At 34.0% G+C, this 55,011-nt stretch overlaps 2 protein-coding genes across 3 annotated transcripts in view; both read left to right on the top strand.

The window, feature by feature from the left end:
- LOC148274772 (transmembrane channel-like protein 7) overlaps positions 1 to 1,329 on the top strand; it is a 15,913-nt gene extending 14,584 nt beyond the window's left edge. For both annotated transcript variants that reach the window (XM_088236626.1, XM_088236627.1), the window contains exon 5: positions 1 to 1,329. This exon is cut by the window's left edge and continues 2,529 nt beyond it. The gene's annotated coding sequence lies outside the window, so the exon portion shown is untranslated.
- Positions 1,330 to 10,908: 9,579 nt separating this feature from the next.
- Positions 10,909 to 50,581, top strand: fray (oxidative stress responsive kinase frayed). Its single transcript, XM_088236611.1, has 11 exons — positions 10,909 to 11,122; positions 26,990 to 27,114; positions 28,758 to 28,851; positions 35,167 to 35,311; positions 38,308 to 38,473; positions 39,666 to 39,813; positions 41,247 to 41,449; positions 42,776 to 42,958; positions 44,666 to 44,742; positions 45,553 to 45,745; positions 50,223 to 50,581. The coding sequence occupies exons 1-11, from the start codon at positions 11,047 to 11,049 to the stop codon at positions 50,298 to 50,300; spliced, it is 1,488 nt and encodes a 495-aa protein (XP_088092737.1). The 5' UTR covers positions 10,909 to 11,046; the 3' UTR covers positions 50,301 to 50,581.
- The last annotated feature ends 4,430 nt before the right edge of the window (positions 50,582 to 55,011 follow it).

Below are 55,011 nucleotides of genomic sequence, written 5' to 3'. Positions count from 1 at the left end.
ACCGTATACTGACTATCTTTTAACCACAACAGTATTGTAATTTAAACCAAAATAACTCTTTTTGAGTTAATTCTGTTCGCATTTAAATATAAGAATAATAGTTCCCTCTTTTCACATCTTATTTAATCTTAATACGACTTATTAAAATTATTTTTTATGTAAGGTTTGTTAGAAACATACTCAGCTAGGATGATAAATGGCGTCAATGTGATATGACGCCAACGGCGGTGGCAGCTATTTTTTAAGTGCTCTCAGTCGGCTCCCAATTCAGGTTTGCGCCGCGTAGTTCTGACGTGAACTGCTGACAAAAAGTCGGCAATATTCAGGACATCGAAAACCCTAATGCCTGTGAAAAAATGTGTGTGTTCGCTTGAGAGCAGTCGTTCCTGCGTCCATTCTCTCATTTCATCATTCCTCATAAAATTAAACCACCGTACACCCAAGATTCTTAGACATCTATTTTTGAAACACGGTATTTTACTGTTTTGGCCTAAGGAAATTAGGTGTTATATTTATTTATTTATTCATATTTTTTCCATTATAAACTATGATTAATAATAAAAATAATGCGACCTCACTGGGGTTACCCATGCCGAGGACACTTAACAATATACTTCTTTTTTAAAAAAATATTTTTACATTTAAGAATAAACGAAGAAGACTTAATAAACAGAAATAAATAACAAAATATTTAGACAGTTTTAAACTCTACGTATTTATAAAGGCGGTTTTGATTTTCACCGAGTAAAGAGTAGTGGTCAGCGCGTTTGCCTACCATGCAAAGGGTCTCGGGTTCGATTCCCAACATGGTTGACATGAAAAATTTATTTAAAAGGGTGTTTTTACACTAGAATATTTCAGTCCCTCGACTGGTACCTGAAGCGTAAGACTGATCATCTTGCCTTCGTGTAACAAAAATTATCAAGATACACCGCGATTGGTGTACCAATGCAGTGCCCTATGCACCATTAGATGCGGAAAGGGAATGATGATGATGAAATGTCCAATCTCCAGACAGGCTTCATATTTTTTGGTGATGCCGTGTGCGTTGGATTTGTTGAACTGAGTGTTTTGTAGAAAAAAGCATGTTTATCCTGAAGATGGCTCCTGCAATGGTAGCCGAAACGTCGGAACAAATCGAAGACGCACGGTATCACCCAAAACAGAAACATATTAATAACGGTGACCGTGAAAACCTTTGCACCTATTTAGCCGTCACATTGTTAAATGCGGCGCCTGTTATTCCTCGCCGCATACCTGCTCGTTTTGAAAGCTGCCGTTTTTCGTCTTAAGTAAAATGTTGCCAATTACAAAAATTTTCGCTCAAAATGAGTTGTGTATTTTTTTTTGTAAATAAATATATTTCTTTTAGAGAATTTGCATCTAGTCTGTAATATTAAATATCTAAGTCTATTAAATATACAGCGTTTTAAGGGGTTCTCTGGTTTGGTGGGTTCAAAAAATCGTATTTTTTTGTTGCATAAATTGTTTCCTTAATAAGTCTAAAATATGTTGGTAAAGTGAATTTTTAAAATTCGAATCCATTATAAAGATACACCTGTTAGAAGAGGCAGGTATTCGGAGCGCTGGTATAAGTTGTAACTGTACTTGAAACATTAAACGTGGTTTTCTCAATACTATGTTTTTCAAATCCTCCTCCTTCATATCTTGAGAACAGCTTGGCCGATTCACTTCAAATTCATAGGGTCAAATCAACATATATAGACGCACAGAATGATCTATTATCACACCAAAATTTAAAATATTCCTATTTTTATTTGAAGAAAAAGTTGACAAAAAATACATGAAATTCTATTTTTTTTTCCGAAGTCTGACAAAAATCCAGTTTTCAAATTTTTCTTTTCATAATAGTCCATTCCGTGGATATAAGCTTACGGATTAAAACACTGCCATTTTTTTTAGTTTCAAATAAGCCAATCAGCTGGTTTTGTGGAGGGAGTGAGCGTCCATTTTTTCGACGGAGGTGTCTTCAGAGCGCTATAACTTGAGTTTTAATAAATATTTTTAGCTAAAAATTTGTGTATACTCTTGAAACACTTATAGATACATGATAAAAACTCCAAAGTTCTGTCTCTTCATTGGTTCTCACAAAAAATGCTTAAAAATCCGACCGTCAAACCAGAGAACCCCCTTAATTCTCTTAATTTAAGAGTGTTAAGTGAATTTACATTTCTTTGATGGGGGCACAAAAGAGTATAACTGCAAAAGTGTAACTTTTAAGCAAAAGTGACGACATAGCTTTGTAGTATCGTCTAGGAGTGATTTATATTGACACACACGAACAATCTTTTGTATCTGGTATGTTAATTAAGTTTTTTAATACAATGCTTGACATATAAATCAACATAAATATATAAAATCAGCTTTAAAACTAAAATAAACCTAATTATTAACGACATTCGTACAAGGTTACATAATTTAGCAAAAAGGTTACAGATGGACAATTGATCAACGTAAATTGATCGAATAAAAAAATAATTCATTTGATAATGTTCATGAAAAAGGTATAAATGTCTTATTTTTTGGTGAAAAATTGTCTTAAACACATTATAATGGTCTTGTTTTTGCATTTTTATATCAATTTGCTCAATCGCACAAGGAACATTGTCCCATATAAATCTAAAAACGAACAAAAATGTCATTATACTCTTATGTCCGCCTTGAAAAGATATACGTAAGAAACGAACATAAAAAAATAAAATATACAATATGTAGAAACTGCCATTTTGTATTAGTTATATATGTAAATATTATGTTAATGTTTTGAAAGAAAACATATTTTATAATGATAATTCATGTTTTAATTAAATCTGAATTCAAAATATACCCACTGTCAATTGCTGTAAGTTTATTATGCACAACTTGTATGAAACGCGTGTTTAAAGCCCATCGTTTTATTTATTTATTTATTATCGGACTAAGTCCATTCAAAAAATGGCAAACACATATCCTTATAATACATACAGGCACAATTGAAATAAAATTCAAAAGCTATAGTCCTTAAAATATAGCTTGATTAGAATGACAGTTGTCAGCAAAAATGACGACATAACTTTGTAGTAACGTTTAGGAGTGATTTATATTGACACACGAACAATCTTTCGTATCTGTTATGTTAATTAATTTTTTTAATGTTTGACATATAAATCAACATAAATAAAGCAATTTTGTTTTTAATCACTAATTTTTTATTATTTTTTTAAGACGTGTAAGGAAAAAATGACTCGATTTATTGGGTCCACGCGTAGTATTTAGTGAACATGATAAAAACAAAATAGGAATCAATTTATTAGTTACGTAAACCTTGACGAAGAAGCTTGTTTGCTTTGAAACCGGTCGGTAGAAAAAAAATAATAATAAAAAATTTGTGGTAAAAAACAAAGTTGTTTTATTTATTTTATTATAATGAATAACCACAAAGTTAGTGCTTCAAATATAAACTTTATAAAATAAACCTAATTTTTAATGACGTTCTTACAAGGTTACATCATTTTGCAAAAACGTAAGAGATGGACAAATTGTTCGAATAAAAAAATTATTCATTTGATGTTGTTCATGAAAAAAGTATAAATGTCTTATTTTTTGGTGAAAAATTGTTTTAAACACACTATAATAGGCTTGTTTTTGCATTTTTATATCAATTTTCGGAAACAGAGTTTCATGTTTGCGTGAAAAAACTGATAAAATCGATTTGATCGGTACATGATCAGTGATCAGTAATTTCCCATCACTATTGACATTGGTTTGGCAGCTGTCATTTTAATCAAGCTATATTTTAAGGACTAGGACAACAATAATTGCTCCCTCAAGACAAGATCTGGTCTGTCTTAGTGATTGTTTGAATCTAGAAAGACTTGCACCAAAAAAGTCCAGATCTTGTCTCGAGTTTACAATGCGACACGATCGGGACATTGGTGCATGTGAGCCATAGTTTGCGCTGTGCTGATCGAGGAACAGCACATTATTATTTCGCAACCGGCTGATCGGAGCATTGAATGCCAATTGTTCCAGTAATGGTGGTACATCAATTAAGCCAATTAAATTTATTGCAACAGAGAGGGAAAACATTATTGAGATGGGACTATGGAAGTCTAGGCATTTACAGGGCTTATGACCTGTCATTGGTTGGTATGAATAACTCCCTAGGAAGGAAATCCAGCCAGTCTGCAAGCATTTGTACATAATCAAAAAAGAAGAATTATAAAAATTGATTTGGTTCAGCCGGATGAATCTCACTCGCATGATAAAGGTTTCATCTCCTTTACTTCACAAAAGTCAACAGATGGAAAAGTTGAGGAAATGTGCATGTTTAAACATGAGCAGAATGGTAAATGTTACACAGTGTGTAAAGTGGCCACTTAAACCAGCTAATGACAGGTCATAAGCCCTGTAAATGCCTAGACTTCCATATTCCCTTCTCAATAATGTTTTCCCTCTCTGTTGCAATGAATTTAAATATGAATGACTCCCCAGGGAAAAAATCCAGCCAGTCTGCAAGCATTTGAACATGACTCAAACATTGTTGAAGCCAATTAAGTTTTAATTTTGTTTACCAACTAATAAATCATAAAATTTGCGTAAAAACCTGTTATTTTAAATTTGTATGTCACCGAATGAATAAAATAGGTTTCTTGAAACATGTAATCACCATTATGTAATCAATTTGATTATTTTATGTAATAAATTATATCAAAATACCATGAAAATATTTCAAAACAAAATCCATAAATTTGTAAATAGAAGTAATGTAATTGTATCAAAAATATATTGTACATATAATTATCTGTTCTGCCAAATATTTAGCATAAAATTGTAATGTATCGTAATTATAAAAAATGAATGCATTTATAAATATAATATATACAATCTGAACATCATTTATTTATTATTAACATTAGTTTTAATTTTGTTGCAACAGACAGCCTACCATGCAAGAGGTCTGGGGTTCGATTCCCGACATGGTTGACATGAAACACTTATTCAAAAAGGTGTTTTTACACTAGGATATTTCAAAGTCCCTGGACTGGTACCCGAAGCGTAAGACTGATCATCTTACCTTCATGTATAAAACATTATGAATATACGCAGCGATTGGTGTACCAATGCAGTGCCCTATGCGCTATTAGGTGCGGAAAGGAAATGATGAAGTTGCAACAGAGAAAACATTTTTTAGAAGGGAATATTGAAGTCTAGGAATTTACAGGGCTTATGACCTGTCATTAGCTGGTTTAAGTAGCCACTATATACACTGTGTAACATTGACCATTCTGCCTATGTTAAAACATCCCTATTTTCTCAACTTTCCATCTGTTTTGAAATTTTTTCTCTGTTGCAACAAATTTAGATCTGAATAACGCCCTAGGGAGAAAATCCAGCCTGTCTACAAACATTTGGACATGAGGTTATATTATATATGGTAAAAATAGTTGAGGCAATTGTAAAAAAAAAATATTGTTAGGTCCAAAGGGGCGATATTTTAAGGTGCCTGAGATCCTATGGAAGGATGCTGTTTTTTTGTGTTTAGAAAACGTTTGTTTTTTAATGTTCACAAACAGCATTCGATTTTATGGATCCCAATCAGATTCTTTCCTTATAATTTCTTTCCATTTAATTATTTTTACTGGATTTTTGGTATTACTAAAATAATATTCACTGACATTTAATACATTTTGAAAATCGCATTCATGAATAAAGTGCGCCCCTGTTGGTGAGCAGAGAACTAGTAATAGTTCTACATTGTCTCTGAGCTGAGTTTGACATTTGCAAAAAGAATTCGGTATTTGAAAATTAATTATTTTATACTTTGGAATTCAACCATAAACAAGTACCTAGGTACCTACTTAAATCCAATATTTGAATGTTAATAATTTTTAGTTTTGGAATTCAATCATTAACAAGTACCTACTTATCAATGAAAAGTCTTATTCCAAGGTATAGCAACTAGTAATAGTTCTACATTATCTCTGGGTATAGCAGGCAGAGATAATGTAGAGCTATTGATAGCAGGCATACCAATGTTCGGACAGGACGTCTGTCGGGTCCGCTAGTTTAAAATAGAATATGAATTTAAAAAAGAAAAAAATATTTGTTAAATTAATGTAATCCGTAAATAAAAATAAAACAAAAAACCTAGTGATGGGATTCAAAACTTTCAAGAACCGGTTCGCCCTCTCCTACCCCTTCCCAAAAAAAAAAGTTTTTTTTTACATATGTGTTTATTATTATGCACATAAACAGATTTAAAAGCTAATTAACAATAATGTTACAAAGTTGTACAGAGCAATTGTGTTTCTTAACCACTGTGAGCTATGAGAAAGGCGCTAGATTTTCTATCGCAGTTTTTTATGTACAGGTAAAAGCTGTTTTGCGCCGGTTCGATTTACGCCGATTGGTGCTGGCGTGAGATTCCCCGGTTCGGCCGACACCAGACGACAGTAGGCACCGTGATTTTTATAGCAAACACACTTTTACACGTTGTTTTATTCTATTGCCGTGCACGCGAGCAGTCTATTGTGTGTGTGAAATTGTTTCCGAGTAAGTTTTTGTTTTGTTTTTAAGAAAAATAAAAAGGTATGATGATATTTTTTATTTTACTACTATTAAAATTAAAAGAATATGAAAATATTTGCTGTTTATGCTATAATTCCGCAAAAAGGAAGCAACGATCAAGGCAAATGAAATTAGATGCTTTTTTAAAAAAAGTGTGAGAATTTAATTTAGTACCGATGAATTGGTGAGTTAGTATTTATTATAAAAAAAAATCATTATTTACATTAAGAGATTATTATTTATTTTGTAAACGAATCTAAACTGAATTTATAAAATACATTTATAATTTATTTTTAATATATATAGGATATGCATAGAATTAAGAATAGTCCAGAAGGAGCGTAGAATCATATTTGAATACATATAAATGTGTCTAAAAATCCCCCTAATTTCACCGCGCGCATTCGTGAAGTCACCGCGCAATGTTGCCAGATGGGTAAAAATATAATCATAACACAAATGTAAGGTAAAAAAAGCAATTTGTTAATTTCTCTTAAATTTTATTGTGAACGCGGAAACATTGATTGACACAACAGAGTAGATAAGTAAAGGGTCATTCAATAAGAGTAATTGAATGAATGAACTTTGAACTAAAAATATCAAACAAATTTTATTTTACATAAAATTCATATCTTTATACCATATTGAATAATATTTGTTGCTTTAAAGATAATGTCGGTCAAATGTCCACCACGGCGTTGTTTAATCCGATATCCAATTTTCATTTGTTCTCTCATTATATGAGCAAAGTAGGGTAAAAAAATGTACTACCTTGGCAACACTAACGAAATGTCAATTTTGTTTTCTTTGACAATCTGAAAGATGGAAAAATAATTCAATTTTTAAGTAATGCATGTGCTACTTACACATGCATTTGCTAATTACAGATGAAATGTAATCTCATCCTGTTTTTTAAAGATCCCAGCAGTATTTCTACACTTTAAAACGACACAACACGGCATAGTTGAATTAAAATCGGGAGCTGCGTAATGAGCGACGTCTACAAAGAAACTATATAATGGGTCAAAACGTAAAACTACTCATTAAAGAGTAGTTTAGTCGCCTTCTGTTTGATGCGCGTATGCGGTTTCCAGAATATTCTTAATTCTATGAGGATTAAGTATTAAATAAACATGTTAGATTGTTCTTAGAATTTTGGCACGTAACCTAACCTTATATATTATATTTGTGTTCATTTTACGCTGGTGTCTCTCGAAACGGAACCCGGCATAAAACGACATTTACCTGTATTATTTTTTTTATCTCATTCTGGCAAGTTATGGCAAGGAAAACATTATTTACTTGTACATTTTTCGAAGCGTACATCTTTTGATGATCTAGAATACCCTCTGAGAAGGTCCTTCAAGCCTCCAGTCGCGCGTCTAATTTGTCAATAAATAGTTTATTACAGTGGAAGAATGTAGATAAATTAATCTTTTATGGGTTTGTTTGATGTGAATACTTAATTCTAAATGGATAATCGGTGCGCTTTTCATGTTTTGCCAATATCTAAATATACTAAGTAGAGTTTTTTACTTTACTTTCTAAACCACTGTCACAGTCAATCATTTTCAAATTGATTAATAATAGATCACTTCTCATAATATTGATTTGGATCGGAGCTCTGCGCGGGAACGTCCGTCTGGAAATGAATGCTCGTTCTTTTCGTTTTGCTAGTCTGCTAATAAAAATAAAATAGCGTGACACGTGAAACGCTAATTTCGGCAAGGTTTCCATGCATTTTTGTTTTTGGCCTTCCAGAATACTCACTTTTTTCCCTTACATTTTTTCCTGCTAAAATTTTTAACATTTTCTAGTTATTTATTTATTAAAAGTTTAGATGAGTCCTAAAAAGATGTCGCGAAAGCTATGGAACCGCGGTCACTGGTTATTCCAAATTCGTGGACTTAAGTATCACTCGTTTTTTTTTTTTTCCATTATAAACAAAGATTAAAATAAAAAAATGTGACCTCACTGGGGTTACCCGTGCCGAGGACATTTAACAATATACTTTTCTTAAATATTTTTACATGTGAGAATGAACAAAAAAGACTTAATATACAGACATAATATTATTAATTTACATGTGCATTACAGCACACCTGCTAATTATATTCAATGTACCCAAGAGTATAAAAAAGGCGATCTAACAAAATTCAGTTTTATTTGAGGCAATAAAAAATGGGAAAAAATATTTATAAAGAACTAAAAAACTAAATTCAAACTGAAGGCTGAGACATATTATGTTTTAAACTATTTGTAAATTTAATGTTTAACATGTTGGTCAGTTTTCAAACGTTTTTATTCTCGAAATATATTTTATACAGGGCTCAGTACAGAAAGATTAAATTCAAACAGTAAGGTAACGACTTTTAAACAATTTTATGTTCACAGTCGGTTACACAGGTGTACGATCTCTGAGTTTGCATTGAAAATCCATTGCTCGGCAATTTATCCTGGCGCGGCCGTTAGGGTCTGTACACGTGGCGTACACAACTTCACAGACTCAGAGTAGCGGTAGGTAATTTTGCACTTTTAATGTCAATAATTTTCCAACGGGCCAAATAAGGTCACGATTGTACCAATTACTACTCTAGTAGGTGCTCGGTAGCCTCTCTCTATTCTGAGTTAAAAGGGTTTCCCTGAGAGATCGAGTTAGTTCATAGGCTGATCCAGAATCCAGGCAAGAAAGTGGCCTAATAGCATAGACAAGACTCCAAGATATCCCCAGAGCTGAGAGCCAGTTACTTGTGACCAGAATTTTCTAAATACGAAAGCTGACAGATTGCCAAGTAAGATGAAACGAGTCAGTGCAAGGCCTTAGAGCAAGAGCGACGAATGTGGAGGGGATGACCATCTCCAGGGCCGTGCGGGGTGCGAGGTCCGCGTGGGTGCCGCATTAGCTGAGAGAGGCTATAGTAGTCGTACCATTGTGGGACTAGGATGCTGATAGGTATTGCAAAAATATGTAGGTAGAGCACATATAAGAATATATTTTTATGTGTGCTATACTTTAAGATTTGAAATGAAAAAAAACATTCTAAAATGTGCATGCGCAGAAGTGTTAACATGTCGTCCATAAAAAAAACAAACAAAACTAAATCACCATTACACATTACGAAACATAGAGATAAGAGTCTAAAACTGGTAATCCTAATATGGAAAAAAACCACCTCTTTTGGTAAGGTGTTCAATAGACATCAGTTTTTCCAAAATTCCACCTCCCAGAAAGATATTTTAGCTAACTTTATTATTCAAATACAGCTACTAAAATTTTTTTTTTTTCACCAATATTTTGAGTTTGTCCAAGAAAAGAACTGGATCAACCTCCATTGGAGTTATTACTATTAATATATTGCAACAAAGATGAAGAACATTTTAGTCTGAGAATTTATAAGGCTAATGACCTGTCATTTAAGTGGCTAATTTACACACTGTGCAACATTCACCATACTGCTTATGCTAAAAGACCCACATTTCCTTAACTCTTCCATCTGTTGCCTTTTTGTGAAGTAAAACAGATAAATCTTTTATTGATGTATGTGAGATTCATCTGGATGAATTATTTCACCTACTCGGCATCGGCTGGTTTAAGTGGCCACTTTTCACACTGTAACATTCTCCATTCAAAACTATTTTCCTCTGCGTTGCAATAAATTTCAATCTTAATGAACAGAGACTGTGTAACATTCACCATTTCGCCTATATTTGAACATCTACATTCCTTCGATTCTTCCATCTGTTGATCTTTGTGAAGTTAAAGAGCTGTTTTTCTACTTATTTGTCTTTAAATAAAATAAATCATATACGCTAACTACGAGATCCTCTTTGCGAAATTAACTAACTGCTGTTGTGAATGAATACTATTTTAGTCATAGATTTAAATTATTTATTTATTTATTCATATTTTTTTCATTATAAACTATGAAATAATAAAAATAATGTGATCTCACTGGGGTTTCCCGTGCCGAGGACACTTAACAATATACTTTTTTGGAATTACATTTGAGAATAAACAAAAAAGACAAACTTAAAAAACGAAGATAATTAACAAATATTCAAACAGTTTTAAAAACAAGGTATTTATGTACATCTATATTATTTATATTACAAAACACACAGTGAAAATAACAAAAACCCAACATAAGTTACACACTTGTGGAGTAGTTGATTCAATATTGGTTAGGGCGAATGAAACAATCCATTTGACTTCTACCAAGCTCCCCTGTCTATTTTTTCATAGCCTTTTTGAACATTTTCACATTTCTTTACGAAACATTATTTCAATCTAAATTACCACTTTTAAATGCTAATCATATTTCATTACGAACTCTGAATGCTAATGCTAATTTTCACTTGTCTGCAATGAGATAAAAATAAAACCGTCTCGCCATACTATTATTTTATTTTTAGTCTTGGCATCACTGAACGAAACGTCATTCAGTCGGCAATGCAGGCAGTTCACTTATCTGCGAAATGGCCGCCGGTCCTGTTCGAACTTCGGTCGTCTGGCCGAATGCTAAAGATGATTACGAATTGCGAGACGTTATCGGTGTGTATTACCCGCAAAATTAACCACCACCCTCCCCTTAGTTATTAACTCGGCATTTCGTTCCGCCGGGGTCGCCCGCCGCGACGGGAAATTAAAATACAATCGCGGGCCCCGGTTTATTTTCGCCCAGCGCGCAAGTATTCCGCCGTGTCAAATGTTTTTTTGCCTTTATTTTTGTTTGATTTCGCCTTCCGGACAGTTGTCCGGGCTTTTAAATAGATAAACTTTGCGGAGTGACGCGGAACGGCAGCCCGCGCTTCATATGACATAACTGTCCCGCCTGTCGTGTGACAATATTTGCCGGTGATAAAATAACTCGGTGTTGATAAATACGTGTGAATATTTATTCGGGCTCCGATGCGGGCTCCCGCAGGCGGGCACCGCGAGCAAATACAGCGCGTCGCTCCGATTAAGCAAACAGCCGATTTCTTGTGTACTTAGCCTTTCATTGCGCAACTTTCAGCGTAAAAACGTTCAAATAACGAAGTTTCACAACGGTCCCATGATCGCGCGGCCGTGACTAATGTGTATACAATTGTCGGGCAGAACTGGGCTCCGGCGATAATTAAAAACGCTTCGCCAATGTCGAATCTCCGCTGTCAATGCGATCGTTTATGTATGTCGAGCGTCGGAGATCGGAGCAGCTGGCTCGACGAGTGTGACGAAATCGAACGAGTTCGTTTAGCGTAAGTGCGCCCTATCCTCTAAAAATACGTCTTGATCGGGGACATTTTACAACTGAGCCATTCGGCTGAAGTGAACTAGCTGATATGTGAAGTCAACTACTGCCACCATCACGCCGTTTCCCCGTAGGGGTAGGCAGAGAGGATGGACCGCCACACGTCTATCCTGGGGTGCAATTATGAATCATCTCTATACCCTAGAGCGTGGTTTCCCAAACTATGGGTCGCGAGCGAATATTGAGTGGGCCCTCGCCACAGTATACATGAATTACAAAAAATAGGAAGTGATAAATTTGATATTTCGTACGGCTATTTTTAATTCCTAAAAATTTAAACAAACTTAAGTTACTGTAATTGGGCCTCCTGGCCTGTTGTGGTGCAAAAATAAATAAAGTTACGGAAACTATTGTGATAAAATAATAATAATTTGAATTGTCAATGCAGTGCACATGGCAGCACAGTCAAATAACCCATTTCAAGACGACTTACTTAGTGTGTCAACAAAAGCAAGTGAAGAACTCATTGATTTATCAGAAGATACGTCACTGAAAAATAGTTTCAATCGTAAACAGTTAGCGAAATTCTGGCTCTCAGTTGCCGATAATTATCCTCGCCCGTTCGATGAAGCTATGAAAGTTCTCCTACTCTTAACTACCTCATATCTATGCGAGGTCGGATTTTCGGCTATGGTTAACATTTTTTTATTTTAAAAGTTATTAATTAACCCTTACGGATTATTACAATCATTTTACAAAAAATATTTTTTACATCTTTTGAAAAGAGTCTTTTGTTTAGTTTTGTCCGGTAGTTTATTGTATAATTTAAGTCCCTGGTTTATTAGTCTCGACTGTCCTTGTCTTGTTTTAGAAAGTTGTAATATTTTTCTGATATTCTCGAATTATTTATTTAAAAAAAAAAAGAAATATTTGCGTTCTTATAATTTACCCAAATATTTAATTTTGAGGGCCATTTTCAACGAGTTGTAAATAACTCGCTATTAGAAAATGGGAATCGAGTCGGGGTAGAGTGGGATTCGAACCACAGACCTTTGGTCCGTGAGTCCGAGACACTAGCCACAGGACCTCAACCCGATCCAAATAATAATTATGTCCATGTTTACTACAATTTTGTACAAGTTTTAGTTCTTCGTCTACAATTAAATTAGTGGCTAATTTATGGATAAATTTTAAACTAAAATGAATTAAAACTAAATTCCGAAATAAATTGGATGTATCAAACTCGTTGCGATTAAAAGTAACTAAAGTTGAAGTTGATGCTAAAACTGTAATGAAAAATAAGAAACAAATACATCCTTCCCGTTGAAATAACTTTGTAAAAAAAACCTTGCTGGTGCAGGTATTTAAGTAATTTTTATTTAAGTTGTGTTTCTTATTTCAACAGTCATTCTTTCATATTGGAGGTACTTCATCAATTAGAACAAATAGGACAGCATCAAGTAGTTCTCGACTCGGCGATTCGCCACTAGGGAATCTGAGCATTACCGATTTATATGCCCTCTTTTCTCTAAGACATCTAAGAGGTGGGTTCCAAGATTAGAACCCACTTTTGAGTTCCCTGACATTTCATGATCAAATCGAAACAGTTTGTAGTAGTTCGTTGAAGATGTTAGGATACGTCTTGCATATTGTCGGTTTTTGGTAGCACACGAGTACTGAGAATTATTTATAACTCGTCGGTGCGAAGTAGACTCGAGAGTGGCTCGATGCTTCGGAGACTGTGTGAGTTGAAGTACTCACCCGCATAAATAAAGGTTTCAGCTCTTTAACTTCACAAACATCAACAGATGAAAGAATCAAAGGAATATAGATGTTTAAATATAGGCAGAATGGTGAATGTTACACAGTGTGTAAAGCGGCCACTTAAACCAGCCAATGACAGGTCATAAGCCCAGACTTCTATATTGCCTTCTTTGAAATGTTCTTCATCTCTGTTGTAATATGTTAATGTTATCAGCTCCCCAGGGAGTTGAATCCAGTCCTTGTCTACAAAAATTCGGACAAACTCAAAATATTGTTGAAAAATGAAAACAATATTAAGACACGAGTGACAATTAAAATTGAGTATAAACAGACACATATCTTGACGCCCAATTCATGATTAAATTCAGTTACGCTTGCTACATAGAAATTTGATGTCCGGATCTAACTTAGTTAATTTCAGTCTTAGGTCCCCTTTATGCCTCTATTAGTTATGTCCGATCGATTTCGTTTTTTAATGAGTTTATCGCTTATGGCGCTAAAACCACATTCCACCAAATAAGATGAGGGAAAGGGTAATAATAATTTCCTGGCATGCAAAGTAATATTAGGATATTTTTTTTATTTAAATCTTAAAGTAGGGCACACATATCATACATATTGTTATGTGTGTTCTAATAATAACATTGCAAATATATTTAATTTATAAATTGTTTATCACATATGTCTTGACCATTATTTTAAATTTTGATATGTTTTTTTCTTCATAAATATTTTTTTCCATTTCGTAATACTTTTTAATTGCTTTAAATAAAATTGAATTTTGTGACTTTGCCTCTTTCCTAAATGGAAGTCTAATTTTGTTCTTTCCTCTAGTATTGTGATCGTGTTCATGCTGGTTCCGATCAATTTTTTTCCAAAATTCTGTTTTTTTATTCGAGTTTATAATTTTATGAACAAATATCATTGTAATATTCTTTGTTTATATGTTAATAATTTCATTTCATTTACCATCGACTTTACCCTCGTGTATCTGTTTTTTTTCAAAATGATTCTAAAGGCTTTATTTTGTAATACAGTTAGTTTATCTATGTTTTCTTCGTTTGATAAAAATAAAATGCTACTACAGTAGTTAACGTGTGGTTCAATAATTGCTTTGTAAATAGTTTTGCAGGAGTCCTTATCAATAAATCTTCTGATCCTTCCCAAAATTGATATTTTTTTTGCAATCTTATTTATTACCATCTATGCGTTTTGTGTTAGTTTCTTCGCAAAGCCATGCCATTATTCCTACATCCTGCACAGTTTCTGTGTTTTCAGATAATTATTGAAATTGTAACGGGTTTCATTCTATTTCAAGTACAATTTGCCGTATATTTCAATTTTGTACATCTCGGGCATTTTTTCATATGATCGATGAGTATTCCCCTTTAAATGTGGAATGCCGACGTGTCCATCTCTGAAGCGTGGTGCCCCACTTCTGAGGCGTTATGCCTCACCGTGGGAAACACTGCCCTAGAGAGTGATTGATTAGAAGTCATGAAGAATGGCCACACTGATTACTAAACGTTAAATGGTGTATAAAACTGCTCCTAAAACGGAAAAAAACGAATGAGGTTTGGTCAATTCAACCTATTTAGGTGTTTTTGGGCAGTCAAATTTGTTGCAACAGAGAGGGAAAACATTTGTGAGAAGGGAATATGGAAGTCTAGGCATTTACAGGGCTTATGACCTGTCATTGGCTTGTTTAAATGGCCACTATACTCACTGTATTCATTCACCATTTAACATCAAACATTTGGGCATACTAAAAACATTTTTGAATTAACTACCGGTAAAAGAAGAATAAAAATTGGGTTGTCTAGTCGGTGAATTGGTTCAGCCGGATGAATCTCACCCGCATGATAAAGGTTTCGGCTCTTTTACTTCACAAAAGTCAACAGATGGAAGAGTTGAGGAAATGTGAATGTTACATTATGTAAAATGGCCACTTAAACCAGCCAATGACATGTCAAAAGCCCTGTAAAAGCCCAGACTTCCATATTCCCTTCTCAAAAAGGTTTTCCCTCTCCGTTGTGACAAATTTAGATCTAGAAAACTCCCTAGTGAGGAAATCCAGACAGTCTGCAAACATTTGGACATGCTCAAAACAATTTTGGATGAATTTTTTCAATTTAAAATATCTAATTTTTCAAATGTATAATGACTACATCATCATTCGCTTTCCACACTTAATGGTGCATAGGGCACTGCGTTGGTACACCAAGCGCGGTGTATCTTGATATTTTTTTGTTACATGAAGGTAAGATGATCAGTCTTACGCTTCAGGTACTAGTCCGGGGGCTATAAAATATTCTGGCTTAAAAACACCTTTTTAAATAAATATTTCATGTTAACCATGTTGGGAATCGAACCCGAGACCTCTTGCATGGTAGGGGAACGCGCTGACCACTGCACCACGCGGCCGACGTATAATGACTACACAGCACCGTAACGCGTCGATATTTTTGGCACAGTAAGGGAAGGGTTAATAATAATACCAACCAATCCTTGAAATAATTTTAAAATACATGCTTTTTGACAAAAAAAATAATTAGCCTTTAGTATGTTGCAGTGGCGAGTGGTGATCTTTTTATGGGTAATCTGCAAAAAAATGTTTTTTAATTTTTACCAACATATACATAGATATAAGTAATATATTTATTACTAAGAATTCTATCTAATGAACTCAAACAGCATTATTAGTAAGTTCGCAATATATGTACGTAGTTATATTCTACACTATTTTATTACAACATTTGTGCAAAACTTTATTAAAAAATACCTTAATGACATTCAGTAGGCGTCATTTTCATTATGATCGTAGCACCGCACCGAGTCTTACTTATGAATAATGCCAAAAACGGCTACGTCGAGCGCCACATGTTCTGTCATATGTAAACTTTATATTGAAGAAAAATAAGCTTTAAGAAATCTTGTTTGAATTGCTATTTTACAAATCGACAATCCTCAAATGATATATATGATCTATTACTGAAGCTTACTCACGAAGGAAAAACACCAAGTGAGTTTTAAGAATTTTAATACAGTATACATATTTGTCTGCAGAAATAAGCTGATGTCGATACTTTATTTTTGGAGGAATATATAAACGGTGGCGGTAATTTATAGTAAATAACATTTCGGGAAGCTGCGCGTAATTAGTTATACGGACGATTCGCCCCTGGGCCCCAATTTCAATGGGAAGTTAACAGAGTTATCTTCCACTGTCCATAAAGAAAAATCAATATTTGTGTACGAAAATTAGTATATTTGCATGAACATTTAAAGTATCTTCATCGGTAACCTATAACTGAACAAGTTTAACCTTTCCCTCACTGTCCTAAAAATTTCCGCGGGTTACGGTGCTGTGTAGTCACTACACATGCTAAAAATGACAGATTTTAAATCGTAAAAGTGTCGTAGTCATCGGCTATTGCTTCAATTATTTATAGTTGAAGTCAAAAGTGATGGTGTTTTTAATCTAGTTGCTAAAAATATGAAAAACAACATTAATTAATGCTCTCAGTGCGCGCAAGAGAACCACCGCCAACGAAAGCCGAGCCGCTTCTAACGCAGCTAACGGGCGTCAGGGAAAAGTACAAGAAACTTTGCTGTTCGCACGCGTGACGCATACAAATTTTCTCTCGCTCCCAAATATACTCGTGTTATCGAAAGTGAGACGTGAAGAGTGTGCGAGACAATTATATATTACGACTACTCTTTTACTATGAACGCAACATGTGACACATTGGTAAACTTTCTGTTGTATCGGTGATATCTCCGATTTTCGATAAAACGCTTTTATGTTCCCAATAAGAATTAATTATTTAATAAAAAAAACATTTTTACCAATACGCGAATGTATAACGAAGGAATGCCGAAAATCTCAACCCATCATTTATTATAATTATGGAGATATTAAAATTATTAGATGCAATGTGTACTGGCTACACATCACCGGGAAGGGAGTTAAAAGAAAAATATCATACCGAAAACTTAATTTTACTTTGTAGATAAAATGCAAGATAAATGTTAACTTCCTATTGTAAGTATGTTGTATACTACAGTTAAAGACATAGAAAATGACACCTCCAGCTATCTATCTCATTAGATAGTTCCTAAAGTAATTTTAAAAAAATGTTTGTGGTTTTTGGCAAATTTTATAACTTTATTTATTTAAATAATTTATATACATATACCGTTAACATACATATGCATAAGGGCGGGCATATTGCTTTCAGGCAATTTCTTCCTATCTACCCAAACCGTTCAATTTGAGAAAATCAGTGGTAAATGAACACATTTTTGGTTTATTACAATTACAAACATACCAGTCTCTAAATATCCTCTTGTCAATAGACATGTTTAAAATTTAAGGGTTAATTTTAATTACCCGCTCATAATGTTTATCATGCATTGACCATAGATCTAGGAGAATATTAAAAATCCCCTGGGAGACAGAGTCCGAAACGACGACGTTCCCTGACGGATGAAAAAAGATAAAGAGGTCCTGAAGGCCATAAAGAAAAGAAAACTCTAGTACTTTGGGCATGTGATGAGAGGCGAAAAATATAACATTTTGCAAGTCATTCTACAGGGAAGGATTGGAGGAAGATGCAGTGCAGGTAGAAGGCGCATCTCTCGGCTAAAGAACCTGCGCGACTGGTTCCATTGCAGCACTCGGTCCTTGTTCAGGGCAGCTGCCAACAAAGTGAGAATTGCTACGATGATACCCAACCTTCACCGGGGAGAGGATAGATAAGAAGAAGACCATAGATCATTGAAAAACCCCGAAACAACAGTGTCATTCATAAACTACAAAAGAAGTTGTAAATTATAATAATGCGGTGCCGAGCCGGTACTTCTGAGCAAAGCTTTAATTTTTTACATGCAATTTCAACCATATGTTTGATACTTTTTGAATGTTGTCTGCGAAAACACCAATCAAATAGTAGGACACTTACACCCAGCGGCATCGGTCCTAAGTTAGCCGACATTTGGATTTTGTTACTCTGGTTCTTATTTTGAAAATTAGGTTTTTAAATGATTGAAGAATTTTTGTGCGGTATATCTGAAAAGTAGCTCGTTGTAAAGGTAAATAAATGTATAGAAAAATACCGTAAACTGAAATGTCAACGAGTGCTTCGTGATTACATTCGAGATCTCGCTTTTTCCGTGATTGTTATAACCAAGTTTGACTAGCTACCACTGGCGGCTCCTGATTAAAAATATAGGCAGTGCATTTCTTTACATTTTGTAAACTTATATATTAAGTTCAATAATATTATAACAATATTCAATTCAATTAATTTATTTAAATATAACATATATATTACAAACACACATTTAATACGGACATATTATAAAAAAAGAAAAAATACATGAAAGAGATTCATGTCAAAGTAGTAGGAGAATCCTGCTCCGGAAAACCCCTTCGGATACATTGAACAGATCAATATCCAGAGCGATGTTGTTCAGCATAGCGGTAGTTCTTCCAACAGGCATAACATTCGGCAGGTTGGTCCTGTATATCGGAATATGAAACAATCTATGCTGACGCTGTCTTAGGTAATTATCAGGAACATACAAACCAATGCTCAATGCGAAATGTCAGGGTGCTCACAAATCTAACGCCCAGATCCTTAACATTTGACGTTCGTATCAGATTCTGGTCATTCATTTTGTAATATGACAAGTCTGACGTGATAAACGGGCAATAGTATGACAGATGACAACCCGCGCATCGGAACAAGGAACGCTAAATCCGCCTAACATTATACGCACGTTATAGGATACTAAATCAACTACATTCGTAATAATACCGTCATTACGCATGTTCAAAGTGACATTGCAAACGAACTTCAAACTTTAAATCTGCGCATGCGTTGGCAATGCCCGGAGTACGTATATGACCTTCTTCCCTAACGCACGATTCACCGGAATAAATTGTTGTCTATCTCGCTCAAATGACGATCTTAGGAGAAATTACATATTTCATTCAAATTCAGGGTAAAGAATTGTGCAAAACAGAACATGCACAGGGACGATTGCGCATGCGTAGACATGATGAGAAAATCGTGCGCTAGAATCGATCTCGCTAGATCTTTTGGTGCTAGTATTGAATATTATGATGTTTACGAGTATAATATTGCAACGAATCCCTGTTTCTTTGTACCTATAACATATTTTACTATCAATGAAATAACTAATTTATTTCCATATATTTTTACTTGGCAGTACACTGCACTTATGCACATACTAAGGAGCCGCCTCTGCTAGCTACATATTTATTTATTTATTTATTATATATACGGCCTAAGCCAATTACAACAGTTACATGAAGAAACATAAATGCAAGAAACTGAACAAAAAGAACATAAAACTATTTAGCAAAGACAAACAAAGGCAAAACAATAATAGTACACAATACTTATACTAAAAAAAATGAAAGACCAAAAACTTTGAGCTAAACCATGGCAATCCAACTTCATCCCACACTGTTTAGTCGCGAAGAGATCTACGAAAAGCCGGAAGATCTATCCCAAAAAATTCCAAGTCGTGCGATGAATTGACTAATCTACACATTCTGGACATTGGGGCATAAAAACCAAAGTTGCTCTTAGAAGATTTTATAAATAGCAGATTTTGACTTCTGGTGACACGGTTGGGAACATGAAAAGAAATTGATTGCAACAGAGATGGGACATCACTTTAAGCATTAAGTATTTTGAAAATGCATATAAGGTCCATCTCAGTTCTACGTCTCTCCAATGAAGACAGATTAAGAGATTGCTCTATTTCAAAATAAGAATAATAACCCCTTTGTAATCCGAGCAACCATGCCACTTTTCTTAAAAAACGGTGTTGGACAGACTCGATATGGTCAATATGAGTCCTGTAGAATGGAGACCAAATAGGAGAAGCGTATTCTAGATGGGGTGGAACTAGTGAGCAATAAAGAGTTTTGATGGTATTAATATTTTTGAAGTCCGCCGTCACTCTATTGATAAAACCGAGAAGTTTGAGAGATTGTATACAATATATTTAAAAAAACCAAAGACCAAAAACTTTGAGCTATATATCGTAAAGTTACTAATGAAGCTGATTGAGTTAATTAGATAGATTATTGGTAATACTTCTGTTGTCAAAAGCGGAAGCAGAGATATGATGTTCACAGAATCACAGAAAAATAGCCATTTTCGTATTACTTGTACGTAGGCACAAATTTGTATTTTTTATAATTTTTTATATTTCATTTATTCGCATAAAGATACGTATTTTACATGGTTTATCATATTCTTATTTTAACCAATTAAGACTCGCATTTACACAAATTTGAAAACTTAAAATTGAATCATTTATAGAATAAATAAAAAACATTAATTAATAGTAAAGATCGGGTCGACAAATTTGAGAATAGCGGAATATACGAACTAACATGTACTTGTCCTGGTTCATATATAGGACAAAGCGGGAGAGCTATTAAATATAGAGTGAAATAACATTTAGCTTCACATAGATTAAATAACGACTTATCAAACTATGCATCACATTTAAATGAATTTAAACATACTTTTGATAAAGAAAAAAACATAAAAATTTTACATTTAGGACATAAAGGTCAAAAGTTAGATAGATTAGAAATTTTAGAAATAAATAGGATAAAAAATAATAGCGATAGAATTTTAATAAATCAGCAGATGGAATTTAAAAACTCACCCTTATTAGCCCCCTTAGTTAGACCCTGTACATTGTAATAAAACAATAAATATATTTCATAACATAGAATATCCTCTAAAAGTACACCGCCAACACGTGTTTCGATCATTTGTCTCACTCTGTTCCATTGCAAAATTGCGTATTGTATTTTTTTCAACTTATTTTTAAATGTACCTACACTTAAGATAATATTTAGTTTTATATCAATTATCCATACACTATAATATTCACCAGTCTGAAGATGCCCGTTAGAGGGTGAAAGCGCTAATTGGTCAAAATAAATAAGTGGAAGTGTACCAAGTATTTTTTAAATTAATAACTTATATGTAAATATAAGTTATTACATCATTACAATGGAATTCCATCAAGAATTGTCTAGAATCTAATTTTATAGAATCACTTTTTAGAGCGCCCTTGAGATATTATATTGCAAAAATGACGCTATATAACTTATAATAATTTGCTTTTACTGTACATTCACGGAGACTGGAACGTTGTGCACGTGCAAACCACGAGCCCACTGCGTGATATCGCATGATTGGCCCATTTCACACCACGGCAAAAAACTACACGTCATGAAAAAATACAATACAGTGGATCGATATTGTTTCACAATTATTTACTTACTTAATGCCTGGCAAACGCAATAACCAGTACACCATGAGAGCGACTAATCTCCAGTCGATTTCCTTTTGCAGGATTTTTACCTGAGAGTACTCGCTAAATTTAAATAATGATTTTGATAAAATTATCATTAAAATCTCTGATTAAGTTTTACTATATTATTTTAATCGGGTTGTGGTCCCGTGGTTAAATTGCGGACTCACGGATCAGAGGTCCGAGGTTCGAACACCTCTATCCAAATTTGATTTCCATTTTCTAATAGTGAGTTATTTACAACTCGTTGAAAATGGTCACCAAAAATAAAATATTTCGGTAAATTATACGAAGGCAATATCTCTTTTTTAAATAAATAATATATTAATCGAGGCGTCCTTATTGATATTTTTATTAAAGTCATTATCTATGGAGTTTTATAAAAAAAAATATATATAAATATAAAATTTAAATAGGTACTAACGAATCTAATCTAATAAATGACAATCCGCTATAATTTTACTGTGCCGTTTAGATTAATAATAATAATAATATTCAAAGTTTATTAACAAAAATAACAATAACTATCTTCTACATAAAAACTTAGGTAATCGATTTCTCTAGATCATGTCTAGTCTGCCTAACTAGGTACAACCTGTTTTAAGGCAGACCTTTTATACAAAAATAAACAACAAAATTACTACGTACTTGTAAATATACTATACAGTTATACAAGAAATGAAATGGAAGAATGACTAGACAGGTGCCACCGTTTTGTAGCAGCAATTCACGGACAGTGTATACTTGTAATGCAGTATTAAATAGACTTCATGAACTCGGCAATAGTTATTCCCACGTATCTGATATATTTAGTGTAAGGTATTGTTCCTATAGAACAAACCTTTTGAACTTTTTCAAAGATGGTGAATGGTAATTATATTTATTTATTCATGCATTTCATAATATACACAGTTTTTTGTTCGCTTTGCCCAGCTGTGTGAAACAGTACTTATGATTTTCTTGTTGTTTTACTGTAGAATGTTTTATTATTTAAACTTTCTACTGAATATGCTGTATAATTTTTAGGTTATTTTTTAAATATAAATCTTGTATAATTTTTGATTTGATATTTTTTTTTTATAAATCTTGTTTTTAAAATTCATGTTTTTGAAAAAAAAGGAAAAAGATATTAAGCCAAATATGTTAATATTATAAATGTTTGTAAAAGGCAGATTGGCCGTTTATGTTAATAAAATAAAATAAATATTAATTTATTAGGAATTTATTTTTAGTAAATTTTCCGATTTTTCTCGACCTAAATCCAGTAACCAATTTTTTTACATATTTGTTAAATTGAATCCGGGTCATAATATGTGTGAAATAGGCTATTCTCCGTCGGGTAACAGACTTTAGCTGTTTAATTTCTTTTTTTATTATTATTTTTTTGTATAAAGATGCATTGAACATAAAAAATAATAATGTATCCCTAACTCTATAAGGCTAAGAGCCTTCTGTTGAGTTGGGACACAACCAAATAGAAAATGGAAGCATGCATATTATTTTAAAATACTACAAATAAAAATTATAACATAAAATTCTTTGATCTGCAGTCAGATCTCGGCCGTCTAGAGGATTACTGCAACTCCAACTGCTTGGACCTTAATCCTTCTAAGTGCTCAATTATTACATTCAGTCGCAAAGTAAAATTTTTACTTACCAACTATGTGCTTAAGCGTCAAAACCTCCAAAACCTCCAACGCTCATTATGTGTAAAGGATCTAGGTTAGGGTGGGCCGATAATTTTTTTTCCGAATTTAGAAATGAAAGGGGTCTAAAAAGATGCCTTTTGAATTACTCAGAATGCAAAAAATATTACAAAAAATATTTGATACTACTTTTGGCACTCAACCAGAGCTTGAAGTTTTCGAAAAAGTCGATTTTTTGCTCTAAGCCGGCTGTCATTTCGAATTTGAGTAAGTTAATCAGTCCAATTAAATTTTATAATGTGCATTAAAACTTATTAAATAAGCATCTAAGGGCGTGAGTTGCACTTTGTTTCGTAATAAATGAGTAGCATTGTTTTAATGGGCCATTGTTTTCGTCAATATTAGTCAGGCGCTCGACGGAATCGGTTCCGCGGAGTGTAAACTTTTTGCATTTCGGTAGTTTTAAAGCGTGTTCGAATTTGTAATGTAATTAAGTTGTTGATTTACTGACAAAAAATAATTTTATCAATATAGATAATTAACAAAATATTCAGACAGTGATAACCTTCAAACCTCTGTTGAGGGCCAAAAGTAGTATGGAATATTTTTTTAAATAATTTTTACGTTCAATGTGATTTAAAATGCAACTTTTTAGACCCCTTTCACTTTGATGTCTAAAAAAATAAAAAAACCTCATACGTCATCGGCCCACTCTAATCTAGGTGTCTTCCATGATAGTAAATTACTTTTCGTCGCCCATGTTGACAGCATCATAAAAAAGTCATCGCGTGCGCTCGGCTTTGTTATGCGTAGCTCTACGTCGTTCACCATGGCAAAGACACTTAAAATCCTTTTATTATTATTATTATGGATAACTTATATAGCGCCATTTTCGTAATAAAATACCTCAAGGGCGCTTTACATGGTGATTCTATTGTTAAGTTAATTTAATTGAAGCTTTTAAATTTGTAATTTAATTAAAATAATTTATTTTGTTGTCACGTGCTACGGATTTATTCAAATGATTTAGAGAACAAGTGGGTTTTAAGTTTTTTCCGAAACGTCACTTCACTTTCACAGCCTCGCACCTCTGCTGGGAGAGCATTCCATGCCATAGGGCCTGCGACCGCAAATGCGCGTTCACCAAATTTAGTGCGCTGTTTGCATAGAGGTATAATAACTTTTCCTTGACGTAGACGTAGCTGATCTAAGCGTGAGACGCCTGTCAGCTAGTTCATCTGGAATGCATAGTTCCCTTAGATATTCCGGAGCCGAGTTGTGCAGTGACTTATACATAAGCCAACAGAGTTTGTATTCGACCCTCTGTGGAAAACGTAGCCAGTGTAGTTGCCGAAGTAGTGGAGTGATATGACTGAACTTAGAGATCCGAAAATAAGTTTACTGTACATTAGTGCGAAGCAACTTAGAATATGCATCATAAATATGGAATCCTATGTACAATGTGCAGATATCACGCATTAAAAATATTTAAAAAAATATCTCTTTCCGGTTGAAACTTGAGTTTAAATCCGATCGATATATTTATATATGTAAAAAACATCTATTGCCTCTGCAAAAACGTCGTGAAATAGCGGATATAATTTATTTACTAAAAATTGCCTCTGGTTCAATCGACTGTCCTGAACTACTATGCAAACTTTCTATCAATGTTCCTTCCAAAGTTCTAAGAAATAACCCTCTTCTTCACATACCTCTTGTTTCATCTAATTTATTTATTTATTTATTCACACTCTTTATCAAAATACAATTCCATGTTCACTTTGCCCAGCTAACAAGGGTACATACCCCGTTCCAAGCTAGGCAATTACATTTTAACATATTATAATAGTTAACAAATTAATATAGAGCACAGACAAACAAAATACAAACTTATTCGGATACACATTTTGATTCATATACATACAGACATACACATATATACACACATATATATAAATATACACATATATACACATGTACATACACACACACGTACATACACCCATGCGCATACACATACATACATTCATAAAAACATAGATAATTTATTTATGCGAAACTTCATGGTTGTCATCTATAAATATATTTTTTTTTTAAATTATTCCATATTTTTTATATTTTATTTTTGACATCCAGTAAGGTTCTCCAATCCGTGGCATGCATCAACTTTTCTGACTCCCTACGACCAATGTCATGAAAGAGCGAGGTCAACACCTTCCGTAACTTGACAACACATAGGCAAATTTCATATTTATGGCGAACTTTTAATAATTTTAATGTAATAAATAAATCATTAAACATAGATTTATTTGCCAATAATCTTAATGGCGTACGGCGTTTGCTTTCGAAATAATTCGTAGTATTTTTTCTCTTCATTTGGATTTAATTTAAATTACTATTCATTTTATGTTCGAGAATCTTTTTTAACTTACTGTGATGCTACTTGTGAAAACCTGTAATTGGCTTATTTGTTATTTGTTTTGTTATGTATATATAAGATAATTATAGCTGTTGGTTATCCAAATAAATAAAATAAATCATAAATTTTAAGATTGTAGTAAATGGAGATAGTTTGAAACAGGTCGAAGAATTTGTAAATCTGGGTAGTATGTTTACTAGAGATGGAAATATGGACAAGGATATTGAAAGGAGGGTTAGTGCCGGTAACAGAGTTAATGGCGCCTTAAAGTCTGTCGTAGCAAATAAGTGTCTATCGCAAGAGGCTAAATTAGCAGTTCATAATGGAGTTCTGGTACCAACCCAAATGTATGGAAGCGAAGCATGGAGTTGGAAAAAAAGGGACGAAAGTAGACTGAATGCTGTTGAAATGCGATCCCTCAGGCGAATGTGCGGAAAAACAATGTATGATAGGTGCCCTAATGTCGAAATTAGAGCAGAATGCAAGGCTGAGTTAAGCATTATCGACAAAATTAAGAAAGGTCTTTTGCGAGGGTTCGGTCATGTGGAGCGAATGAATGATGAAAGAACGGCTAAAAAGATTTATGATGCGAATGTGTCCGGTTGTAGAAGTCGAGGAAGGCCGAGAAAGACATGGCATGATCAAGTACAACAAATTCTTGAAAGTGGTCATGTGAAAAGTCGGAATAATCGACGTGCGTGCATGAGAAGATGTATGAATGTGAAGGAAGCAAAGGAAGTGTGCCAGGACAGAGTGGTGTGGCGTTCTATCCTCTCTGCCTACCCCTCCGGGGAAATGGCGTGATGGTTAGTTAGTTAAATTTTGATAAACATCTGGACAACACGCTTAACAGTACTATATGTAAATCCATGCAATGTCTCGCAGCCGTCTCCTGCATGAACGTTTATGATGATTTTGGGCAGATTACCCTCGCCACTGGTCTCCACTTAGAGAATAACAATGTGTTTTGCAATATTTTTCAGGAATTGGCGCCACCGCTATAGTATATTCGGCGTTTTGCAAGCCTCGCTCTGAAAAATGTGCTATAAAGAGAATCAGTTTGGAAAAATGGAATACTTCAATGGAGGAGTTACTTAAAGAAATACAGGTATACATTCTCTTGTAAATCAATGTACACAGGTGACTGGAACTGAATCCGCCATAGCAAATCTGCACATAGAGGAGGTCATTTGCTAATTTTTGGATCTTACTTACCTTAACTAAAGTTTTATAGTTTGGGAGATACGTCAATTTTTATACTTTATTGAGATTTTTCCAAAATTTGGTCTTCAAGCATTCAGAACATGATTTTTTTATTATTTGTTGGTAGTCTTTGGTAGTATCTGCAATTAAAATATGTCAGAATTTCCCTCAAACTAGGGTTAAAAAATAAGATTTTACAGTTTAAAAAAAAAACTTTTAAAAATACTTAACGATCAAATTGAACCTGAAATTTAAAAAAAAACTACGGTGTTTCCATAATTTCTTTTACTCTAATTCTCTAGTTCGCCACATTTTTTTAATGTCATTTTCGAATGTACTGTTTGCATATATTTTTGTATTTACTTTTTGGGATGTATGTACCTACATTTTTGTATGTACTTTCTGGATGAACTTTTTATTTGAACTTTTTATGTTTTTTTTGTATCTAATTTTTGTGTGTTATTTTCGAATGTACTGTTTGCATATATTTTTGTATTTATTTTTTAGTATGAATTTTTTGTATAAACTTTTTGTATGAACCTACTTTTTGTGTATAATTTTTGTATGTCATCTCTGTATGTACTCTCTGTATGAACTTTTTGTATAAACTTTTTGTATGAACCTACTTTTTGTGTATAATTTTTGTATATGTACTCTCTGTATCAACTTTTTGGATGAACTTTTTTTATGAACTTTTGTTATGAATTTTAAATGTGAACTTTTTTTTGAACTTTTTATGAGCTTTATGTATGAACTTTTTATATGAACTTTTTGTATCAATTTTTTGTATGAACTTTAAATATGAACTTTTTTATAAACTTTTTATATGAGCTTTTTGGATGAACTTTAAATATGAACTTTTTGTATTAACCTACTTTTTGTGTATAATGTTTGTAAATGTACTCTCTGTATGAACCTTTTGTATCAACTTTTTGTATGAACTTTTTGTATGAACCTACTTTTTGTGTATAATTTTTGTATATGTACTCTCTGTATCAACTTTTTGGATGAACTTTTTTTATGAACTTTTTTTATGACCTTTTGTTATGAATTTTAAATGTGAACTTTTTTTTGAACTTTTTATGTGCTTTTTGAATGAACTTTTTATATAAACTTTTTGTATCAATTTTTTGTATGAACTTTAAATATGAACTTTTTTATAAACTTTTATACGAGCTTTTTGTATGAACTTTAAATATGAACTTTTTGTATGAACCTACTTTTTGTGTATAATTTTTGTATATGGACTCTCTGTATGAACTTTTTGTATCAACTTTTTGTATGAACTTTTAATATGAACTTTTTGTATGAACCTACTTTTTGTGTATAATTTTTGTATGTACTCTCTGTATGAACTTTTTGTATGAACTTTTTATCTGAACCTTTTGATAAACTTTTTGTATGAACTTTATGTATGAACTTTTTGTATGTCTTTTTTATGTTCTTTTTGTACTTTTAGTACTTAGTACTTTTCATATGTAATTTTCATACATATTATGTACCATTAATGTGTAAAATTATAAAAATATGCCATTGTTTTGTTTCTAGGCAATGTCAAGTTGCAATCACGAGAATGTGGTGACCTACTATACGAGTTTTGTGGTCAAGGAAGAATTGTGGCTTATATTGCGATTATTGGAAGGTAAACATCATCTTTTATCGTTCATTCCTAGAGTCTTATTGTTGATTTTATTTTCATCCATTTTCATTTTTTAACACAAGCATTTCTTAAATACGATTGTGAAATAAGTCAATTTCAATTTAACATCGAGCGCGAGCCAAGTTTGACAGCGAGGAGAGTACCATCCTGTAGATCGTATTATCATCACTATGATTCTTAATTATTATTAATAATAATGCACTAGCAACTATTGAGCTATCGTTATTAAACATTATACATTGCTGTGTGCATCTAGTTAACATTCACTGAACTAGCACCGATCACTCTTCGGAAGGCCATTCCATTTCTCCATTACTCGGTTTGTCTTTTTGTTTTGTATTTTTCACGAGATTATTCCACAATCGAGCAGCTACTACTGTGAAAGAGGAGGCAAGAAAATTAGAGCGATGAAAGAGTATTAAAAGGGTTATTTATTTTATTTATTTGACACTTTATATACATATACAATAAATATACATATAAGGGCGGGCATATTGCCTTAAGGCAATTTCTTCCTACCTACCCAAACCGTTCAGCTTAAGAAAATTATTAATACACAGACATATTTAATCTTACAATTTTATACAAAAATTAAAAGCAAAAATTAAGAAAAATAAATATATATAAAAAAATTAACACTATACTATGAAGAGAGGAGAGGGGATGGGAAGGAAAGAAGAAGTATAAAGGAACAATTTAAATATTTAGATAGTGACATTTCAATCTTGACTTAAATGTAAATAAAGATGGGGCGTCTCTAACATTAGTGGGTAGATTATTCCACAATCGAGCGGCTACTACTGTGAAAGAGGAGGCAAAAAAATTAGAGCGATGACTGGGTATTAAAAGGGTTCTCTCGTTACTAGAACAAAGAGATAGTCCGTGTTGTGAAAGAGGTTGAATGAGCTCTCTCAGATATACAGGCGAAGTGGGATTATTTAAAATATTGTGAAGAAGTCATAGAATGTGAATGCTTCTTCTATGCCTGATACTGAGCCAGTGTAGTTGCGTGCGATACTCGGTTATGTGGTAAAATTTGCGAAGATTAAAGATATAACGAATACAAATATTCTGCAATCGTTCTAACTTATCAAGCAATTCAGAGTTAGCATCTGGATAACATACATCCGCGTAGTCAAGGAGTATAAGAAGTAAGCTCTGGACTAATGTTTGCTTAACATTAATTGGCAAGAAATTCTGTAAACTTTTAAGTGAGTGCAAACTGCAATAAAGTTTACGACTAACTTCGCTAACCTGATCGTGCCACCCTAAATGCTTATAAATGATAATACCTAAGTTTTTGACTGAATTCATGAATGGAATTTCTGTCATGAAATGTCATGAATGGTTCTCGTTACTAGAATGAAGAGATAGTCCGTATTGTGATAGAAGAGCTCTCTCAGATAAACAGGCGAAATGGAATTATTTTTAATATTGTGAAGAAGTGATGGAATGTGAAAGTTTCTTCTATGCCTGATTCTGAGCTAGTGTGGTTGCGTGCGGTATTCTGAACTCTCCGGTGGTAAATTCTAAAAATATACTGATAATACTTATTCAAATAATATTGTTTCAAAGCAGGAACAATATTTTCATCTTTGTGGTCAGCTGACCTATATTTTTTGTAGATTACGAAAATCATATTTTTAACAGGATAATCTTTGAATCGCCAGTTCTATTTTAAACCTGAAAATTTGATATTTGTTCATAAAATTATAAACTCGAATAAAAAAAACAGAATTTTGGAAAAAAATTGATCGGAACCAGCGTGAACACGATCACAATACTAGAGAAAAGAACAAAATTAGACTTCCATTTAGGAAAAAGGCAAAGTCACAAAATTCAATTTTATTTAAAGCAATTAAAAAGTATTACGAAATGGAAAAAAATATTTATGAAGAAAAAAACATATCAAAATTTAAAATAATGGCCAAGACATGTGATAAACAATTTATAAATTAAATATATTTGCAATGTTATTATTAGAACACTCATAACAATATGTATGATATGTGTGTCCTACTTTAAGATTTAAATAAAAAAATAAATAAAAAAAATTATAAATGACTTGTTTTGGATATATTGATAGTTACATCATTAGAATCGTAAAAATCCGCTTTAAATATATATTATATTTTTAACATTATTTGTTACTTGCCAAAATACCGATGAAAAATTAAGATGTAAAATAAAAAAGTGAAGACAAATATTAAATTAAATCTTAACTACAATATACGAGAGTTGTGTAAAAAATAAGGTCTCAAATTTTTTCAGGTTTAAGGCATTTTTTATTTGAACTGAAAAATACATCATTGGAAAGCTTCATTTCTTAACTATTTTTCAACATAATCACCAAAGTTTTCAACGCTTTTTGTTGACGACTAATCCACTTTTGGAATTCAGCTTCAAAGAAGTCTGCCGCCAGTCCGTGGTGGAATTTGGGTGACCGCTTCCTGCACTCTTTCATCAGTCTCGAAACGTTGTCCACCCAAGCGTTGCTTTAATTTCGGAAACAAGTGGAAGTCACTCGGTGCAAGCGTTGCTTTAATTTCGGAAACAAGTGGAAGTCACTCGGTGCAAGGGCTGCAGGGAGCCTGTTCAACGAGATCCCAGGCAAAATTTTCGGTTAAATCCTCGGTTTGGCGAGAGATGTGCGGACGCGCATTGTCGTGGTGCAGTTTAACGCCTTTCGTCAGTCTTCCTCTCCGGCGATTTTGGATGGCTCTTCTGAGTTTTTTCAAGGTCTCGCAATAATTTTCCGAATTTATTGTGGCCCCTCGAGTCATAAACTCAGCAAGCAGGATCGTTCTCGCTCTCGATCGCTCATCGTGGATGTCTGTGCGCCATCGGAGAACTCCCTACACCATTCGCGGACGTGTTGAACGCTGATACAAGCTTCCCCATAAACTTCACACAACTGCCTATGAATATCAACCGGTGGTAACTTTTAAGCGTGCAAAAATCGGATTACTGCACGAACTTCGCACCTGGCGGAGACGGCGATCAGGGGTTCCTGTCAGGCTGGCACTGAACGTCGCAGCGAATTTTACTAATGTAGAGTGGGGGAACGCGCACACAGCGGTGTTGCCGGATTTTGTCTAGCATTTCGCACGGCGAGTTTACAGCCTTGGGAACCTTATTTTTTACACAACCCTCGAACATCCAAGGAATGCAAGACTGTCAAATAATTTAACTCAGAAGCAACCTAGGACTAACAGAAAAAGAAACAGTTTTGTGTATACAGCAATGAAGTTCTACAAATCACTTTCTAATGACCTTAAAAATATACAAAACGTATACGCACTTAAAAAACACCTTAAAACAACGGTTCTTACAGCCCGTGTGACGAGTGATATGTGATGTTATTTTATCGACTTTTACTAATGTAATAATAATATATTACATTCCCTCATACCAGCATTTTTGCTGATTGGGAATGTTTTGTACAAATAAAATATGTAATGTAATGTAAAATGTAATTAAATATGTAAAGCAAAGCAATGTATATTATATTTGTATAATAACGATTTTAATTCCTTCCATTTGATTAACTAGGCATTTCTAATTAAGTAGTTTTAGTTTTTTTTAAATGTTATTGTTTTATTAGTATAGAACTACTTATTTATTTATTATATATATATATACGGCCTAAGCCAATTACAACAGTTACATGAAGAAACATAAATGCAAGAAGCTGAACAAAAAGAACATAAAACTATTTAGCAAATACAAGCAAGGGCAAAACAATAATAGTATACAATATATTAAAAAAAACCAAAGACCAAAAACTTTGAGCTAAACCATGCCAATCCAACTTCATCCCACACTGTTTAGTCGCGAAGAGATCTACGAAAAGCCGGAAGATCTATCCCAAAAAATTCCAAATCGTGTGATGAATTGACTTTTATTTATTTACTTTATTTTATTTGGGATTTTTACAGCTATTACATAAACAAAATAAGTAGAAAAATCTTAACAATACTAAAGCCAATTTAAAAAATCCACTGTAAATATAATGACACATAATATATAAGAAAAGAAGTTTAGTAATTGTATTTGTGTGACGTTTGTATTCATGTGTATGTGAATGTGTGTATGCGTGAATGTATGAGGGAGAGGATACATGTGCGTGTGTGTGGGTGCGTAAGTATGAAAAAAATAATTGTTTACAACTTGTAAATTGTTTTAAAAATGGTACAATAAAGAGCTTAGTAAAAAGTTAGAAACCTGTTTGTTAAAATTCAAATGACGAAATGATATAAATTAAAATATTACAACAGAGATGAAGAACACTTAAGAGAAGGTAATATGGAAGTCTAGGCATCTACAGGGCTTATGACCTGTCAATGGCTGGTTTAAGTGGCCACTTTACACACTGTGTAACATTCACCATTCTGCCTATAGTTGAAGTTGAGCCATTGACAGGTCATAAGCCCTGTAGATGCCTAGACTTCCATATTACCTTCTCTTAAGTGTTCTTTATCTCTGTTGTAATATTTTAATATAAACAGCTCCCCAGGGAGTTGAATCCAGTCCTTGTCTACAAAAATTTAGACAAACTCAAAATATTGATGATATAAATTGTATTTTTTTTTTTTTAAAGGATGTTAAATTTCAAAACCGCATTCTGAAAAAAAAAGCATTTTATTTAAAATTTTTACTGATACACATCGAATGAATAATGTGCGACGAGTCCTATACAATACGAGTGCGGTAGGTAACCACAAAATGCAGTAAATACGAAATAATGACAACAATGACAACAATTGCTCTAAAAGATAAAAATGCTCTAAAAGATAAAAAATCTCCATATCAGAACAGGCTGAGCCATGTTAGATGGAGACTATCATAAACAGAGAGCACTCCGTTTTCATAGGTTAATGAAATGAAATATTTGGGGATAATACTTGATTCAAAATTGACATTAAAAGCAAATTTTGAACACGTTAATAAAAAAATATCAAAAAAAATATTTTTCCTTAGATTGAGAAATAAATTAAATAAAGATACTGCAGAACTAATTTACAAAACAATCATTCTTCCACATATAGATTACTGCTCAACAATATTATTTTTAGCAAACGAAGGAAATTTAAATAAACTAGATATTTTACAAAATAAAGCGATGAGAATAGTTCTTAAGAAAAATAAATATAGCAATGTAAAAAAAATGAGAGATGAACTAAAATGGTTATCTGTAAGAAGGAGACTTAAATTTAATATGTTGATATTTATACATAAACTTTTTCACGATAAATTACCAAAATATTTTAAGGATAAAGTTGTCTTAAACAAAAATTGTCATGAATATGCTACTAGACAAAAGGATAAAATAAGACTACCATTATTGAAAAGAACTGAGTCGCAAAATTGTTTGATGTATAAGGGTTTAAAAATGTATGATGAGATGCCTGAATGTATGAAGAATGAAAAGTGTCTGAAAGAATTTAAAAATAAATGTATAAGTTACTGTAAGGAAATGTAAATATATATAGATGATGTAAATGTACATAATAGTTTATATTAGTTTTAATATAAGCTAACTTAAGAAATAAATAAAAAAAAAAAATAAAAAATATATATTAATTAGTTTTATATAGATTCCCTGTTATTAAATATGTATACTAATTTTATGCAATAAATTTATAAAATAAAATAAACAAAAAAATAAAAAACACAAAAAAACCCTATTGGCCGAAACTATAACCAAAACTTTGGTCAGACATTAAAATTTAATCCTGGTACATGAACCACGTCTTAATACTACGCATTTTCCCTCTTCTGTGAAAAATTAATTTTTCTCAACAAGTATAGCATTACAATCGGTTGGAACACTCATAATACACTAAAATAAACACTGAAATTATGCGGAGCATTAGCTTTTATGTTCCTGATAATTACCTTAGACAGCGTCAACATAGACTGTTTCACATTCCAATATACAGGACCAACCTGCCAATGGTTATGCCTGTTGGAAGGGCTATCTCTATGTTGAACAATATCACTTTGGACATTGACATTTTTCACGTCTCTGAGGGAGTTTTTCGTTACAAGATTCTCTTACTTTTTTAACATATTATTCTTTGGATATTATGTATACTAATGTGTTTTTTTTACATATACCTAATCTTACCTAATTATTTCTATATGTATGAATTAAGATATTTTATTTTGTAATGTACATATATATGAATAAATAAAATGATGATGAAAATGATGATGATGAATAATAATATGGCGCACTTAATGCATTATCACTTATATTTAGATTGTATAATAATAATAATGTCGTATTTGCAGGTGGCAGTTTGCTAGACGTAATTAAGCACAAGATGCGCGTGGCTAACTGCAAGCACGGCGTGTTCGACGAAGCCACCATAGCCACGGTGCTGAAGGAAGTCCTCAAAGGATTGGAGTACTTTCACAGCAACGGCCAGATACACAGGTGAGATGATAAATACCTCGGCTTGACATCAGAAGAACTTTTAACTTTGAAAACCACATCAATATTGTAACAACGATTGTAACATTTTGTCCCATAATTTGTCCAAATTAAACATCTGGTGCCAACAAAATAAATTACAACTCAATATAAGCAAATGTCAAGCTATGAGATTCTATAAAATAAAATATCCGATTCTATTTAATTACATGTTAAATCAAATTAAAATTACTGATGTTTCTACCGTGAGCGATCTGGGTGTTTTGTTCGATTCAAAATTATTATTTAAAGAGCACATTATTAAAATATCTAACAAAGCTGTAAAATTATTAGGATTTGTACTTAGAACCGGAAAAGATTATAATAATATAAACACATTAAAATATCTTTACACATCTCTTGTTAGAAGCCAACTAGATTATAATTCTCCAATATGGTCACCTTATCAAATCACTTTCTCAGATTCTATTGAGAGAATTCAGAATAAATTTCTTAGATATATTAATTTTCAGATGGGTTTTTCTACTAATCAATTAAATTATAACAAAATTTTAGACTCTCTTAAATTAACTAAATTGCAAGAACGAAGAACATCGACCGATCTTACGACTTTATATAAAATAATAAAACCAATGTTTGATACCCCTGATCTACTGAAATTGATTTCATTCTATGTACCACCTAGATTAAGCGGAACATCTACAATATTTTATTGTCAAAATTGTCGAACGGTAGCTCAATATAACTCACCTATTGTTAGATTACAGAATACCGGGAATGAATATGCATCACATTTGGATATATTTAGTTTATCTCTGCCTAACTTAAAAAATAAAGTGACCAACATATTTTTATCAAAAAGAGCAAATCATCTTCAGAAGATTGGGTTGGAATAGTTATAATTTGATTGATTAATGTATTTTGTTATTGTATGATTTCTTTAAAATATGTATGTATTTCAAGTAATTAATAATGTGTACAGTACGAGTATATTAATATTTCATACTCGATTTTTTTTATTTTTAATATTTTTATTTCTAAGCACTCTTTATACCACATATATGTAAATGGCAGAAATGCCGTGTATAAATAAATAAATAAATATTATTTGCACAGAGATGAAAAAAATATTGCCTTTTTAATTGCTTAAATTAGTTAAAGTAAGTCTTATGTCTTTTTCCCTAGGTTTCGATATGACCAAATGAAAGAAAATTGCCGAAGTTTAATTGATTCCATGTCCCTGTTATAAAAGCAAAAGGAGGACATCCATCCTATTAACTCCTTCACCGCTAAGCATAGATTACGTTTGTCGACACCCGTTCGCGGCGGCATATTTTCAAGCGCTAAATATCACGGATGAGATTTTTAAATCGTCTAGTTATAAGGGACAAAGGCATTTATCCGTAAAATTTATCGTTTAGTTATCTTCCCAAATACTTGAACTTCAATAATCGAATAAGTTTTTATGTGTACACAAAGAAATTACATCAATAATCATTAAAATAAAAGCGTTCTAACCGATTTGTGAACAGAGCACTCTAGCATTATACTATAGGTACTCGGTCATGTTTGTGAATGTGTTGATGGAACACAGCGCGGAGACACTTAAGCACAGTAATTATTAGTGTTTACGTTCTAAGATTATACATATTTTTTTTTTTTTTTTTTTTTTGTTTATTTTTCCATACTGTTACATATTATGCATGTATTAAATTACATATTTTATACATTATATTTATTAAACATTAGAAGAGAAAAAGATAAAAAATACATATTCTAAAAATAAACATAGCCTTAAATTTGGAAAAAATGCCCACAAAGACTTAAACGTCTGAGTGTGGGCCATTCCTTTTTTCTTGTTTTTGGTGAATTTTTTGGTATACAAACACAAATATGACAACGCCATTAAAAAATCATACAGAAATAACAGGAAAGTGACATAAACAATGTAATTAAGACATCAAAGTTTAGAATATGCTGTTGTACGACTCTTTCACAATAGGTGTATATCTGTATTTTCCATGCTGATCCAAGTCCTCAAAGCCGCTTTAAACTTTGGAAGGGATTCTATATTTTGTATTTCCTTGGGTAGGAGATTAAAAGATCTTGGACCAACATGGAAAGAGTGTCTCTGTGCGAACTTAGTTCTGCATCCTGGAACCGACAGTACACTTTCTGATCTGCTACTTGTCCTATTTAAATTATTGCCAAACAATTCCCTATTTTTGTGTACATATTTTAAGCATTGTAATAAATAATAATAATATTGAACGCATTTGCATAATATAACTCAACAAACAAAAATATTGTTACAATATTTGAGTTTGTCGAAATGTTCATAGACAAAAGACTGGATTTCACCCCCTCGGGGGTCATTAAAATTAACAAACTACAACAGGGATGGAGACTACCTTAAATAAGGGAATATGGAAGTCAAGGCATTTACAGGGCTTATGACCTGTCATTGGCTGGTTTAAGTGGCCACTTTACACACTGTGTAACATTCACCATTCTGCCTATATTTGAACATCTATATTCCTTCAATTCTTTCATCTGTTGATGTTTGTGAAGTTAAAGAGCTGAAACCTTTCTAGAATTCCAATCGTCTATGCGCTTAGTAGCTGCAAGACGTGTTGTAATCTTACTCCTTTTTATTGTTCATATTATTATTTTTTTTTTAGTATCATTAATACACTAAATTTATTTGTCAATTTTTTAAATGTGTAAATGGGGGCTAAATTTCTAACTGTCTATGCGCTCTGTAGCTGCAAGACGTTCTGTAATCTAGCTCCTATCTGTTATAATTTTTGATTGATCTTAATTGAAAACGAGGAACTAATCGCGACTAACTAACTAATCCCAACCGTCCATGCGCTCTGTAGCTGCAAGACGTACTGGGATATTTATTAATTGTACAGCGCCCTTGAGGTGATTTTCACAAAAATGGCGCTATGTAAATTATCCAACTATATATATATAACGTGATTATTTGTTTCCAGGGATATTAAAGCCGGCAATATTTTGCTGGGGGAAGACGGCGCCGTGCAGATTGCAGACTTCGGAGTGTCGGCCTGGCTGTCCACGGGCCAGGACATGTCCCGCCAGAAGGTGCGCCACACCTTCGTGGGGACCCCCTGCTGGATGGCTCCGGAGGTCATGGAGCAGGTGAGGCTGGAGATATTGTGTCAGGGGAAACTCGGCCATTTCAGATGCCTATGAGAATTACATTAGATACATATGTGGTACCATAGAATTAAGAATAGTCCAGAAACCGCATACGCGCATCAAATAGAAGGCGACTAAACTACTCTAAATGGAGTAGTTTTACGTTTTAACCCATTAGTTAATTAAATTAGTCGTACAATACTGCTGGGATATTAAAGAAACAGGATGGAATCACATTTCATGTGTAAGTAGCAAATGCATGTGTAAGAAGCAAATGCATTTCTTAAAAATTGAATTATTTTTCCATCTGTCAGATTGTCAAAGAAAACAAAATGGACATTTTGTAAGTGTTGCCAGGTAGTCAAATTTTTAAAGCTACTTTGCTCATCTAATGAGAGAACTTATGAAAATTGGACCTCTCGAATTAAACAACGCCGTGGTGGACATTTGACCGACATTATCTTTTAACAAACGCAAACGCGCTGACCACTAGGCCGACAATATGAATACTACATTTTTTTTTACTACCCTTTATTAACATTTTTTTTTCAATCTGTTGAATAATGTAGTTTAGGGGTTTTACTGTACAACAACAACAAGCCATCACGCCGTTTCTCCGTAAGGGTAGGCAGAGAGGATAGAACGCCACATAATTCTATCTTTGCATACAGATCTCGCTTCCATTACATTCACACATCTTCTTATGCACACACGCCGATTATTCCGACTTTTGACATGTCCATCTTCGAGTATTTCTTGGATTTGGTCATGCCATGTCTTTCTCGGTCTACCTCTATTTCTGCATCCATCAACATTCGCATTGTAAATATTCTTAGCCGTTCTTTCGCTGTCCATTCTCTCTACGTGTCCAAAACCAGCGCCGATCTCCATTCTTGATTTTGTATCGATAATGCTTGTCGGCCGCGTGGTGTAATGGTCAGCGCGTTTGCCTACCATGCAACAGGTCTCGGGTTCGATTCTCAACATGGTTGATATGAAATATTTATTTAAAAGGGTGATCGTGATAATGATAAAAGGATTTAAAAAGGTGTTTTCACACTAGAATATTCCATAGTCCTTGGACTGGTACCTGAAGTGTAAGGCTGACCATCTTACCTTCATGTAACAAAAATTCACCAATCACCCTCGGGTTTTACTGTAAATGAAATTAAAATAAATATTTGTGTTTCAGGATCATGGATATGATTTTAAGGCAGACATTTGGTCGTTTGGTATAACGGCTATAGAAATGGCAACCGGCACTGCACCATACCACAAGTACCCTCCCATGAAGATCCTGATGCTGACTCTTCAAAATGATCCCCCCAATCTAGACACAGGTATGTAAAAAAATAAATAATTGAATTAATATTTTATCATCTTCCTACTACTACTACTACTACCATCACGCCATTTCCCCGTAAGAGTAGGCAGAGAGAATGGACCGCCACACACGTCTATCTTGGCATACATTCCCAGCTTCTTCCACATTCATACGTCTTGTCATACATGCCCTTCGGTTCTGTCTGCTTCTGACGTGACCAGACTTAAGATTTTGGTTTATCTGATCATGTCACGTCTTCTTCGGTCGTCCTCGTCTCACGTTACCGTTAATTTCCGCCGCATATACTTGTTTCACCATTCTTTCGTCGTCCATTCGTTCTACATGACCAAACCATCTCAGAGACCCTTTCTTAATCTTATCAATTATACTTGACTCAGATTTACACTCTCGCCTGATTTCATCATTCGTAACTCTGTCATACATTGATTTCCCACACATTCGTCTAAGAGATCCCATTTCAACCGCGTTCACTCGGCTTTCATCCTTCCTCTGCCAGTTTCATGTTTCACTTCCATACATAAATGTTGACATATTCTTATTAGCAATTAATTACTCTGCTTAGTGCTCCGTTCATTTTGTTGCCCGCATTTACATCTTCCTCAGGTCGCATTTATCTGTGTAGACTTTCAAATGAAGATAGTCTTCGGAGACTGGACCTGACTGCACAAGAACGGTCAAGAGCGAGAGGCGACCTTATTGATACTCATTGCACAGTTATACATTTTCACATGTAGCCGTGATACGCAACCGATAATACACCCAGTCAAGCCTAGCTGCACGTCAGGGGCGAATCGTCTAAATAAGCGATTATGCACAGCTTACCTAAATAAGCGATTATACGCGGTGTTTCAGGGCCAGACCGCGAAACTTCAGAGGAACGTTCCTCATGGGAAGCTTTAAAAAAAATCCTAAATTTTTTTTTCCATAAAGTAATTTTAAAAAATTAATTATGATCTCAAAATGGAAAAAAACTTTTTTTTCTTGGACTAGCAGTCCCTCCACAAACCCCTACCCCTCTCCTACCCAGCTGCTGAGACCTCTTGCATGGTAGGCCAATCGTTGACCACTACACCACGAGGCCGACAAACATATTATGTTTAAATTTATTTCAACAGAGAGGGAAAACGTTTTTGAGAAGAGAATATAGAATTCTCTTCTCAAAAATGTTTTCCCTCTCTGTTGAAATAAATTTTAATATGAACAACTCCCTTGGGAGAATATCCAGCCAGTCTGCAAGCATTTGGACACACTCAAACATTGTTGAGCATATTATGTACTTATATGTAGGTACAAATTTATAATTATTTTTTGTTGATTACCTATAAAATAAATCACTGCTCGCCGCTGATGTGAATAGGGAAATATATTTTCATTTTATGTATATTTCAATTCTGCCTACTAACAGTGCATTGCATTTTGTCCCCTCAGGCGCTGGCGATAAGGAGCAGTATCGAGCGTACGGAAAGACATTTAGGAAAATGATTTGGCAGTGCCTGCAAAAGGACCCTACTAAGAGGCCGACCGCCGGAGAGCTGCTGAAGCACCCCTTCTTCAAGAAGGCCAAGGATAGAAAGTACCTCACGCAGACTCTGCTGGCCGCGGGACCCACTATGGAAACCAGAGTACACAAGGTGGAACTTTTTACTAACTGTCACATTTTGCCTGCCTTAATTTTTACTTAATTATCAAGTGCGTGTATTCTGAAAACTTTAGGCTGTAAAGTTTTATTCAAAATGAAGACTTAAGTTTTTTGGAAATTTCATTACAATACTCTGTTTTTTCAACAATATTCTGAGTACGTCCTAATGTCTGTAGACAAGGCTGGGTCTCTTAGAGAGTTATTGAGATTTTAATCTGTCGCATTTATTATGGCCTGTCTCCAAACATTTGGATGTATTCAAAACATGTTGATGTAATCTAACTTAATTCGCAACAATATTTTGAGTTTGTCCAAATTTTTGTATACAATGACTAGATTCAACTCCCCGGGGAGCTGTTAATATTAACATATTACAACAGAGATGAAGAATATTCAAGAGAAGGTAATATAAAGGTCTAGGCATCTACTGGGCTAGAAATGGAAAAAAAAACATTTTCAGGCGTTGTCTAGTATGCAGGTGAAATAATTCAATCTGATGAATCTCACCCGCATAAATAAAGGTTTCAGCTCTTTAACTTAAATCGGGTTGTGGTCCTGTGGCTAGTGTTGCGGACTCACAGATCAGAGGTCCGAGGTTCCAACCCCACTCTACCCCAACTTGATTTCCATTTTCTAATAGTGAGTTATTTACAACTCATCAAAAATGGTCACCAAAATTGAAATATTTGGGTATATTATAAGAAAGCTAATATTTCTTTCTTACAAAAAAAACTTCACAAACATCAACAAATTAAAGAAATATAGATGTTCATATATCGGCAGAATGCTGAATGCTACATAGCCAATGACAGGTCATACGTCTGTAGATAGATGCCTAGACTTCTATATTACCATCTCTTAAATGTTCTTCATCTTTTTTGTAATATGTTAACTTAATTCTACGTAAACTTATAATTAGAAATCAAACACTGATTTGAGTCTACTGAATACTTTATTTTATTTTTACAAATATAAACATATAAAAATAAAACTTCGTGACAATTGTTTCGCCTTATTGGGGCATTTTCAAACGAATGTCTAATGCCTAAAATGCCTAATGCCTGTCTAATGCCGAACCTAAAATGCCCTAATAAGGCGAAACAATTGTCACGAAGTTTTATTTTTATATGTTTATATTTGTAAAAATAAAATAAAGTATTCAGTAGACTCAAATCAGTGTTTGATTTCTAATTATAAGTTTAAATATGGAGTTCTACAAAATAAACACCAAATCAATCAATTAATTCTACGTCTCGTGCGCGGAGGCAAAGGACTCAACCTAACCTCAATACCAATAAACCCTCACTCCTACCTTTAGGCCAGTCAGCGGCAAGCCGGCACTTCCGGGCGTCTTCACCGCTCGGTGAGCGGCGAGTGGCTTTGGTCGGAAGACGAGGACGCGGAGGAGGAAGCCGGGGCGCAGTTCAGCCGGGCCGACGCCTCCCCCGACCGGCGCCCGATGAACCACCTCGACAGGGCGGACTCCAGCGACAGCGAGACGGTAAGAAACACCGGAATTTTATTTTAAAATAATTCAGTCTGCGGGAAATGACTGAATAGTGTAATTTATTCAAATGTACAAAATTGCCAATTACAATTTACATATATTACATTATTAGGTACAGTAAAGCCACGTTTTTACATTCCTCAATTTTACAATTCCTCACTTTTTACGCCTCGTCTCACGTTGCCGTTCATTTCGCCATATATACTCGTTTTACCATTTTTTCGTCGTCCATTCGTTCGACGTGACCAAACCATCTCAGAGATCCTTTCTTAATCTTATCAATTATACTTGTCTCAGATTTACACTCTCGCCTGATTTCATCATTTGTAACCCTGTCATACATTGATTTCCCACACATTCGTCTAAGAGATCGCATTTCAACCGCGTTCACTCGGCTTTCATCCTTCCTCTGCCAGTTCCATGTTTCACTTCCATACATAAGTGTTGGGACTCCTTTGAACTAAAACTCCTTTGTGCACTGCCGGTTTAGCTTCGGTTGACATATTTTTATTAGAAAATACTGTGCTTAGTGCTCCAATCATTATGTTGCTCGCATTCACTCTTTTTATATTTGTAAAAATAAAATAAAGTGTTCAGTAGACTCAAATCAGTGTTTGATTCCTAATATTATAAGTTTAAATATGGAGTTCTACAAAATAAACACCAAATCAATCAACAACTACAGTTGACCATACAGTGTACATTTACAATGTGCCCACAGACAGAACTACACATAACCTGCATAATATAGGCTGCGGATTCAAGGTGCAACATCATAACTTGAATTATTTTTGGAAATTACACTTTTAAAGGAAGTTAAAGAAATGTTATTCATATCAATACAATTTAATTTCTGATTACACATATTGCAGGTTTTTTTTTTTTTTTTTTTAGAAAAAGAAATATTTGCGTTCTTATGATTTACCCAAGTATTTAATTTTGAGGGCCATTTTCAACGAGTTGTAAATAACTCACTATTAGAAAATGGGAATCAAGTTGGGGTAAAGTGGGATTCGAACCACAGACCTTTGGTCCGTGAGTCCGAGACACTAGCCACAGGACCACAACCCGATTCAAAATTCTATTTACATAATAATTGCTTGTATTCTAAGTTGTGTTCCCACCGGAAATTAAACCCAGAACCTTCCGTACGTGATTCAAGCGTCCTACCAACTGCACCACGGAGGCTGCCATTTCTTTCTTATTTTTCTTCTTTTTTTTTGCACCACAACAGGCCAGGAGGCCCAATTACAGTGGTGAATTACACCCAGGCTTGAGAAAAATCACATTTTTTAATTTTTGTGCTCTCACCGGGAATCGAACCCGGAACCTTCCGTGTGTGAGTCAAGCGTCTTGACCACTGCACCACGGAGGCCGCCATTCCCAAAGTATAAAAGATAAAAATAAAGTTTTGAATAATTTCTTTAGTACTACTACGCAATACAAAATCTTTTTTATGTTTGTATCGATGTCCTATCCAAATATGCGCTTCTACAGCGAAGATCGAGGGAATGCGCGGAGTTGGAAGGCGACAGATGCCCCGGCCGAGGAACGTTCGCAGCTGGACGGGAGTGCGCGGGTCGAGGAGCTGTTCCAGTCGGCGCAGGACTCTAGAGTGATTGCCGACGTCGAGAAAGCCTGATACGGCACAGAAAGGAGAATCGATGTCCTACTAAATTTTGTCTTTGTCTTCTTTCTCAGGAGACTGATTATGAACAAAGATCTTTGACAGCCAATAGTGACGATTTGGAGCCGATCAACATGGTCCTTAGAATAAGGTGAGCGTAATTAAATTTTATTGAGTATGTCCAAATGCTTGCAGACTGGCTGGATTTCCTCCCTAGGGAGTCATTCATATTTAAATTGATTTCAACTGAGAGGGAACACATTTTTGAGAAGGGAACATGGAAGTTTAGGCATTTACAGGGCTTATGACCTGTCATTGGCTGGTTTTTGTGGCCACTTTACACACTGTGTAACATTCACCATTCTGCCCATGTTTCAACATCCACATTTCCTCAACTTTTGCATCTGTTGACTTTTGTGAAGTAAAAGAGCTGAAACCTTTGTCACGTGGGTGAGATTCATCCGGCTCAACCAAATCTCCTACTAGGCAACGCCTGAAAACAATTTTCCAATTTTTATACTTCTTCTTTTACCAGGTAGTAATTCAACAATGTTTGAGTATGTTCAAATGCTCAGATCATAAGCCCTATAAATGCCTAGACTTCCATATTCTATTATCAAAAATGTTTTCCCTCTCTGGTGCAACAATTTTAAATATTAATAACCCCTAAGGGAGGGAATCCAGCCAGTCTGGAAGCATTTGGACATACTCAAAACATTGTTTTTTTTGTTTTGTCTTATAACTTCCAAGGGGGTTGAATCCAGTTCTAGTCTACAAAAATTTGGACAAGCTCAAATTAAAAATTAGTGGCAAAGATCAAGTTTTTATTGTTTATCTTTATGGATTAATTTCTGTTAAAATATGTTGTACTCTGATGGTAGATAATCCTGAAAATTTGGATTCCTCGTAGGAAATTATTTCACTTGCTGTGAAAATTACAGTTTTATGAATTCCTTTCCAGAAATGGCCTCCTGGAGCTGGACGACATCCGGTTCGAGTACTGCCCCGGGAAGGACTCCGCCATGGGCATCGCCGGGGAGCTGCAGGGCGCGGGGCTCATCGACGCGCGGGACGTGACGGCCATCGCGCAGAACGTGTGCCGCCTCATTCAGAACGCGGCGGGGGGGAACCCCTCCTCCGTCACCTTTAGGCTGGTCAGTGATCTCTCTCTACCAAAGATCTACAGCATCGCCCGAAGAACCAACTTAGCGTTTTCCAGATATGAGACACATTACTTCGCATAGTTCCAGCAGAAGCAATATTACTGATGATTTAGCTGTTAATTCTGTAGAGATAGTTGGATACTTTTGTTCCCAATATGAATGAGATGGTAAATAGAGCCACAAAAACCCTAGGCTTTGTTATTAGAACACCGAGAGAGTTTAATTAAGTCTGTTGATGTATAGTCCTTAAAATATAGCATGATTAGAGTGACAGTTGTCAGAAAAAGTGACGACATAACTTTGTAGTAACGTCTAAGGAGTGATTTATATTGACACACGAAAAATCATTCGTATTTGGTATGTTCATTTATTTTTTTAATACAATGCTTGACATATAAATCAACATAAATGTTAACATATTACAACAGAGATGAAGAACATTTAAGAGAAGGTAATATAGAAGCCCAGGCATCTACAGGGCTTATGACCTGTCAATGGCTGGTTTAAGTGGCCACTTTACACACTGTGTAACATTCACCATTCTGCCTATATTTGAACATCTATATTCCTTCAATTCTTTCATCCATTGATGTTTGTGAAGTTAAAGAGCTGAAACCTTTATTTATGAGGGTGAGATTCATCTAATTGAATTATTTCACTTACATACTAGGCAACGCCTGAAAATATTATTTTTTCAATTTCTATACTTCTTCATGGACCGGGTAATTTATCAACAATATTTTGAGTTTGTCCAAATTTTTGTAGACAAGGACTGGATTCAACTCCCCGGGGAGCTGTTTATATTAACATATTACAACAGAGATGAAGAACATTCAAGAGAAGGTAATATAGAAGCCCAGGCATCTACAGGGCTTATGACCTGTCAATGGCTGGTTTAAGTGGCCACTTTACACACTGTGTAACACTCACCATTCTGCCTATATTTGAACATCTATATTCCTTCAATTCTTTCATCTGTTGATGTTTGTGAAGTTAAAGAGCTGAAACCTTTATTTATGCGGGTGAGATTCATCTAATTGAATTATTTCACCTACACACTAGGCAACGCCTGAAAATATTATTTTTTCAATTTCTATACTTCTTCATGGACCAGGTAATTTATCAACAATATTTTGAGTTTGTCCAAATTTTTGTAGACAAGGACTGGATTCAACTCCCCGGGGAGCTGTTTATATTAACATATTACAACAGAGATGAAGAACATTCAAGAGAAGGTAATATAGAAGCCCCGGCATCTACAGGGCTTATGACCTGTCAATGGCTGGTTTAAGTGGCCACTTTACACACTGTGTAACATTCACCATTCTGCCTATATTCGAACATCTATATTCCTTCAATTCTTTCATCTGTTGATGTTTGTGAAGTTAAAGAGCTGAAACCTTTATTTATGCGGGTGAGATACCTGGGCTTCTATATTACCTTCTCTTAAATGTTCTTCATCTCTGTTGTTATATGTTAATATAAACAGCTCCCCAGGGAGTTGAATCCAGTCCTTGTCTACAAAAATTTGGACAAACTCAAAATATTGTCAACATAAATGTATAAAATCAGCTTTAAAACTAAAATAAACCTAATTATTTATTTATTTATTTATTTAAATCTTAAAGTAGGGCACACATATCATACATATTGTTATGTGTGTTCTAATAATAACATTGAAAATATATTTAATTTATAAATTGTTTATCACATATGTCTTGACCATTATTTTAAATTTTGATATGTTTTTTTCTTCATAAATATTTTTTTCCATTTCGTAATACTTTTTAATTGCTTTAAATAAAATTGAATTTGGTGACTTTGCCTTTTTCCTAAATGGAAGTCTAATTTTGTTCTTAATTAGCGATATTCTTACAAGGTTACATCATTTTGCCAAACGTTACAGATGGGACAAATTGATCAATGTAATTTGATCAAATAAAAAATAATTTCTTTGATAATGTTCACGAAAAAAGTATAAATGTCTTATTTTTTGGTGAATAATTGTATTCAGCACACTATAATAGGCTTGTTTTTGCGTTTTTTTAAATCGATTTTTGGAAACAGAGTTTCACGTTTGCATGAAAAAACTGATAAAATCGATTTGATCGGTACATGATCAGTGATTTACCATCACTAGTGACATGAGTTTCATGACAGAATAATTTGTTACCCACTAAGTCTAAAGACTTTTCGGTGGGACACATTATTATTTTTTTTATGACAGGTTTATATTACATTTATTTTATTTATATTTTACAGATTTATTTATAAACAGGCACTATAAAGTATCCAGAAGATATTTCTTCAGTTCTTTTATTTTCATTTGAAGATTTTTCATGGTAATGGTGGTTTGAGGGAGATCATTGAACAATCTTGGAACAACGCAATTTAATGTTCGCTCTCCGAAGTAATTTGTAATTCGGGGAACAGACAGGGAGCCCTTAGTTTTTAATCTAGTGTTGTGAGTGTGGGAAACTCTTTTTTTATATTCCGGATCAACAAAGTGATCTACAATCAATTTGCAGTCACAAAGTTGTTTTACCGGCAGGACATTACAGAATTTAAAATATACACCTTCGCCCATATGTTTCGCCTCACGGATTATGCTATCCGGTACAATCCCCCTCAACAGTCTCACCTTGACAACTGTCATTTTAATCAAGCTAAATTTTAAGGACTATAGTAAGAAGCCTGTTAGAATATGTATACCAGTTTGGTCTCATTATGTTACCCACATAAACAGTATGGAGAAGGTCTAACATAGGTTTTTAAGATTTATAAATTTCAAATTAAACCTTCCAATTGAAGAGCTTAACTATAAATGTTTAATGAAGCAGTTAAAATTAATATGTATTAGTGATAGAAGGGAAATTTCAGATTTAGTGCTGCTTTTCAAGTTATTAAATGATGTTCTTGACAGTCCTTCGGAATTGTGTGAATTTTTATGTGAGACAGCATGGGACGAGACAAAATACTTCTTGCGCTGTTGATTTGCATAGTTCAAACTATGCCAAATACTCACCTATTTCACGGCTCCACATTTTAGCGAACAAACATGGAAACTTAGATTTATTTAATTTATCTTTATACCAATTAAAATTATCACTTTTAAATCACATTGTCAGGAATATCAAGTTTTTTCTGAAGTCTGAAGTGCACATTGGTAAAACGCTCATTATTTTTTACTTTGATGTAAAACGGTATACCGAAAGTTGAATAAACTTGTTTAAAGAAGAGCGCACATGGAACTAACATCTCGTCATCCTTGAGATTGAGTTCGCCATGGGGTATCTCCTCAATGCGGTAGTTTCTGGGGGTGGTGGAGTTGATCTGGTCCAGGGGCATGTCGGTGTCGGGGCCCGGCAGCAACTTGTGGCAAGCCACCTCCACGACGCGCAACTTCCCTCTCCCCTCGGGGGAAAGTTCCACCACCTTGGCTGCCTCCTGCAGGATGTGCTCCACGCGTCCGCTCTTGTTGGGGTACAGGATCAACTCTTTGTCTTCCTTGTAATTAGGACCCACCCAAGGACATTTAAATTGTTTTTTGTTATCCAATTCATTCACCTTAATTGTTAATAATTGATAAAATAATTTTTTGGGGCGCTTAGGCTTACAATAAGTTAATACTTCTTTAAGGTTGCCTTCATATGAATATTTTAATGATTGCCCTGGAGTGTCTTTGTAATTTAGACACTTAAAGAATTGAATTGAATAAGGATCTACATTCAGTCTCTGTCCGACAGCTCTTGCCATTTGATCATACGTCATTTGCGTGGATAATTCCTGCGTGAATCCTGGATCATTGGGTATGCTCTTGTCCACAAAGTGCACCTCAACTTTGAAGAAGATGTACTTGAAGTAGTCGAGGCAAGTACGGAGCTCGAGATCGTCTTCCTTCTCCTCCTTTTCGAACACGAATTTTTTTTTTCTTTTCTAAATTATAAAAATGTACTAAGTGTTATACTTGTGTTACTGTTTATGCTATGATACATCGCCCCTGTTACTTCAATACTTTTTTATTTAAACACTTTATTTATTGTTAGTTTGCTGCATACCCATGTTATAATATCACATTTAATTTTTCTTTATTATTTCCTTATTTTCTGTTGATTTTATTTAATGTATCTATATTTTTTATACTGTGTTCAGGTGTTTTGTTTCATTATAATTGTTTTTCAATATTGTTATATACTTTGTCAAAGGCGTAAGCCGTTGAAATAAATAAATACCGGCGAACTTGGTTATTACGAGGAAGACGAGAATGGCAGCGGCGCGCTGTAATAATTCTAATGATATTTAAATTCATTTGTCAGTTCGGAGAAATACTTTGAGTTGGACACACTTTTATTTCCCATGTTTTTCATCTCTGTTGTAATATAATAATGTTAAATTTGGACAAATTCAAAGTATTTTTAACAATTTTAATGTCGAAAATTAATATTGTGATTATTATTTTTCTTTTCAGGATTCAGTTAGTTCGAGTGAAAATTTGGATGACAAGACGTTAATTGGTTTCGCCCAAATATCCATCGCCGACTTCTAGACATTATCGTTCCACGCGCTCTCAAGATAACACTTCATCTCTTCGCCGGTGATGACGGCTCCACCGTAGGCGGTGCAAGGCTTCATCGCTGCCGGCCAATCGTTGCAACATTGCATCGCAGAGTCGCCGACAGGTTGCTACACCCGCACATAGCGTCTCATCAAAAAACTGTTTTTGGATTTCACGGCCGGGCTCGATGAACAGTTGTAATGTGAACATTTCATAAATAGCTGTTATTAAACATCATCATACCACCTGGTACGATAACTGGTTGCAACTCGCGCAAAGCGTTTCATTGAACAACTGTCATTGTCTGGTACGATGAAAGGTTGCAACTCACGCATGGCGTTTCATAAAAAAAAATCTCTTATTACATCGCCGGGCTCGATGACAAGTTGCAACTTGCACGCAGCGTTTCATCAAAACGGTATTTGTTATTAAATTTCATCAAAGCGCCTTGACGACACGTTTCATCGCAGAACAGTTTGTTATTAAACGTCATCACCACATTTCAACCATTGGCTAGTGACACTATGTTTCATCGAGCGTTTTTAATAAAATTATTTATGACAGTTAGAATATTGTATTCATCGATGACGGTTCATATCAATTATGTATATTTTTTAATGTCATATACTCTTATGACAACTCGCCACTTTAAATGCTAGCATATCAATATGAATAAATAATTTTTATATTTAACATCTTAGCTTTATCTGCACTTAATGATGCATAGGATCATTGCATTTGTACCCCATTTGCATCGTGTCTCGATAATTTACTACACAAATGCAAGGTGATCAGTCTTACGCTTCAAACACAGTGAAAATACATTGATTTTGTTAACCTTTCCGTGCCTAAGCGTGAAAAAAATCCGCTGAAAAAAGTTGCTGAGGGAGGTACCAGGAAGACCCCAGCTAAAATACTTTAAATAAGACTTGAAAACTGTTTCATAAAATTTTGAGTTTTCTGCGAAATTCATAAATTACTGTTGCGAGAGGATGCTATTTGACATCCCGCTGCTATCCGTTAGCGGGAGGTACAGCGGGGAGTCGGGAGGGGGAATGCGTGTAAAATCTAACGCACGAAATCCGGATTGTTGTGGTTATGGCTGGAAATAAGCGATAAAATAGCAAGAAGCACACGTGCAAACTGACCGTATCTGAGATTATTTAACTTGATGAATGAAATGGAATGTTTGCTGTTTTCATTTGTTTTTATTTGTTGATTTTAATAATTTGGTTCACTTCATATTGATATGCTGTCATAATAGAGTTCCTTTTATAAAACCATAAATAATTTTTCTTAAAAAAATATGTGTCAATAAATAATTAATTTATATTAAAAATATGTAACAAAACAGGGATTTATTGCAACATTAGATTCAATACTAGCGCCAAAAGATCTAGCGGATGATTTTCTCATCTCACCGTGCATCTACAGTTTTGTACGAGTTTTTACCCTGAATTTGTATGAAAAAATACCAGATCTGGTAAAACCGTGGCTTGAGCGAGATAGACTGCGCTTCATGCCGGCGAATCGTGCGTTAAAGGGAGAAGACATTATGCGTACTCCGTGCGATGCCAACGCATGTGCAGATATGAAGTGTGAAGTTCGTTTGTAACGTCACTTGAACATGCGTACTCTCATAATATTAGTACGAATATAGTCTATTTGGTTATGTGCAATGTGCGTATAAAACTGTAGGCAAACAAAAAAAAAAACAGCTTTCGTGGTTCCGATACGCGGGCTCACTCGTTTACCATGTCAGATTTATCGTAACATAAAACAACCCAATCGGTTCAGTTTCGAGGTGCGGAAAACGAGAGAGCTAAACGGAGATTTTAGTTTGGCAAAATCAGTCCGACGTGCAGTTGTCTTTTTCGCGAGAGTGACGGAAGAACAATGTTCAAATACCTATTCATCAAAATTCCCAGACACCGCCTATCCTCTTAATATGGAAGAGGTTGAATTCCAATATTTGTCTGCAAATATTTAGAGATACTTAAAATATTGTCAATAAAAGTGCTTTAATCTTAAACGAAAACAGCAACAAGGATTTCAATTGAAACGAAGCGTAAGCTTGATCACCTTACGCGCGCTTGTGTAATTTACGATCAATGTACAACTGCAGCCATGCGCTGCAGTGCCCTATGCACAATAGAGACTTACTATTTTCTAAATTAAAGGTGACTTTTCATAAATATAGCTATGCAATGTGCCTAAATTTAATATCAATTAAAATTTGGTCTTACGTATGCGTTGTGACCCTAAGAAAAATATTGTATTTATTTTGTACGATCACAACTAATTACAAACAGAAGCATTGTAAAATTTAAGTATTTGACATTACAAATATGTTGTAATTAAACAAAATTATTAAAACTTATGCTTTAGTATATTAGAAAACAAATTCTAGGATAAAAATGTAGCGTTGACTCAGTTGAAAAGTGACACAATTCTAAATGTTACAGTTTTGACTCAATGAGTTAGGAGTACTCATTAAAACTGGATTTTAAAAAATGTTGGATAATATTTTTAATACAAACATTTGCCCGCAATACGTAAAAAAAGACGATAAACATTTCTCCATAAAAAAGGGTCTGAACTTAACGGTTTTTTTTTTTTTTTCAACGATTATTGAAGGTAAATTTTGTATAGAATTTAAGAAAAATACCACATTTGTGTGATTTAAAATGCTTGTTTAAAGTTTTCCATTAAGGGCGCTGGAACTTTAAATTGAAATTTCATGTTTTTTTTAAAGCATCAATTCAGTAATTTAATGTAGAAAGAAAAAGTCTAATGGCTTTAAATCACGTCGCCAAAATGCGAGTTAACCGTGCTGTCGAATTTGTCTTGCAAAAGATCCATTGTTGCGCTGTGTGGCACGCAGCGTCGTCTTTTTTGAACCATATGTCGTCGAGATCCATATCTTCCAATTTAGGCCGCAAAGAAATGGTTATCATTGACTTGTACCTGTCGCCGGAGCAAAATCCACTCCTAACAGTGGCTTTTCTTGACGCACTTGCAATGAGGAACTTCAGCCCTACGGGAAATTGGATACAAAAATTATTTTCTTGCGGAGGTAAAAATTAGAGCATTCAAATGTGCGGCAAAGTTTCTTGAAAATTAATGAAAATAATTATAAAAAATATTTTTTAAAAACAAACTACTTTGAACGACTTCACTATAGTCCTTAAAATATAGCTTGTTTAGAATGACAGTTGTCAGCAAAAGTGAGGACGTAGCTTTGTAGTAACGTCTAAGGAGTGATTTATTTATTTAAATTTATTTCAACGGAGAGGGAAAACATTATTGAGAAGGGAATATGGAAGTCTAGGCATTTACAGGACTTATGACCTGTCATTGGCTGGTTTAAGTGGCCATTTTACACACCATTCTGCCCATGTTTAAACAGCCACATTTCCTCAACTCTTCCATCTGTTGACTTTTGTGAAGTAAAGGAGCTGAAACCTTTATCATGTGGGTGAGATTTATCCGGCTGAACCAAATCACCTACTAGGCAACGCCTGAAAACCTTCCCTTCTCAATAATGTTTTCCCTCTCTGTTAAAATAAATTTAAATATGAATAACTCCCCAGGGAGAAAATCCAGCCAGTCTGCAAGCATTTTGACATACTCAAACATTGTTGAGTGATTTATATATGTTACACACGAAAAATCATTCGTTTCTGGCATGTTAATTTATTTTTTTAATACAATTCTTGACATATAAATCAACATAATTAAATACTATTAGCTTTAAAACTAAAATAAACCTAATTATTAACGACGTTCTTACAAGGTTACATCATTTTGTAAAAATGTTAAAGATGAGACAAATTGATCAATGTAAATTGATCGAAAAAAAAATCATACATTTTTTTGTTGTTCATGAAAAAAAGTATTAAATGTCTTATTTTTTAGTAAATAATTGTCTTAAACACGCTATAATATGCTTGTTTTGCGTTTTTATATCAATTTTTGAAAACAGAGCCTCATGTTTGCATGAAAAAACTGATAGAATAGATTTGATCGATACATGGTCAGTGATCAATAATTTCCCATCACTACTGACATTAGTTTGGCAGCTGTCATTTTAATCACACCCCAGTGAGGGAACATTATTCTGTACAAAAAAAAGAATACAAACAATGTAAAAGTATAAATAAAAAAAAAATATTTTAAGGACTATGGTTTATATGAATCAGCCGATGATAAGAGGGCTACGAAAGATAGCCGGTTTACTTACCGTAAACGGACCAATCGGCAGAACTAACAGAGAATAAACGGAAGAGAACCTTGTCACATGCGGATTAATTACAGAATTACAAAACTTTAAAAATCAAAGCGCTAACAATACTCTAAATTTAACAGCTGTAATTTTACCAATATGACCGCTCTACACTGTCAAAGTTCGAGTGCCCCCATCGGAAAACCTGACATTTCTTTTTAAAAACCAAAATTTAAGTCTTTTTTTAAAAAAGAAAAACATTTTTCTTCAATTCCTTATTTTTCAATCATTAGAACTAATTTTACTTAAATACTTTGCCTTTATATGAGTATTAATGAACTTAAGTTCAGTCCAAATTTCAAGAGGCGTAATCTGCCTGTCAAAAAGTACACATATTTTTTATCGGAAAAAATTGTTTATTTACTTTATTAATTTGGTAATTTTCCTGCTTTTTACCAGACTACAGCTACGTCGACG

Source organism: Micrasema longulum, unplaced genomic scaffold (genome assembly GCF_059751315.1).
Source record: "Micrasema longulum isolate JH-2025_06_02 unplaced genomic scaffold, ASM5975131v1 h1tg001583l, whole genome shotgun sequence".
NCBI lineage: Eukaryota > Metazoa > Arthropoda > Insecta > Trichoptera > Brachycentridae > Micrasema > Micrasema longulum.
This window is presented reverse-complemented; position numbering and strand designations above follow the sequence as displayed.

Coding starts and splice junctions, on each gene's coding strand:
- fray (XM_088236611.1), top strand. CDS start 11,047: ATGGCCGCCGGTCCTGTTCGAACTTCGGTCGTCTGGCCGAATGCTAAA. Junction 11,123..26,989: donor CGAATTGCGAGACGTTATCG/GTGTGTATTACC, acceptor AATATTTTTCAG/GAATTGGCGCCACCGCTATA. Junction 42,959..44,665: donor ACTCCAGCGACAGCGAGACG/GTAAGAAACACC, acceptor CTTCTTTCTCAG/GAGACTGATTATGAACAAAG.